The 72,089-nt window shown below is 31.9% G+C and overlaps 1 protein-coding gene and 1 long non-coding RNA gene across 2 annotated transcripts; one reads left to right on the top strand and one right to left on the bottom strand.

Moving 5' to 3' along the window:
* Positions 1-9,853: 9,853 nt before the first annotated feature.
* LOC139907230 (uncharacterized) lies at positions 9,854-11,021 on the top strand. Its single transcript, XR_011783682.1, has 3 exons — positions 9,854-10,006; positions 10,063-10,304; positions 10,566-11,021. It is a non-coding gene; the product is annotated as an uncharacterized lncRNA (long non-coding RNA).
* Positions 11,022-13,183: 2,162 nt separating this feature from the next.
* On the bottom strand, positions 13,184-65,732 carry LOC121129083 (uncharacterized). The gene is made up of 3 exons (XM_040724754.2): positions 64,521-65,732; positions 16,328-16,478; positions 13,184-15,061 (listed from the first exon to the last, which is right to left on the bottom strand). The coding sequence occupies exons 1-3, from the start codon at positions 65,143-65,145 to the stop codon at positions 14,908-14,910; spliced, it is 930 nt and encodes a 309-aa protein (XP_040580688.1). The 5' UTR covers positions 65,146-65,732; the 3' UTR covers positions 13,184-14,907.
* Positions 65,733-72,089: the final 6,357 nt, after the last annotated feature.

Raw genomic sequence — 72,089 nt, 5'->3', positions numbered from 1 at the left:
GTGTTTTGTCAAAATCTGCCTATCTTGTCCAGCAGTCGGTACAATAAATCAGATTGAAAATTCTAGCAAGCCTGATTACATTATGGTCTAACCTTGTATTTCTATTAATCTTGGATATTCAACATATCATATGTTAATATTATCATAAACAAGGGATATTCATAAACTATGGATATATTCACCAACTTTCGATACAGCATTTCAAAATTTTTTTTTTTTTTTGGGTGTGTGTTCTTAACATATAATAATATTTATGTATTTTTCTCAATAACTAAATCTTTCAAAATATTATTTACCTACACAAATCATATACGATGTTATCTATTATATTCAAGTTTTTAAAGGCTTTGACAAAACAAGTTTCATTTTTTTTTCTTTAAATTGTCATTTATTGCAAGTAACTATTAATGGTAGATAGATTAATGGATAAAATAAAATAAACAAATTAATTACATAAAATAAATTAATTAAAATTCGTTAAAATAATGAAAAAAAGTGACAAAAAATTACATTAGGAATAGTAAAATAGAACTCTTACTATATCACTGCTCTGCGGATCCTTGAGCAGTTATAGAAAAAGTACCATCTCGTTTATTTCTCTTCTTTACAAAGGGAACATCTCAGGCTATCCTTTTCTGGAATTCTTATACTGAAGAGCTTCGAAGTCGACATCATATAGCGAAACCATTTTTGTTTCAAATTTAAGAAAGGGTTCTGCATTGACGTCCTCCCTGGACCCTCCGTACCCTATGAGTCTTCTATCAACAATTAATGGACCAATTCAATTCCGAGTCCTTGGCGACTTTTCATCTCTTTATTTGGGCTTGCCTGCCGTCCAATCATTGAGGAAGTAAAGGATCGGAATCTTATCTCTGAAGATGTATTTGTCTTAATTTGAATTCTTTTGAGTGTCAGAAAATTAGTCTGATTCTACGTCTCGCCATTCTATTTCTTCTACCGAGGTGAGCCTACTTGATTTAAAAACTTTATCCAAACTATTAAATTGACAATTGAAATTGATAGGTTCTTCAGTCCCGAGGAGCTGTAAAATGGGATGCAAAATTGAGTTCAAAGATCAACTCAATGAATACTTTTTTTAAACTGTTGTAACTTCATCCGGACACATAAATATTCGATCATAGAATAAGTTATTCGTTCATGAAGTACCCCAGCTTCTTATTCGGATGACCCAGAAGTATTGACTCAATTGCAATCGCTTCAACCACGACAGATTCAGCGACTTCCTTTTCACTTCCACAGGGTCCCCACTCAATAGGAGAGTTTTGTCTTATTTCAGATGTGTAAGACATTGTATCACCCAAAATTAATTTTTTTTTATATTCTTTCACATGTGTGTCTCGAGTATGAAAAGTATCTTAGATAAATATAATAATAATAATGGATAACAAATAAATGGGTCACCCTAAGCATGGATTATTTGCCATGACACAAGCCATGCCACCTCATTATTAAAAAATTTAAAATAAATATTACATAACAATTCTTCTATTAAATAACAATTGTAGAAAAGAAGAATTAATTCTGGTTAAAAAGTGATTAATCATGAACACGGAAATAGGGACTTATATGATCGTCCATTGAAACCCCCAATTCCTTTTTTGATTTCAGTAATCAATCATGGAATTGTGGATCGTCTGGCAAAAGATTTTGTCGGTGGTGAAATTTGAAAGAGTCCTTCAAAAGGATTTATCAAGTATGATTATATTCTATTGAACAATGAGCTAAATTTTTAAACAAGATTTCCTCTTATTCCTTTCCGTTTCTAAATTTAAATTGCAGATCTCCTTTATTAGTGAGTATGGAGGAAGGGCCTCTCATTAAACCACATCGAAGGAATACATTTTTGAAGTAATATCCATAACATAGCTATGATATTGCCATTTCCTTCCTAGTTCATTGATATATCTGTGAGAGGTTGTGTCGAAAGCAATTTGAAAGTCAATGAGTAAAGTTACGTAGTTTTCTCCACTGTTTTGGATTTGGTCTATATCATCCTTAATTGATAGGGGAATGTTTTCTGAAATGGCTGTTGATAAAATCTTTTTGATCCACACTGATATAAGAAGGGAGGAGTTTTACTATTCTTTCGTTCAATATCCCAAGCAGTATTTTGTTGACGTATTTATCAGTTTAATAGACCTGTAGTTACTTATTTTGTGTGAATCCTTCCCTTTTTTCGGAGTAAGAGTGACATTGCATTTGTCATAACACTTGGAACATACCCCTTGGTGCCACGAGACTTAAAGCTCTTCTTGTGAGGCTTAATGCCAATCATTTGTTTTTCTGTGATGTCTTCATCGATTCCTTCAAATTTTCTTGAACTTTGCTGGTAGTATTTAGACGACCTTGATTTTGAGTATTCCATGCCTGGTTTGATGATCGCCACTTGTGACAAAAACTGTAATTTTTCTCCATGTTTCATTCTTTGCAATTATATTTTTCCATGACGTATCTAGTTATGTCATTTGGATCATATCAAGGTTAATATAAATATAAGGTTAGACCATCTTGTGATCTAACCTTGCTAGATTTTTCGATTTTATGTATTGTGCCATCTGCTGGGCAAGACAAACATTCGTACGGTAAACCTATTGAATGATGAAGAAACATGCCAGGATGGAACCATTCTAATCTATAATGCGCCCTGACCCACAGGCTGTGTAGGTGAGCTGCTGGGCCCTGAGGCAAGTTAAATTTATCCCCCAATGCTTCCCTGAGCATCAAGGTACCCTTATAATATCACAAAATAAACCCCGGCCCAGAGGTTGTACAGGTGAAGTACTTGCTTGGCCCTGAGGCAGTTTAATATCCCCCTCCGCAATCATCAATTCAGGGATATATTCTTGCACTTGCTGATAGAACCCATTCTCAATTTTATAATGACTTGATATCCAAATTAAGGATCATGCGCCTGTAAAATAAAACTTCAATTTATAATCGTGAGGAATAGCTAAGAAGAAAAAAAATGATTAATTTAGATTTTCAGTTTTTTTTTGGAGCTAATGAATTATACGAATTAGCACTTTCAAAAAATTTCTTAAGGTAGGTATTCAAGGTTAATAGAAATACAAGGTTAAACCATAATGTAATCGAGCTAGCTAGAATTTTCAATCTGATGTATTGTCCCGACTGCTGGACAAGCCAGACAGATTTTGACAAAACACATAACATCGTTATGGTATAACTTGGTAACATATTAACCTTGGAAGTATTCATCTTTTTTAACCAGGAATTACTCAATAAGAAGCCTTATAAATTAGAAAAAGACATACATTTATATATATAAATCTATATTCTAATGTCAATCAAATTTTGGCAAAATGATATTTTTTTAATTATTCCTAAAATGTAGAATAATTGAATGATTTGACTTATTTTGTCTGCAGGATTATATTTTGGGACCTTATTCTTTTTAATTCTACCTTGGGACATATAATGTATGCTGTACAAAATATCGGAGATGAAACTCCACTGTCATTAGTAAAAATTATAAATTTAGTGCATACCATGAGACAAATAAGTAGAGATAACTGTACTCCTCCATCGCCAGAGTCTAGGCGTGGATTTGAATCCACAGCCAAACTTAGAGTTACTAACTTAGGAGAATCAATTTTATTATTTGATTCTGGATCAGTGGATAAAATCTAATAATGATTTATTCAACTAAAAAGAGTATAGAAATAATGAGCAAATATCCTGATTGGTTTGTGAATGTAACTTTTAAAGTTAGTCCTAGTATATTTAATCAATTATTTACAGTAGATGAGCTTGTCATGGATACAGTAATTCCATTTTGTATATGCACTTCTTTCAAACAAAAGTCGTAAGACATACCTATAGCAGATTTTGGGATGGATTAATGAGGAACAAATATAGAGTTATATTTAATCTCATCCGTGTATTAGCCGATTTTGAACTCAACACTATATCTACAACTAAGGATGTTTTCCGTTTGACTAAAGTTGTTTAATGTGGGTTTTTTTTTTCATTTGGGTCAGTTGTTGTGGAGGGAAGTTCAAAAGTCATGGCTACGATAAATTTATATTGAAAATGAGGATATAGATACTAACTAAAATAAAGAGTTTTATTTCATTACCTTTCATACCTCCTGATATAATTGTAAATAATTTTGAAATCCTCATATAAACATTTTCTGAGCATTTCAGAGTCATTGCCGATTATTTTGAAGATAATTAAATTAGTAGATATTTGAGAAGAACAAGAAGAGAGCCAAGATATCGACCAGATTAATGGAATATGAGTAAAAGACCAGAAGAAGGTTTACCTTAAATAGATAACTTCTTAGAGTCTTCGCATATGGCTTTCCATTCTTCCTTGCAGAGCCAGAACCCTTCACTTTGGAAGCTTATTCAAACCATCATTGAGAAAAATGACTTTTAAGAAGTTGTCTTCCAACAAATTTTATCAAGATCAATTCCTTCATCCCACAAAAAAATATAAAAGATAAATGATGCACTAAATACTGAAATTCAAGATATAAATAATATGCCTATTCTAGAGTTTTTAGGTAGATGCGAGATAAATATAGAATTAAATGCATAAATTGAAAATTGAATTTTGGTTTAACTTATTTTAATATATAATACCACAAAAGTAGAAGGTCCCGAGTCGTCGCCTACAAAAGAAGGAGGAGGGGGCTGCGTGGTATTATTATTGGCGAGATTCCTCTACATACTAAAAAGGTCAAAATGAGTACGTAGAAGATGATAGATTGTTAAAAGTATTATAAATACAAGCTGTAACTAATAGTAATATCCTACAAAATCCAGATAAAAATACATCACACCGGACCTATCAGTAATTACTATTAATATTAAACTATTAACCATATATCATTATTTTACATTAATATTAGAGATAATCTTTAGTTAATTTTGAATTTTAAGAATTTCTACATTTAATGAAGCCATGAGAGTGATGAAAGAGCACCCAAAAAAATCCTTCCCAACTCCCGTGAAACCTTCTCCTAAAAAGAACTACATACAAGTAATATAGTTTGGAATTAATTCAAAAATGGTTCATTAATTAAAGGTTTACTGTCATAATATTAGACAACAAAAATTATTGAAGAATGCACATCCTTTTTTAAAGGTCCTACTCTAAGAGGACCCATAGATCGAAGTGTTTGAATGCCATCCCACTCAATATGTTTTGTAAATTCATCCCTACAAATAAATTGACGGAGTTAAGACTAAATCAGATAACAACCTCATTTGCCCCTTCCAGACTTCTCTAATTTGATTTTGAGCACCGCTTTAGTGGGTGATGAGTGATGACGTCTTATAATGACGTTATTTATTTTATAATATTTAATATACATATGAAAATGCCCCTGAAATGAAGCTTGCTTAAATGAATGTTGCTAAGATGACCCCTACTGAAATAAATATAGCTCAAATAAATGCACGCCGTAATTGGGGTATATTATGGCATATTAGGAGGGTTCCTTAGTGCTTAGAAATGCAAGGGCGGCTTGGCCTCGAGGAAGCGGCAGTGGATAAATACGATTTGCCTCGGAGCCCAGCACTTCATCTACACAACCTATGGGCCAGGGTGTATTATAGATTAGAAGGGTTCCATGCTGGCACGTTTCTTCATCATTAAATAGTTTTATCGTCCGAATATAATATAAGTTGAAACGAAACTACACACGATAATATTGTCTTGCAATGAAATTACTCACAATCATATTGCTCCACGACGATATTACCCACAACGTCTTTGTTTCACAAGTACTCAATATGTACACAACGATATTACCCCAACGTAATTGTCCACAACCTTTATACCACAATCCTTTTAGAGTAAAGCGACTCAGTTGCATGAGTGATTCGTTCGTTTATACTGTAAGTTTCCCATATATAGAATATATCATTCAACCTCAATCAAATGTTTAAATGCACTTTGACTCTTTTGTTAAGTTGTAATGAAATATGAATATATTCAAGTTTCGCACAGTATTTCATTAGCTTAATACTTTGAGTGCACTCTAATTTGCGCATACGAACGACTGTAAAGTCACAAACTCACCAATTGAACTGTCCACCACCACCAACAACAACAAAAAAGAAGAAGAACTGATTAACCTAAAGAACTAAATCATTAAAAAACGAATCATCGAAAGAACTGATTCACTAAAAATACCTCTTATAATATCAACGGGTTGTGCTGGTGAAGTGCTGAGCCCCAAGGTAGTTTAAACTTCACGGCCACCTCTTCCTTGAGCATCAATTACTTCTTGTAATATCCAAAAAACACCCCGGCCCTCGGGTTGTCCAGTTGATACTTAACTAATTAACTAATAATAATTTATTAACTTAAATGAACGTTGGGTTAACTACAAGTTAAAGATGTTTTAATTTTTTTTTTTCGTTAGATGCAGTTGTACTTATTAAGTTTATGTAAACATTATAGTTTTACAATTACTCTCAATAACTTAGAAATCTTTTTGGTGAAATCCATACACATAAAGTATATTTCTTCCTCTAGTTATCACTGGGGCGCGAACGTACACACAACAAATTTAAGAGAATAACTACGAGCGTGCTGTCCATGAGCTATGGCGATCCCAATAAGATTTTATATTATTGTTCGTACAATATGGGAGCTTAGGATATAAGGAATGTTGAACTGGCATATTAACTTATTTAGTGAGCCTAAGTGTATTATGGGATATTACAAAGGACTCTCGATGCTCAGAGAAGCGGTTGTACAAGAATTTAACCGACCGTGTTTAGTATATAAGATTGATTTTTTTTTATCCTTCAGTAGTTTACTTGCCCAAATATTACCATGCAACGATATTACCCCAACTTTTTAACACGACATTTTTACCGGACACCCTTTTTGGGGTCAGCATCGACGCCGTCGTTTCTATTCAATAACATCCCTAATACTTATGCTTCGAGATATGCATATCTCTTGGAAGGTAACATTATCCTATTGAGTAGACAGTTATTGAACAAGCTTGGAGGCAGAAGAAGCGAATTACCCGAGCCCACAAACAAAAGAGCCCAATTTCAAGATATTATTATATATATATGTTAGAAAAACTCTATAGAATAACATCCGGATGAGGGATTTAAAACCTCCCAAGCTTGTTTGATCCATTCAAATCCATGTACATTGAGGACGTCCAATTTTGAATAAGTTATAGCTAAACTTTAGAATCTTATAATGCCTCTTCAGGTACAATTTTAGAAGTTCGTAATTTGTAGCAGAATCTTTATTATCAAGAATTTCAGACCCTCTAGTCTCTTGGCAAAGTCCACGGATTATTTATCCTAGATTTGATAAATTAATCCAAAAAAAAAACATTATTTCTACATCTGCCCCATCGAACGTGTCTTCAGGAAGATAGGACAAATAAACTCTGAACGCAGAAATTGTTGATGCCCAATTAAAGTCGGCAAGCTTGTATTACTTAATACTAATTTGGGTTCAATGCAGTTCGATCCGAATGAATTTGGAAATGTAGAATATAATTTAATCTTTCAAAATTTGTCTATATTGATTCAATACATAATATCAGTTTGAATAATTCCTAAAAATGGTAGAAAATTATTTTTATTGCAGCAGGGGGGGGGGGTCTTAGAACTGATTCAGTGAACAAATTTATTTAGCGAACTGATTCAATTGATTCAGTTCACTAAAAAGAGTCACAATTACTAGCACTCATACATTATGATGTCAAAATTAAAGAATGTTGTGGAAATCAAACATCAGTTGTACACGTGTTATTGCATAACCTGGTATTTCTATTAACCTTATATGATATACTCATTGGGTAGATCCATCTGACATTTTTAAGCAAATCATCTCTTTTTGGGGTTGATGTGTTTTTTTCTAGGTATTTAAAGGAGCATTTTCGTTTGACATTTTGATCCATAAGTTTGGATTTACTTCTTATCAGTGCAATAATATTTTCATAATCCAGAATTTCTTCGAGTAATTCAATAATGTCAATTAATATATGTATAATTCGAGCCTCGTAATCTTCCAATTTTTCGCTAAGTGTTCTTGTATCTTTTGTTCTATCCCATCTGATGTAAATTAAGATTCATTTGCTAGCTTTTCAGCACTTTCTAACGTATAGAATAGAATAGATTCCAACTTTAGTTTATTTCAAAATTCTGCGGTAAATTTTTGTATCTTCATGGTTGTATGTATGGATGTAGAAGCGACACATTCAATTTCCAGTATGATTGCTCCTTCTAGACCTTGTTTTGATAGATGCATAAATAAGATATAGAGTGATAAAGTCGTAAATTCGTTAAATTTTTCTACCATAATAAATAAGACCAGAATATAAATTCTAATCTACTATTAATTATTTTTTATTCTTTGGAAAGCTAGTAAAAGTGAATTTGGGATTTGATTCGTTATTCTGAAGGCCGAGGTCGATAAGATTATATTTCTTTATTTTTTCTTCTTAATTATCTCTGCTCTTCACAATCTTTGATCCATCATATCTATCTGTGTCTCTTTTGGGTACTCTTGTTATGCTAAGATCACCCATGGGGATTATATTTTTCGGATACGTTTTTGGAATACATAATAATATCAGAAAAAAACCCTCCTCAGTTCTATTTAAACTACTACATAATTTCCTCCAACATTCGATACTTGTAGCTTGGGGTTCATATTTTTTCCCTTAATAAATAGGATCCCACATAACGGATGCTTTCTTGTCATTTGGGCACTAGGTGAGAACGATGTGTGATAATCTGGTATCAAAAAATCCAATGTGTGAGGATCTCTTAGTCTTGTATCAACTAGACCTGCTATGTCTAGAAAGTGGAGTGCTTTTAAATGATTGAATATTTTTATTACTTTAGAACGAGTTGACACAGAGTTTACGTTAAAAGAAAGGATTGTGAGCATATTATAAAACGTAAAAGAAGACAACCTAAAAGCATTTTCCTTTAATATTAATAGTAGTGATTTTATATTGTTAATGTAATTGAATTGACATTGATATGATTAGATTTAAAAACTATTTATTTTACTAGTGAGTTTTCTTGCATTTTCTAATCCTCTTATTATTCTTCCCTGGTAGTTAAAGGAAGCAGATATTAAAATGTCCATGGTGACTTTTCTACTCCCCAGAGAAAGTCTGATATTCTGTTTGTGCATTTTTTGTCATTTAGAGGATGCCAGGGTTCAGTTCACTTTCGTTGAGATAATATTCCTGGTCAGCGTTCTTCGTTCATCGGGGAAAATATTTTCTGTTTGATTATTGGAGTCTGGAGATGTTGTTGTAAAAGTCACTGACTTAACATTTAATTATTTTTTCAGTCATAGTTATCGTTTAAAATCCTGACGTTTTTGCCACGATACTAGCGCCTGGACATTAAACAGTTCAACTATACAACCTTAATGAATTAAGAAGTGATTTCTATGAATTGGATTTTTTTTTTTGAATAGGTTATGAGGGGAACTGACATCATTTGTTGTATCCTAAAAGCAACATCTTGCGTGGGGGAAATTATACAAATGTGACAAGGAATCTACTTAAGCTAACAGGCGTGTATTAGATAAAAAGGTAAATATCAATTCTTGATCCATGACTTGGACCAGTGGTTCCCAAACTTTTTTGTGTTCGACCCTCTAAATATGTGCCTAGACAATGTGCGATCCCTAACATCGAAGCCTTAATATCTGAATAACATATTCCCGTTTAAAATCACGCAACCTCTCTATTAGACGTAATTATGTTTTGATCCAAAAGTTAATAAATATATTCTTTTATCGTCAATTAGTTATAAATAATTATTATTTTGCATAGAAATTGATTATTCTTCCTCAGAGTCAAATATGCCTTCAAATTGTTGTCACACTTTGAAATCATATGATCGTAAGCTCAATGATAAAAAATTAAGAACTTCTTTGCATAAAGTTCCAACATCAAACATGGAAATTCTTAATAAATGGATATCAGCAATACCAATAACTTGGATACCTGGTAAACATTACTGTATATTTATTTTAGTTTATATACAATTATTATTGTTTATATAGATTATAAATCCGTTGATAACTCAAAAATAATTGTTTTTCACTTCATTTTAAACATGAATAAATATTTTGAAACAGAAACTAAACGAAAAAATGAAGAGCTAAAAAGAAGTATCTAAAGGAAAAGTCCATCTTTAGGATTAAGAACAAAAGTAACAATTAAACAAAATACCAGTATAATATCAATGGCTAAGGAGAGGCGTCAACGAAAAAATGATGAAATAGAATCAAGGGCGCTAAAGTTTGTAAGAGAAGATGATATTTCAATTTTGTCGGAGCTCAAACAAAAATTATATATCAATTGTGGGACTACAAAAATAAGAGTAGATTGATGGGAAGATGAAGGACAATTTCTGTACATAAAATCAGATTAAGATATTTTGTATGACACACAAAATTAGTGAAATGATAACTCTCTTTTTGAGAAGATAATTAATTATTATTTTGATTTAATAACTCTATTCTTAATTAATTAATGATTGATAACTAATTTTAATTCATTTTAGGTTGTACATTTATTCAAGTCTTGCAAATAAGATTTTAATCTATGAAATGAGTCATTGGTGGTTGCAGAGCAAATAAATACAGGTAGCAAAGTTTTGAATTTACTTGCTTTTTTGAAGACTAAGTATGAGGACGTTACCGAATAAGATGCAATTATTATAATTAATAGCTTCAATCAAACCATTTCCGATCTTGCTCAATTAATTTCTTATGAAAGAATATTATTTATTTCTGGGCAATACATGATAAAATTATAAAATCAAAATAAACTGAAAAAGAAATAAGTTTATTTATTACTTTATAGGTGAATTACTCTATATCGATGGATAAATGTAATCGTGAGTTATTCTAATTAAAGATTCATAGCATTCATATCTAAATATAATGTAATACATAAATATCCGTAAGTTAAAGTTGAACTCGCTCTTACAATAAATTATCAGCATCCATTTGAAGTGAAATAAATATCAAGCCAACTTTATTATGTGCCGTTTCTTCGGTTTGAGTAGTGGCAATAATAACGATTTGTTGCATTAAAATAGGCAAAATATGAACTAATTCATGCTGAAAATGCTAAATAATCCACAGATAGGTCCTTAATCCATAATATAAGTTTAAAATTCATGAAGTTAAAGGTACATATTCAGGCAGATATCCTCGCTTTTTTTCTTTCTCTCTCTATATATATATATGTACAGGAGAGGATGAAGCATCCTTGCTAATAAATTCTTCAAAAATGAACCACAAATATATACACATCTTGGAAATCAAATCAGAAACACTATTTTCAACACTTTTAATCAATTAGAAAAGGGAGATCAAATCCAAAGTGAAGTCATCTATTGATGAAAAAAGTTCATCAATAGACGCTCTTCTCCAATACAAGAAAAATACGAAGGAACTGCCAATCTCATAACTATGTTAATGATATTCCTTCAAAAAATGTCTTCCTTCGACGTGGTTTAATAAGAGGCCCTTCTTCTATACTCATTAATAAAGACGATCTGCAAATATGAGTAAGATCTGAAAGGATAAAAGGAAACCTTGTATAAAAAAAGAACTTTTTCTTCGACAGAATATAATCATACTTGATCATTGCTTTTGGAGGACTTTTTTTTTAAAAGTTGAAATTTTCCGACAAAATCTTTCACCAGACGATCCACAATTCCTTGATTGATTACTTACATTACTAATGAGGGCCTTCAATAGACGATCGGATAAGTCCCTATCTCCGTGTTCATGATAAATCACTTTATAACAAGAATTAATTCTTCTCTTCTGCAATTGTTATTTAATAGAATAATTATTTATTTAAAAAGTTTTAATAATGAGGTTGCATGGCGTGTGTCTATCCAGATGTTAAGTCATCCATGCCCTTACACCTCTCATCGAGAGATTAATATAAAATTTGGAGTACATTTTATGGAAATGAATGACTTAAAGGTCATACTAACCCTATATAGTTCAAGCCAGAGGCAAATAATAAGTGTTATTTGACTACATTGATCAAAAATAAAGATTTTAATTCTATATATATATTTAAAAAATAAGAAATACAACAAAGAAATAATCAAAAATATGTTGTAAGTATGAAATCAGCGATATATGCACTACTTGGAATTATTTCTATACGATCAATTCTCTTTTTGAGTTAAACAAAGTCAAAATTGAGACTTACAAGCAATAACATTAAAGGCTGTGGATGTGAATAGGTAAGTAAACGAATGAAGGTGGTCTTAATGTGACATGTGGACTGTGCATTGAGAAAAAGGTCTATTCTAGATTTAATTTTGGACACATCAACTCGAAGATCATCCTCCACATAGAACTGCAATCTGTATTTATTTTTGAAATAAATTAATACGGAAAAGGTCATCTCACTTAAATAAGTTGAGGCAAATAGTGTAGGCAAGGTTAATAGAAATACAAGAACACGCTATCATGTAATTGGGCATGCTAGAATTTTCAATCTGATGTATTGTACCGACTGCTGAACAAGATAGGCAGATTTTGACAAAACACACAGCCCTTATAGTCTATGTCGTCACTATTGCTAGAATTTTCAATTCAATGTATTGTACCGACAGTTGGGCAGGAAAAACAGATTTTGACCAGACAGACAACCACTCATCTTCTATGACGTCAATATTAAAAGCGTGGTGGAAGTCGAACATCAGTCGTACACGCATTACGGTATAACCTTGTATATCTATTAACCTTGGGTGCAGGTAAATCTAAAGCCCCTTTAGCCATCAGTGGGTACTCATTCATTTCACAAATCCAGAATTCGTCAAGTGTTAGGAATCAAAATCTATTTTTAGTGTTTGGCCACATAAAAGTTCGATAAGCACATCTTCCATGTTAGACGACAGATGATTAGCTATGCTGGTAAAAGGTGTGAATCCATGGGAAATATTTTTTTTAAATGATCCAGAAGAGACTTATAAATATATAAACATTCATTATTGTGTAAGTTTTGATGCAATTTAAATTATACTCTTATTTTTTGAAAATCATCTCATTGTCATTATTTTGTTGTGCCCTGCGAGCCTCATTTTGTGAACCACTGACTTAGACAATTATAATTTCTCGATTAATAATAAAAGACAAACAGAAAATATGAAAAAAACAAAATTTCACTATATTTTTCAAGAAAAATATGACTACGAATATTTTATAAGTGGATATTAAAACATAACATATATTATCATAAACAAGGGATATTCATAAACTATGGATATATTCCCCACCAGTCCACACAGCATTTCAAACTTTATAATACACAATCATTCCTAAAATTATATATTATAAGTCAAAGGTTGCGTGAAATAGTGGCTTAACAAACTTCCGTTCTCCATTTAAAATATATAATATACTAGTTGGCTCAATAATGAGAGTTGTTCATTCATACTGTTTGAAAATATTAGCATAATATTATATTTGTAAATAATATCCCAATTTGTTAAATATTGGTATAAAAATCTGGGTAATAAAGGATTATTTTGAACTATTTAAAAATAAAATGAAAAATAAGTCAGTTCAGTTCCGTTACATTTTCTTTTTCTTTACTAATGCAAAAAAGTAGTTCTTGTTGTAGATAAAAATATATTTATATAATTTTGGACTAGTGGACTTCACCATCATATAAATGGAGATTAAAAAGATGGGGGTGAGATGGGGAGGTTATGGTATACACAACACTAGAAATTTAACAATGCTTCATTAATTATTTTGAGAGCTTTTTTATATTTATTACAAAAAAAAACCGTGTTTTTTTCTTCTTCAGTAATTGCACAGTCATTGAGCACATCTAAGCTCCTATTTTTCTGTTCAAATAATAAAATATTTATCATTGAATAACTATGTACAGAGAGTCAGAAATCCTTTCAAATGCTGAATTCTTAAGGCAAAGATAAAAAGGTGAACGTTATTTGTGAAATGCAAAAAAAAAAAATAGAGAAAATTTCAAATCAGCATTTAAATAAGACACAAAACGCGTATGGTACATACTGTTCCTACAAAGGATGCTACATATATATATTGATGAAAATGATTTAAATCGTGGCTGCTCCTTTGAACAAGGTTATTTTCAAGGAGGATCATCTAAGCAACATTCATTTGCGCGAAGATCTCTTTAGGGAAGCTAATTTCTAGCGAATTTATCATATATTAATAAACATTAAAAGATAAATGATGTTATTACTCAACAGTGTGGTGTTTAAAATCAAAAAGGATAAGTCTAGCAGGAGCCACTGAAGCTCTTGTCAGATTTCGTATCAACGCTCTAAGTTTTTGTGAATGGAAATTTGAAAAAAAAACCAACAACTATGATCTTTGTCGTTGTCAATTATTGGAACTTAATCCTTTGATTCATGAGTCATTTTGTTCTTTTTTATATAATGATGGCGTCATTTATCTTGCAATCTCGCGTAGAAGAATCTCGCTCAAATGAATGTCGCAAAGATGACACTCGCTGAGAAAAACCACGTACCAAATGAATGCAGGCGGATCTAAATGATTGTTGAAGGGAATAGAATGAAAGACAGTAACAACAAATAACAACAGATAATTATTAATTATTTAGAAATGAATAACAATAATGCAATTCGGAAGCAACCCGCGAGACCTTTTCTTGAGAGTTCCTCAAAAACTTTTATAATATTTTGTAGTGATATGCTTTTTTTTTCTTTGTTGTATTCATAATTTGTTTTCTCTCTCTCGACTTAGATAAAAGAAAATGATTTATGTGGTTGATTTGTAAATAAAAAAGTGAGTAGAAGAGATCCTCTTTCACAAATCTTCAATCTTCAAGGTTTTCTTCTTCCGTTCTACATACATATGTACTTAGGGCGAAGGAACAGAGTCTGAACATCGATCCGAGGAGGAACCACCCGACTGTGTTCCATCAGAGTCAACTACTTGAGCTAGTTTGTAGGCTGGAGGTCTTCTTTGTCGAAGGATATTAGGATTAAAATTTGGATGTCGCTTTGCGTGTTTACTGAAATGAAAAGGGGAATAATTTAGAATTTATGTGTAAAGTTTGTATTAATAATATGAAAATAAAGATGAAACTTTTTATATTTTTATATTCTTCCACTCGATTGGGGATGTATATTTCTTACATACATACAAGAAAGGAGAGAGAGGGAAGGCGTGAACTTCAAGAGAACTAATAAATCATTTTCATATTAATAAATATGTAATAATATGTTTGTTACTATGTATACCACCACATATATAAATATATACTGTGAACAAGGGTGGATTTTGTAGAGAATATCATTAGAGGGGCATCAGCAGGATTATATTTTGGAGGGTCCTTGGTTTTTGGATTTTTTTTTAAATGAAAAAAAAATTATAACAAAAAAATTTTAAAAATTAAATTTCAAATATTACATTTTTGGAATTGATTTTTTTTTTAATCCACAGCTATTCACAAATAAATTTTAAATATTATATTTTTGGAAAAAGTTTCAAAAATTAAAATTTCTGGAAAAAAAAGTTCAAAAATCTACGGTTGTTAAAATTTCGAATTTTAAATTTTTAGAATTTGTTTCTTTGTATCTGTCAAAAACTAATTCGAAATTAGACACAAACTGTTTTTTTTTTTTTACCCCGTATATTTCTTGTTAAGAATAAAGTTCTGAGCGTTTTTCGCTAGATGTCTTTAGTGAGCTATATCCCACGATTGCATCAAAAAAGCTTAAAGTATGCTGAAAAGTTAAGCGTAGACTTTAAAAAAAGTTCATTTATAGTTTACTGTTTGTTGCAGCCAGTTTTGTATTATAGCGTTCCAAAATGGAAGTAAAAAAAGATAAAATTCGATACATTCTTCATTATCACTACGGCCAAGGTGAAAAGGTAGAGCAGGTAGCCAAAAGAAATTGTGCTGTTTATGGACCCAATTTAGTATCGAATACAACAACGAAGAAATAATTGAATTGGAACGGCATGTGAGCACTTATTCCATTGTTTAGGAACTGAAGATATCCCTGAAAACCATTTGGCATCAACTAAATCGGATAATCCTAACTATGTAAATGTTATTGTCAAAGAAAAGAAACGATCAGAACTTTTTATTTGTCCTATTATTTATGAATCAGAACTTTAGTTTATTTAGTGATCTCTCTCAACAGAGATGTCGTCTCTTAAAGTTACGAACATATATTTTTTATTTATTTACGCACACGAGGATTTCAACAGATTTCACATCTTTATTGATAACCATTTATACTGTAACGTGTATGCCCAAATGAATACATACCTCAAATGATCCGATCTCATGAATCTCTTTAAGCAAACAGGGCACACAAAGTTCTTTTCACCGGTGTGAGTTCGTGTGTGTCGGGCTAGTTCATCAGATCTTGCAAAACGCTTCCCACAGCCTGACCAGGAACATGGAAACGGTCTTTCTCCTGTAAAATAAAATCAATAATAATGAGAATAGAAGCAAAAAAATAAGCCATTAACATATTAATAGATACAAAAACAAAATTATGTTCATGTATGTCCCTTGTACATTTTCTAACAGTAGGACACTGAATTGAAAAATAGAAAAGGATCTCTAATTGAATATTTAATGAGCGAATGATAATTAAACAAGGAATTAAAAATTAATACAAACATTAGAGGGAATATATATTTCTATGCTTATCCTTGCTTAAATGTTTTTTATAGGAAAAAACCTTCCAAAAATAAAATGAACTTAGTAACATAATCAATGATGTAAATCCGGTGTGTTTTTTTAGCTTGCCCGTTAATTTTATAATTGATAGTATACATGATAAATTTTCTTTTCCTTAGCAGTTGTCATTACTTTTAATTCCTGAGTAGTGAACCTTCTTTCCTCAATAGATTCAATAATATTCAAATCCTGTTGGAACGTTCGTGTGTGGACATAAAAGAAGGAGCGTATCCCTGGGAATTCTTGTGTGGAGTTATAATTGTAAGTCCTTCTTGGACTCAGAGTAGAATTGGAGATCGATAATGGAGCAATTTTAACAAATGTCCTTGTTTACATCCTTTTGTCCTTCCTCTCTCTCTTGTCACAGCGTATTGTAGCTGATCGAATGAAACGTCATGAACATTATTCATTTCGAAAAACGAAAGAGTATAACTCGGCGCATCATATAAAAAAGATTAATATGACCTAAGATGAGCGTGTGTTGCTAAAGCTCAGTTCGTCATATTAAAAAAGAAAAGGGGAGTAGATATACATATTTGGGGTGTAAAACATATGCATTTTTAAGGATGTGAGTTTTTTTGTTGTTGACAAGCTGAAAATTATTTTTGTTTTTTCTAAATATTTGATCATCCTGTTATCATTATTGTATATTTCTTGATGATTTACTCATACAAATATTGAGTAACTACGGAGTGAGTGTGCTCATGAAGAACGGAGAATAACACTGAGGACCGAGTGATCCATTCAAATCTGAACAATTTGAACTTTAAAATTCAACAAGATATAATTTATTTATTAACAATAGAATTTCAACAAAATTAATATAATAATAATTAAATTAATGAGCTCTCTTAATCATTAATGAAGCCGTCCTCAGCGGCAATGATAGCTTCCAGACAATGGCTGAAGGCCTGTCACCACTGCAGATCTAATCTTCTGTCATAACGTCCCAGTGCTGGCTGATAGTGGCTTTGAGGACCTCGGTGTTTGGATAACGGACACTGGAGGCCTTTCCCTAGACATGCACCAAAAAGGTGTAGTTGAGGCGGTTGGCATCAGACTGTAGCGGCCCAAAAGAGGCTTGCAATGGAGGAGATGGATTTGTTCATTGCTGGTGTCAAAAGTGGTCTCTCCACTCTCCCAAAGCTTTTTCCACTCACTTATTTTATACCTCTCTGTACCGTCTGGTGGAGATCTCTTGCATGGGTCCCATGGACTTGAAGGGATGAGCCTGGGCTGTTTTCTTGAGCTCCTGCGGATCCAGTTTAGCCTTTTTGACTGAGCCCTTCTTCCTCTCCAAACGTTTCAGACTTGCTGACGTCGTAGATGGTGCTCCTGAAGACGACCAACTGCTCGGAGTGATCGAATGGAAATTCTTTGATCACGTTCAAGTGGGGTTTTCTTCACTTATACGTAATCTAAGAAGCTCAGGTTTGTTTTACTTTGTAACTAATTGTTTATGCTTTAATAAATCGAAATATGAATCAATTTCAATCACTCAACCTTTATTAATTATTGAATTGGCCAGATTTCAATAGACCACGCCGTTTTTGTTATTGAGTTATCTTCTATAATATTACATAAAAGTTTGTCTGTTCGTCGACACATTATACTAATAAATATAAATAGCATTATTTTGAAACCATATGATTATACTGCAGACAGTACAAGAGGCCTAAAAATGGACGATTCTCACCAAATAATTTCATTTTTAAAAATTAAAATGGACTGAGAAGCTTCAGGTCAGTTTTTGGTTCTCCCAAACAGAAAAGTTACTTGGACAGTGAAAAAATTATGAATTCGAAAACGAGACTGTCTAATATAGTCTATTTAGAGTATATCAATATTCACAATATAAAGGCAAGCATCAATTAGGTCATTCAATAAAAGCAATGTTTTTTAATCATATGTTATATTTAAATTGATACAACTTTTTTTTTTTGCCCAACAAAAAGAAGAAAAAAATGAAAGTGAACTATAGCTTCAAAGTGATAAACAACACTGCCTTAAAGTCATATATGTAGACTGATACATTAATTATTTATATATGTAGTACTCTTTTCTTGATGTTAAAATGATTTCTTTTCAGACACTTAAACAAGCAAATACACAGACAACCTTTGTCTTATTAATATAGCTTGATAAAAATTATATAAAATGAGTATTACAAAATAAATTAACTTATTGGTTGATTTAATAAAGGGGCGTCCGCAAAGGGTGGGCTAGAGGTGCCGTAAAAATATTTTTGGTCAGGATGGAAAATAATTTCACAAAAATAGGACTAAAAAATCTTATTTTGAAAGATTATTTTTCTGAAAAAAAGATCATTGGGGGGAAATTATGCAGCAGAGCAACAAATTTAATATTATTTTTTTTTGTGAATTTCAATTTTTTTTTTCCAAAAAATGAAATTTTTCAACTTTTTTTTCCAAAAAGAACATTTTTTTAAATTTTTTGTAAATAGCTGTGGATTTTTGAAAAAAATAAACATTTGAAATTTTTTACCAAAAATTTTTTACTTTCTTTAAATAGCTATGGATATTTGAATTTTTTTAATGGATCTTCTTTAATTTTGAATTTTTGGACTGTTTGTGCAAAAAATTACAAACAAGCCTTTAAAAAAATAAATATATAATCTTGTGGACGCCCCTATAATAAGTGGCAAGGGATATTAAAATATACAATGCACATCTCTATTAATGCATTAAAGCACTGCAAAGACATACATACCGATATAGGTCTAGATTCCAACACCGATTATTTTTTTCTTTCTCTTTAAAGATTCATTATTGCAAAAATAATAATAATAATAACAAAAAACAACGTGTTAATTTTAAAATAGCAATACTCCTAGGGGATATGACCTTTGTCAAAAGATGAAGATCATGCAACAAACATCTCATCAATAATTAATGTAAATAAATACAAAATTATTTACTGGGCAATCTTTTGTAAATATACGATAAAGTACTCGTAAATCAATACATTACAACCAATAATAAACAGGGGCCTCCTTAGTAGGTGGGCTGGAAATTATGGAACCAAAAGGAATGCATTTTTGCTACTTACTAGAACTATTTTGCAATGTATACGAGGCCAATACTTTTTCAACCCATCCCCCGCTCAATTCTGCCATCTACTGAGCACAACTCGACCGTTTGAAGCTGGCGATCGAACAGAAGTGGCTAGCATTGGTGAATAAGAGACAAAAAGACATCATCAAGACAATGCTGCACGGCATACATCTTTGATGGCACGTCAGAATCTCCAGGAGCTCATATGGGAAGTTTTTATGCGTCTTCTATACAGTCCGGACCTAGCACCAAGTGACTACCACCTGTTCCTGCCTATGGCCGATGTGCTTGGAGGTACACATTTTGCCTCAATAGGTGCCTTCGACAATTGGTTGTCCCAATTTTTTACTAATAGGGACAAGGGCTTCTACGAAAAGGACATTTTGAAGTTTGATTCTCGTTTGCCTCAAGTTATCAAACAAAACAGGGCATATTTGGCTTAAATCAAATGATTGCAACACTTATTATAAACCATTCAAATAAAGCCAAACATACAAAATTATTTATCCCCAAACTATACAAAACAATATTATTTAAAGCGAAGCTACATATAAAGTTTTATTTCCAGTAGCCAAAAATTATTTATAAAAACAATAAAATGGCCAATATATATGTACGTCTTGACAATTTCATAATTATTTTTTTTCGATAAATACATACTAAATGAGAAGAGGGGATCTACAGCTCACAACAAAATACAAAGGGTAGGGTATGTTTGTGTTCGTGAGGCAACGCCATGCTACATCGAGTCGAGTTCGTGGTAGGACAATACATCATATAACAATTTTTGAAAACTTATGAATATCGCAGCTATAGTATAAAAATGTCCTATGGGGTCAAATCTCAAAATTTGAGTGACCACGACTATTTTCATGTTGAGCTTAATTTGGACAGGCTGTAAAAATAATTTTTTTATTACTATTATTATTATGGATTTTATCACATTAATAATTTTCAATATGGGAAATATTTACTAGTTTTAAAAGGAGAAGAAACATTTATTTTGACTCTCCTTAACTTTGTTTCTCGGGATCCTCCTAGGAGGCAATTTATTAGGGTAATAAGATACCCCAATGTTACCAACCTAATGCATGCTAATAATTACAGGCAGCTTTCCATTCACTATAAGGAAGATTCCCCCCTCCTCTCCCCCAAGTTCATAACACATAGATGATTAATTAATGTATATATACGGGGTGGAAACGTGAATTTTACACAGTTTAATTTTTTGTCATAAAGCGATGTAAGTACTGCTTATGTAGTCTGGATTCATTGTAAATCAGGCCTTATTTGCAGCTGCCTTCATAGCCGCAAAATTACCAAGGCGCATCTTTCATGCCTTCATCTTAACATGAGGCAGAATGCATGGTTCGTATCTGGGCTGTAGAGTGGCTACCTTTATTTCTACCAGAAATATATTTTTTTTTGCCAAGAAGGATTGGGTAATTTTGGTCGTATGTATAAGGGAATTTTTATGCTTCGAAAGGAAGCAATTTGTCTTGAAGGACTTCAATTTAGTCATTAAACTGTAGTTCCCAGGAAATGAAACTGTCACAAAGGCCATTACCACGACTGATGCAGGCTTTTTGTGGTAGTAATGATCCTCTTAGCATAATTTAAATTAGTAAAAGTTATAAAGAGGTCATTTACAACGGTCTTATATTGGGTCTAAATGTAAATGTTTTTTAATATGAAAAGATGATAATTCTTCCAGCTAAAGTCCTTTGCAACTTTAAAAATGAGCCCATTTCATGCTGTTTGTAAGGAGAGGCCTCTCCAATATTATGAAGGACCTACCACCAAGTTTTGCCACCGTTTTATTCATGGCAGTATGAGTGACTACTAGATCCTTAGCATGACTTTGCATTGACTTGGTTGGTTTCCCTTAGTCCTTATTTCTACGAGAGCTTTACTTCCTTCCAAAGTTCCATTACATTCCAACTTTTTTTTTTGACGCTGTAGACAGTCTTCCTAGAGACTCAAATAAGCCTTGCAATCTCAAAGGCCTTGTTCCCGCTCTGATCCCATTTTTATCATTAATGAAGAAAATTTTATAGAGGTGATATTTCATAGAAACAATAAATATTCGGAACTATTCAAGTCAGTTACTTAAAATCTCCATAATTTTGAATCACTTGGGTGAATCAATTTCAAGTTTCCACCCGGTGTTTTTAGATATATAAATAGTAGTTTTGACCCTTTCATTTAAAAAAAATCATTTTATAAAAATGTAGGAAAGCTGATAGAATATTATGTTTTTATTATTATCGTTTTTGTTGGCCATTGTCCACCTTTTGCCCCTTCATACATAAATATACTAATCCCCACTACCAAGAAAAATAAAATAAAAACATTTTAAATATTTTTGTTCTCATTTCTTGTCTCACTCAGTGAAGCAGAGAAGGAAATATGTAGAACCTACTTATAATAGAAAGACACAATTGAACAAAGTTAGTCATATTAAGTCACATCTACAAATGTTTAAACATTCATTATATATAATAATAAGTAAAAGAGTACAGCCATGCACATTTTAAATATACAGGGTGTTTAGAAGTTCAGGAAGATATATTTTAGTATATAAATTCAATCTAAATTGTTTAATTATCATACACTTTTGTGAAAATGATCAAATTGTACGTATGAGTATGTAATATAAATTAAAGAAAAAAAACTTTACTTCGAGTAGTCACCCTTTGCCTGTAATACATGAAGGAGACGAAGATGAAATTGCCAGAGGAACTGAGCCTGACTCCATGTGGCCCTCCTCCAGCCCTGACCTAAACCCCTTAGACTTTGCAGTTTGGGGCGTCTTGGAGAAGAATATCTGCTGCACCTCTCATCGAAAATTGGATTTACTCCGAGCAGCCAATCTTCACAGGTGTCTAGGCTGTTATTGTTTGTGAAAGAGGACATATTAAATAACAAATATACAGGGTCGTTCTGGTAAATCCGTCAATCATTCCCCCGATATGAAGCCTAAAGGATTTGAAAGCCTTGATCACATCCACACGATACTTTGTCCCATTACTTGATGATGGAGGCCTTGGTCGAGATTGCCTTCTTAAAAGAAATAATCCATGAGATTCACATAGAAGAGTTAGAGTGACAAGTCTGGGGGTGTCAAAATAACACCTTTTCTTCTTTAAACAAGTTTTGGGTTTTGCGTGCCTTTTGAAAGGTGACCGAGTCTAGTTGAAATAGGAACTCGACACCATTGACCTCAGCTTTCATTCAATGTATCACTTGGTCATCCAGGAGTTCACGGTACCTGTCAGCACCCGATCACTCATTTAGCACAAATAAGATAGGGGCAAGACACTGTTGTTGCTCTCAATGACCCCTAGAGTCATGATGCTGGCTGGAAACTTGGTTTTAAAGACATTAGCTCTCTCTGTTCTAGATGGTGTAGGATCTTTCATCTGTCCATTGTTTCTCATTTGAATAAAATATGATTCGGTTACCATGGAACTTCAAATTGTTCAGCAATTTGTTCCGTGGCAGCCCGGGTGGCCTTCATTTTGTCTGTAAAGATATGATTTTTATTGAAGCAGTATGACTTCAACCACATTATCTACTTGATGTACACTGGGCTGTGTCCCGCGCAAACAAATTCGATGATGGTGTTCCTCAAGGTCTCCTACATCGTAAATACTTGTTTTGAATTAAAAATTGCAAAAGTAAGGCACAACCTCTCACTTTATAATTGAAATAACCGAGTTGAATACTTTCCTTCTTGTTCAGGATATAGTTAAAGATGGTTTGGATTTACCTGAACGACCTTGTAGCTCAATCTAAACATATCACGAATTTGTTCTGAGTTGTCTTTTTTTTATTCCAAAAAAAGCACGTTTTTGTAATTTAGTAATACTACTGCAAGTTTAGGGTACCCACTGTAAGGTATCTGGTGGCAAGTTGAGGCACAGGCCTGCAGAGTCCGATACCCAATTGATGAGTCCTTACAGGACTCATTAGTTAGCAGTTGGCAACCATATCAGAGGCCTACACCGAAAGTAATTATTACAGTTATTATCCTTAATATACGTATCATTATTATAAATGATATTAATAGAAGGGTTTTGGATATTAAATGAATATGTAATACTATATTAACTGTTTAATTTGTTAGTGTCAAAACTTTTGGAGGGCTCCGTAAAAAAGAAGAAGAAAAAACAATGAGAAAAGTCAATTCATTCCCAAAATATGCTACAAGTAACGCATTAGGGAGAAATGAACAAATAGACTTGTCATACATATGTAACTATAATTAACTGTAAATAGATATTAATAGTTGGGAAAATGGGAAATATATATAAATAAAAAAACCATCAACATTTTGTAGGTAGAGGTATGTATGCACCATACAATGTATCGGATTATGGATTTCTCCCTCCCCCTCACTACAAACTCTCCTCTTGCTTTTTCTAATAATGCTTTGTCTGTAGTGTACAAATCAATAAGCTCTAATTTACAATGCCCCCTTCTCTATACATCAAAAAAATTCTCATTCTACTAAACATAATCCAAAAAGCTTTCTATGGCTTCATATTCGAGTAGTTTTTTGATCATAGAAAAAAAAACAATATCAATCCTGTAAAAATATAATAAAATTAGCAAAAGATGGGATAGAAAAAACCCCGTCACGTTATTAAAAAAGTTTTGCTTGATATTTTGTCCAATAAGTAGAAGTGAAAAGTTTTGAGTGTTTTTGGCTTTATTTTGACAATAAAATTAACAAAGTTAGGATTATCCCATTAAGAGTGTTCCCAACGGTTTTCTGGCTAATCTTCAGTTCCTGGGCCATATAAATAGTTCTCACATGTAGGTCCAAATCTGCAATTTCCATTATTTTCTTGAAATTTTCGGCGCCCATATTACCAGAACGGAATCGTTTGAACAACCGCTTTGCTATTGTATTCGATACTGTATTGGCTGCATAAACAGTACATTTATGGGCGGCTACTCTGCCTTTTCTCCTTAGTCGTAGTGATACTGAAGAATGTATTGAGTTTTCTCTTTTTTTTACTTCAATTTCCATCACACAACTGGCTACCCACAACACAACACTGTAAATGAACTTTTTTAAAGTATACGCTTAACCTTTAAAACTCCTTTAAGCTTTTTTTAATGCAATGTATTAATCTTGAGATATAGCTCACTAAATAAATATAGATAAAACACTAATAACTTTTTACGTAAGCTAAAATGTGAAAACAGTTTCTATTCAATTGAACCAGCATAATTGTTAATATGGATGTCGAAACAAAGGTATCTGCTGTACTAATAAGGTTGAAAAACAGATATTACTTCAAGGACATCATGGATACCCTCACAGTCAGCCGGATACTCCTTTGAAGCGACTGCAAATACCTCAAAAAGGCCGGGATAGGAAATAAAATTGACTGTGAGGACGCCTAGGCTAACCAATGCCATCAAAAAGAAAATCAGGAGGAATCTGACATGATCCACATACGAGATGGCAAGGGAATACAAGGCGTGTCAGAGGAAAGAGTCAGGAAGAACCTTCGTGTTAAACTTTCAAATTTAAGAAAAAAATAGCTCTTGTCTGTTAGCACCAAGATCAAGAGGATGGAAATGTAAATGTAGGATGTTCATATAAAATAAAAGACAATATAAAAATTTGCTTTCACGAATAATCGAATTAATCAATTATTACATTGACTTCTTTCTTCAAAGATAAAGTCATCTTATGAAAGACATCTATGAGCGCACATACAATGTATGTAATATGTGGAGCGAAAAAATATTTACACTTTCAATATAGAACTTTATCAAGATGTATTTCAGCAACCAGTTGTAATAGGGCATGTCAATAAGATAAAAATAACTTGGTATATTGACCATCTTAATCATCGATGTAGCCCCCCTTGGCAGCAATGATGGCTTCCAGGTGGCAACAAAAGGCCTTGTACCCATTGCAGATGTAGTCCTCAGACATGGCATCCCAGTGCTGGTTGACGGTGTCCTTGAGGTTGTTGATATTTGGGTGATGAACGGTGCAGGCCTTGTTCTGAAACAACGTCCAATATGGTTGGCATCTTGTGAGAAGGAGGGGCAAATTTCCTTTAGCCAGAAAAGGAAGTTGCCTTCCGATCACTTCCAGGCCTTTTTGTACGTGTGTACAGGCGCACCATCCTGCTGGAACACCACGTTCATACCCACGTAGTTGGTTTGAAGCCATGGTAACCACTTATCCTCCGTTGGTTGCTTGCCAGCGTGCAAAAGTGCGCAGACAGAAATTCGTTGGTCGTGTTCAGATCGTATTTTATTTTAGTATTTGACCGGAACAATTTTACCGCATTCACCAAAACCTTGATTTATGTAGCAAAAATAAAGTATAAAGATTTATTCGCCGTACCCGATATTTGGCAAGATTAATGATTTAAAAACTGCATAAATTCAACATTTACCTAAGGTTCGAAAAAGTATATTAGGAGTTTGTAAGAGAATGGACCTAAATAATGCCTCAAGTAAAACAAATACAAGGCTCAAAATTTGAATTACTGTCGTTTTTTTATTCTATTAGTTTACTTTTTTGTAGGTAACATACTTTTGTAATGGGGTATATATGTTGTGCGTCAATATAAAAACAATCTTAAAGAAATATCAAGAAAAGGAGAACACCCCAATTTAATTTTATCATAGACATATTTGAGTTTTTTATAAGCTTATTATTCAAGTTACTGGGATGAGTTAAGATACCCAATAATTTTACCTATAGTTTAGAACCTTCATTAAATTTAAGGGACTTATATTGGCCCAGATTTGACATTTTTCTAATAAAATCTATCAATTACTCATTCTTAGATTGCCAGAACAGTTTGCCTTTTAAAAGGTCAATAAGAATAATTTCTTGAAAGAAATTGACAATAATTTGTAGAAGAACACAAAACTGTAATCCCCCACCCCCAAAAAAAAATAATAATAATTTTTTTCTTTGGGGTCAGGATGAAAAAATTTGCTTTCAATTTTTCCCAAAAATTTTAAAACTAAGAATTTTTTTCCAAAAAATTTAATTTTCTATGAAATGCTGTGGATTTTTGAATTTTTTTTCTACAAAAAATTTCATTTTTTATGAATAGCTTTGGATTTTGAATTTCCAAAAATTAATATTTGAAATTTTTCCCAAAAAGTTTAAAGCTAAGATTTTTTTTATTTTCTATTTTTTTTTGTCAACAGCTGTGTATTGTTGAAATTTTTTTCTTAAAAGTTACATTTTCTATGAAATGCTGCGGATTTTTGAATTTTTTTTCTTCAAAAAATTTCCTTTTTTATTAATAGCTTTGGATTTTTGAAATTTGTTTGTGATGAGGTTTGAATTTTTTTCCAAAAATTTAATTTTATATGAATAGCTGTGGATTTTTGAAATTTTTTGTGAAGAGATGTGGATTTTTGAAAAAAAAAATTCCAAAAATTATTATTTGAAATTTTTTCCGAAAAATTTAATTTCAATCTTCACAAAAAAAAAATGTATATATATAATCCTGCAAACGCCACTGAAGAAGCATTATTCAATTTGAAAACACTGCTTGGAATTCAAAGTATTACTCCAAGCCTTAGCTGATCAAATAAATGAAAGCACAAGGTGCATCTAATAAATTAACCTGAGATTCTCTTTGAATATTCCCTTCCCCCTTAAAGATATCAGAGATGTATCGTAGGTACATCTCTGAACATTCAAAGAAGAAAGCCCTCAGTCTGTACTCTCCGCTTTCCTTATTCATGAGGGATGCTTCAAATACTTGCTTGGGGTAATCAATGAAGGTTCAATCTAACAAAGTGGGCTTATTTTTAGACAAAAATAATAAAAAATCCCCCATACAAGTCTGAAACAAATATATATATGAACATGTTTCTTCATCTTTCCCTCTGTCTCTATGAGCTGTATGAATAGATGGAGAATTATAGAAGGCAAATAAGCGATAAGAATGTCAATTATTTTACAGGGAAATAAAAACAACAAACTCTGCATTCTTTTCTTGAAAGGTAAAGAATGTACATGCTCATAGTAAACACATAGATCGTAGTAGATACCGGGTGTAAACTATACATTTACACAGTTTAATGTACAGGGTGATACCTCTATATAACAACCAACACAATTTAAAAAAAACGGATTTTCTCCTAAATTAATCAGCTGTTTGAACCAAAATATCGGCAGTCCGCAGGATGTTTTTTTGTTTGGGGGGAAGAGGCTATAATTTTTTGATTTTTTTTTTTTTAAATCAATAGTTCTATTAAATTTTTTTTTCCAAAATTTTAAGTTATTCACAGAAAAATATAGTTTTTACTCTGCTGCATAATTTGTCCCAATGACCAAAAAAATTTCTAGAAAAAATTCCTTAATTTTGCACTTTTGGTCTCTCAATAACCCTGATGAAAATCCCCTCTACTACACGTTTTGGCCTACAGTGTCTGTCGCCCAAACCCCTAGGCCCTCAAAGCCACTGTCAGCCATCACTGGGACGCCATGACATATTACTCTATGCGTAGCAGGTACCAGACCTTCCACCGCCGCCTTGAAGACTTAATTAGCCCTAAAGACGGCTGCTTTAATGATTAATAGAACTCAGACACACATCAATTTAAAGTATTAATTTTGTTGAAATTCTATTGTTAATCAATAAATTATATCTTGTTCAGGTTTAAAATTCAAAGTGTTCAGATTTTAATGTACCAAAAAAAAAAATTCATATCCTCCTCTTCGCCAGATTTCTTAGAGTAATAAATGCTATGAACATAATGTAGATATAACACATTGTAAAAACAACATCGCACACAAAAATTAATCCAGGCCTCGCTCTATAATATATTTATACATTAGTTGTTTAGGCAAGGCAGGCATTTCAGAGGCCTTGCGTGCGTGGATTTATGTTTTTCCTTTACCTTCCCCTCCCATCTCTCCCTCTTTTCTCCTAAACTCTATCTGCAAGAGAAGAGTTGAGTAAAGTAGCTGTAGATAGAAGAAATATCGTAAACAGATGCAAAAAAAGTATAACAAAAGCTAGGCATTATTATTATGAAAATATTAGTTGTTAATTTTTTTATTTAAACAGAAAAATAATGGAAATTTACCTCAAATATAAAAATCTTTAAATGATAATAAATCCATTTGTATATAGGTATTGTAAAATACATAATGGATTAGTTCATATTATGTGACATGCATTATTATTTATTACGAGTGATGAAAAAAAAATAATAGTCTTTTTGTAGTTGGAACATGAAAAGGTTTGTTTTTATTTTGCTAGGCTGTTATCATTATTCTTAAAGAGAGAATAATATGTATTAAGTAATCACAAGTGTATAAAATACGAAGAGTAACACTGAGGATTTGTGGAAAAGTAAGTTATACCAAGGCAAGGGCGCCCGCAGTCTTATATATTATGGGGAAAAAAAAATTAAAAATGAAGTATCTAATATTAAATTTATTGGAAAATTATTGTGAAATGAAATTGCAAATATTGAATTTCTTGGAAAAAAAAATTCAAAAGTCTATAGCTATTTACAGAAAATTAAGTTTCTTGGAAAAAAAATTAAAATGAAATTTCAAATATTAAATTTGTAGGAAAAAAATATTAAAATGAAATTTCAAATATTAAATTTGTTGGAAAATTATTGTAAAATGAAATTTCAAATATTGAATTTTGTTGGAAATTTTTTTCAAAAATCTATATCTATTCACAGAAAATAAAGTTTCTTGGAAAAGAAAATTAAAATTAAATTTCAAATATTAAATTTGTTGAAAAATTATTGTAAAATAAAATTTCAAATATTGAATTTTGTTGGAAATTTTTTTCAAAAATCTATAGATATTCACAGAAAATAAAGTTTGTTCGAAAAAAAATTAAAAATTTTTTGGAAAAAAATTTCAAATATTAAATTTTTTATAGAAAATTTTCGAAAATCCATGTATTCCCATAAAATTAAATTTTTGAGAAAAAAATTGAAAAATTACATTTTTTGGGGAAAAATTGAAAAAATAAATTCCATTTCAAAATATTACATTTTCTAGTTAAAAACAAAAATTCATTAATTCAGCCCACCTCCAGCGGACGCCCCTGCCAGGTACTGTTTGGACTCAGCCGTAGAATTGAAGATCAACATTGAAGTAAACCTAGCCCATATATGTGAAGTGGTATTTGTATTTATTTATTTCCCCACACGGCTGCTTGCAGCTGATTTAATACAACAGTATTTTTTAAATGGTTAAGATTACCCTGTTCATTTTTGGTCCCTTTTATTTTCGCATTACCTGCCAGACTTATTTTATACAGCACTGGATATATCTATGTCGTGTACAAGCCATTTTTTGAAACAAGTTGCTACAAAAAATAACCAAAAAAATATTATTAATGCAATAATTTTTGTTCTTTTTTTATAATTAAACATTGTGGATGGACTTATAATGCTTCTGTGACACATTATGTAGTTCAAATGCCCACAGTTATGTATAACATAATATTTTATATGCTTCCTTTTAATAGATCAAAAGGAAATGTAGGATCAACTCATAGATATTCAGTCATTAAAATAACTGATACAATTAAATTAAACGTAATAAGACGTATAAGAAATTGTAACTTGTACAAAGTATGAGCTTTTTCTCTTTTTAAACTCTTTTATGCACATACTGATTTTGATCATGACTCATTTTCCGTCTGAGACTTTAAAGTTTGATTTAAAAATTGTTTTGTATTTTTACTTATTATAAGAAATCTCAGTTTATTTTCAAAAAATGTATTAAAAAAATCTCCCTATATACAATTTCTCTTTTCTTAAAAACAACTTTCTTTAAAATTCTTTATCTATCTAAAATCTCGTTTGCCCTAATCTCACTGTTTTTGTTTTTCTTTTTTAAGCCTTTCCCAAAAACGTCCTCTTTCTTTTTACTGACGCATCCGATATTTATCTTATACAATCAGCTATTTTCTAAAACTAGTTACTGCTATTTTATCCTTTCTAAAACTTTGTCAGAAAAAAATGGCTATATTTGTACAACGAGTTAATCACATATTTTTAATGGATAGTCAGTTATTAATATAATAAAACTAGGCATTAAAGGAATATATTTTGATAAAACAATATGGTTTAAGTACTTTCATCCTTGTTGGTCCCATTTTGACATCAAATAGTACACTTTTTTTCATTCATATTTAAAAAAAAAAAGGATTTTCATTCTGTCAAAATGGCCGACATGAAAAACAGTCAATATAGAATATGAAAGTAAGGATTCATATGTTTATAGCATTCATTTTGAGGTAAGTTAAAGCAGAGAGATTGAACATATATATATATATATATATAAGTGTGTAATATGTATACATAGTGCTATCAAGATTGCAGTCACAACTGTTAGAGAGAAGGGAATTCAATGATTCCGAAAGACATAAACATATGTATATAACTTTATATATCTATTTATTGAAGAAAATGAATGAAAAAATATTATATATACGAAAACTGAAGAGGAGAGAACAAAAAGAATAAAAAAGAAACTGTCTTCACCTTTATCACTATCAGACACACACAATCAATTTTAGAAAGGGAGATGAACAAAAAAAAAAAAAAAATACAAAAATATACTCGTGCATAGAGGCAGAGGGGTATAGATAAGTAGTATACAGCATATATCAAAATGAGGTTGACAAAAGAAAGAGTGACAATATGGTCAGTCAAACTTTCAGTCATTAAAATTATGAAGACAATATGTGGTACGTCACCATTAAAACAATCTTGAACTAATTCAAGAAAAATTCAATTATCAGGTTCAGTACAAAGATCTGAGCGTTTTTATCTAGATGTTTATATAGTGAGCACCATCTCACAATTAATATATTGCATCCAAAAAAGCTTCAAATATGCTTAAAGTTTAAGCCTACACTCAAAAAAACGTTCATTTACATTTATGTGTAGCCAGTTGTGTGTTACGGGGTTCCGAAATGGAAGTTCAAAAAGAGACAATTCGATACATTCTTTAGTCTCACTACAACCCAGGTGAAAAGGCGGTTCAGGTGGCCAATTTTTTTCTTGCTGTTTATGGATCCAATACAGTATTGACAGCAACAGCAAAGCGGTGGTTCCAACGATTCTGTTTTTGTAAGAAGGACATTGAAAATATCAATAAAATAATGGGAAATCGTCGAGTTGGACCGGCATATGAGCACTTATTCCATTGCCTAGAAACTGAAGATTATCCAGAAAACCGTTTGGAACCATCTACGTCGGATAATCCTAAATATGTTAACTTTATTGTCAATATAAAGGGGAAAAAACGCTCAGATCTTTTTACTTCACATAATATATGAGTATACATCCCAATATTTCAAAGAAATTGCAGAGTTAATTTTAGGGTAATTCTATACATCATTTTTTAATTGTGACGACGATTAATTTTCACTACTTTAAGTGCAATTTGTAACACGCACAGAGGGTTATAAGAATACTTTGTTCATATAAATTAAGGATAATTTGTATCCGAGGACAAGTGAGAAAAATCATTCAAACTTGCATTTGTACTGACGGGCCACATATCATGGAGTTAGTTATAAGTATTAAGTAATTTCTATTCACGTCATCATATTTCACTTCAATACAAGATATATTTTTAGTGTATAAAAATAGTCACATATTGATCGCTAAAATCATATCCAGTGGGTAATTACTCTCCAAGAGGTTACAAATTATACGAGCATTTAGATCGTCCTCACATAATCACAGATTATATTATTGGAGAAGGAGGAGAGGGTCCTCGACTCAAACGATGACAATTGCTCGAATAAGTTGTCAAGTAGGATTAGACAATCATTGGAGTTTGTATTGTACTATTTATGTATGTTTATAAGTAATTTTTTGTTTAAGGAGCTAATAGATTTGATGGTATATAAGAGTTCATCTTGTAATTATACTCTAATGGTTCATGGTTGATACAATAAAAAGTGTTAGTGCTTTACTTAATGATATGGCATCTCCGTTACCATCCCTCACTCCATTGATATACTCCGAGTCTTATCCCCACGGGAATCCTCATAAGAGACAAACTCACAACCTCCTCCACATAATGAGACCATCCATTTACTTTCATGATCCTACAATGTGCTAATTGTCCGAATATCTCGAAAAAATCAATATCACTCTCCTTCTAATCAAATCATATATTTTTCACTACGGGAAGTGATGTCTTTCTTATATAAAAGGTTGGGATAATTGAATTTCAACTATCTGCTATCACTGTCTCTAATTTCGAGATAGATAGAAAATATGACGTAAGGACAATCTTATATAATGTCACAAAATGGGAACCTCTCATATAGGAATGAGTACCATATTGTTCAGGCCATGTGTTGATTTTAATTCCAGCTTCGATGGAACCATCGCTGGTCACAGCTCCTAAAAACAATGACTCCGGTCTGATTTTTAGTCTTCAAAACTGGTGAGACTTCAGTTGGATGACAGGCAATCACTCAAGCATTTTGCCGATTAATATCTGCATCCATAAAAAAAAATTTCATCGACGTGCACAATGAAGCACCCTTTTGATTCCAGTAGTTCAAAAGCATTGCATAGAGATAAGTTCTTATGGCCTTGGCTTTCTCTGTTGACAAAATATCATATCCAAGATGAAATTCAGCCAGCCATAACAGAGTTATTTTTTTCGCAAAATTCAAAGTAAAAAATCCCAATTAATTTGCAATGCCCTGTACTTTTGAAGATTCTTACGGTTCTTTGTAATTAATGACAGGAAGTGGGTTGGCAATACTAATTTATTTGGACCAGTCCATTCATAGGACTGGTCTTATTGGTCCTTGGTACTGTCGATCATTCGGAGCAGTTCCTAATTATAGGTCCTTGGAATTTTTCATAAAATATCGATGGTTTATTAAGGCAAATAAGACATATGAAATATGTATTAAGATTATGGAACGTCAATTGTACAAAATATTACTTTTTGTCATAATAATACGAAAATATTATATTGCTACTTAGTCAAATAATTGATTCTATTATTTTACAGAATAATTGAAAAAAGGAGAAACACCTTCATTGACGACACGAGGGATCAATTTTACCTTCTTTAAGGACCGACAAGTGGGACTGCACGGCCGTCCTTTTTCCTAAATCAGCTTCGACACAACATTACCCACAGGTACTTAAAATACTTAAATTATCCGTGTATGGTCTGTGCAAAAAAAAAAAAAAAAAAAAAAAAAAATCGCGAAACCCATCCCAAGATCCAACTATGAAACAGTAAATATTGCAAAAGTTGAGGAGAATAAAGTTATAGTCTAGCAAGCAACAATTAATGTTCTGTTTTTTTGGTATAGAAAGTTTTGGAGATGGCGCAAATTCACCATATAAAAAAAGCCACCATCTAATGTGGATTCAATAATATCCCACGCTCACTTTCTCTAACCCCTCCATTCATCACTCAATAATAACTATAATAGGTCTGTTCTAAAGATTTGACACAGCAAAAGATACTCAAATACGGGGTGGGTGTGTATGTGATCCCTTTATGATACATTCATATATCCAACGTTCCTTGTATTCAAGACTTATTATATTAATATCATGATTCTGACATAAGGAAAAATATGATGAATCATCGAATTTTATATATATTTTTTTGTATGTGTGTTTTTGTACAATCTTATGTATGTATAAATTTTCCCCATTTTTATATTCTCTAAATAGCTACTAAAAAGTCACAGCCGACGGATGAAAAACAGGAAGAATACTCAAACAACATACCTGACAGACGCAGTAAATCCCTACTAACAACAAGGCAGAAGGTAAGAAACACACACAAAAAGGAGAAAGCCTAAGATGAAAGGCAATACGTACATATACTGCATCTTTCTTAATCCTAATTACAATGGTTGTCATTTATTAATGAAGGTTCTTATATTTGTTAGTGTTGAGACTCGGTCGTAGATCGAATATTATTTCGGTTCAGTCCATAACTAATATATTACACTAGTAGTAATGGGACGATTAATCGGAATCGGAGAATTGGGTGTTTTTTCTCGCATCGGGAAAATACTATTTACTTAAGTTATGAAGAAAAAAAAAAAACCTTCCCCCCAAATTAAGGAATTTTTACTTTTTATTAATAACTTTATTTAAAATAAAAGTGTACAACTGTGGATTTTGAATTTTATTTTGAAAAAAAAAAAAATCTAATGAAATTTATTTTTTTGTGAATAGTTGTGGATTTTTGAAAAACCAAGCCCCCTTACAAAATATAATTTTGTGGACACCCTGAAGGCAAAGTTGTATTTTTTAACTATTATTTTTAATATTTTTAGGTATCGGCATCAGTAATTTTTAATATAATTTTTATCAGAATCTGCATCGGTATTTTTTTTTTTTTTAAATCGTTTCATCACTACTTTCTAGTCATAAGGTTTCCGTGGGGGCAATACTGGATCGATCAGCGAACGTGATGATTTGTAGTCCACCGAACTCATTCGGTCCTATAAGAAAGTTCGGTCCGGATCGATCTTACAAAAAAAAGAGCTTAAATTTAAAATTGGGTCTAAAGCGATTGTATAGATATTGATGACGTCCTTTGTATTTCATCAATCAGTATAGGTGAGAAAATCGGTAGATGGATTGAGTTTGAAAATAATTAGTCTACAAAAAATCAGTTCACGATTTGAAAACGACTAGATTGTGGTCTATAGTCTGGAACGAATTATGGGTCCAAATCGGTCTAAAAAATCACTTAAGACCGAGTTATGAAAAAAATCGATCTTGAAAAGAGTATGAACACTAATGCCTAGTCTTATTTGCTCTACCCCCCCCCCCAATCTTCCCTTTAAGAAGAAGAGACACCTTATATATTTTTATTTTATTCTTATTGCCCATACCGTTTTACTATAATTTAATTATTTAGTATAATAAGTTAATAATTAATTATCATATATTTTTTCATTTTGGTCATGCGGAGTACAGTGTATTGTAAAAATCGATCAATTACGGATAAAAAGTATCCAAGCTTACGTACATAAAAATGTTTAATTACATATTTCAAAGACAAAAATAGAAGGAAGTTCTGGATCAATCCTTTCAAACGTGGAAATTTGGCTCCAACCAACCAACCAACTTGATTATGTATCTCATTTAATTATAGTTCATTATTTTAAGGTATCCTTAAATATTGAATTTTTAAGTGAAATCATAAATAAACCTAATGAAACGAAATATTAGTAACTACTTTCTTAGAAAATAATAAATAATGACACATAGGATAATAAGTTCGAGTCACACACCTTCTACTTTTAACTTCAGATATCTCTTTGAAAGAAGTTGTGAATTATGATGAAACTTCAGCGACTCAAATGACGTAACTACATAATTTCAGCTGTTTTAGTGTCCATTAAAGTCCGATAAGGACCGCTCCTAGGACTAACAAATTTTAATAGAACCGGATTGATAGGACTGCAGTCTTTTCAGGTTTTGTAGAACCGATCCTACACTAGTCAAAGCAATAGGTATTAAATGAAAAACATATTTTCCATAGGAGTTTGGTGGAAAAATCCGAATTTGTTCATGTTTCCAATGTTAGAAGGTGAAAATTAATTAGACTGGAAGATGATCAATTCAATAGATTATATAGATGAAATGTTTCCCCCTCTATTTTCAATATTTAAGATCAATAAGGTGTATAAATTAAATAATTATTTCATAGAAGTTAAAATATATTCCATGCTGCAATAATCAGCTTAGTAGAATAGTCAGGTGCTCCACTATTTTTTGTTTTGTTACGGTTATCAATAAGTAAGGGGGGTATAAAAATCAAATTCAATTTTAGCCCAACTTTTCGATACAAGAACACCTTTTAAGTACTCGTGAAAAAATAGCTTTTAATTCCGGCCAAAAATTATTTCTCAAATAAAGTGAAAGTTCCTTCATTTTAAGTACTAATTTGTTGTATCAAAGATTTGTGGGTGTTGCTAATCTGAGGAAAGTACACTGGTTCACTTCTGATCGTTTGAGTATCCAAAATATTTTGTGGAGCTACAATTTGATTTTTCATCAAAAATGAAAAATAAGGATATATTTTTATGTCCACCTGAGAAAAGGAACTTGAATGAAACTTTTGTACATCAAACAACATAACTTTAAAATTCAAGCTTCTGTAATTACGCAAACATAGCTTTAAAATTCAAACTTCTTAGTCCCTTTACAAATGGAGATTGTCGTTAAAGGACAAAACATTTCTCATTCAGAAGCTCAAATTAACCTGTCACCCTAAAAATTGAACACTGTCCTCATGCATTCGCCCCAGTCTAGTCTAGACAGTACTCTAGAGTGGATTAAAAGAAAGAAAGTTGAGAGGAGTCATCTAGAACCGAAATTTACAAATTTCGGACTGCTCTGGACCGGAACGAGACTGGAGCGTACTTCATTCTTTAATAAGGACGGACATAGCTCTAGATTTCCACCTTTTCTTGATTTATCTTCGAGACTGTTTTTATATTGACACACCGCATATTTCCTTTCCCAAAAGATGGTAAATGAAGATTTATATAGATATACGAAATAAAATGACGATTTATTTATTATTATTTTTTTATCTTATGGGTTGCGTGCAATTGATTAGGAAATGAAGTGAATAGAGTTTTTATCTCTTTTTCCTATAAACGCAGTGCCATCACCCTTCCTTGAGAAGGAAATAATAGTATATGATGTTGTCACCAGAGAGGGTGGAAGAAACTGTCTGTACTCTACATCTATGTGTGTGTGACAACTACTGATAATCAGCTTATGTTGAATATATATTCTATACAACTAATTTTGGAATGGTCGGGTTAAAAAAGGATTTGTTTGACGTTCGTTCCAAACATGTTACATGAGACAGCAAGGGAGGGATAATTTTTATACTTGTAAAAAATATGAGATTGCAGGAGTGCAATACTTTGAGTATTTGCAATTTGGAGGGTGTTTCCTATTTTTCAAGCTCAGGGGCGTCCCCAAGGGGTGGGCTGGAGGGGCTGTAGCTCCCACCCAATCAAAGAATTTTTGCTTTTTACTCAAAAATTTAATACTTGAATTTTTTGTTCAAAAAATTTAAAATTTAATTTTTTGAGAATAGCTATTGATTTTTTCTTTACAACAAATTTCATTTGTAAAAATTTAATATCAGAGATTTTTTTCAAAAAATTAATTTTTTGAAAAGGGATGATGATTTTTGATTTTTTTTCTTAAAAAAATATAAAATATGAACTTTTTTAGAAAAAAAAATTAATTTGTTCCAACAATTTGACCTTCTGGATAAGATCTGTGAGCAATTGAATGTTTATTCAGTCCAAAATATATGTCCTTATTTTTGTTGTGTTATTACAAAATAGTTTTTTTTATATTCTACAAATATATATTGTGATAGGGTCAACATTAACCATTTTAATAAAGAATAAGAGTAATTAGGTAAAATATGAGTTTTTACAGTTTATATTAAAATTAATTACAATGGATTTTATTTGTTCATATAAGATAGTGCCTTAAGAGGATTTATTGAGTCTAATCATGTGACGTACCTATATAAATGTACCATTCAGTCAGGTTTCATTTTTTATGTGATGAGTCGGAGAGGACTCTATGGTCCGATTGATTTATTTCTAGTATAATTATATTTATAATCCAAAATGGAGTCACAATAGTTCATATGGCCTTTAATAACGAAAAAAAGTAATATAATAAATAAATTATCTTCAAGAACAAAATTGGGTGCTAAAGGATTAATTCATATTTTGATGTATTAAAACAAACAGCCCAGGCCAATCCCCTCAAGTCCATGAGGGCCTATGCCAGAGATCTCGGAGTTTCACTCCAGACTCTCGATAGAGCTATCAAAAAAGTGTGTGGAAAGAGCCTTGTGAATATGGAAAGCCCACTTTTGACACCAGAAATGAGAGAACCCCATCTTTCCGTTGCAAGACTCTTTTGAACTCTTCTGACCCCCTACACCACTGATGTAAATCCCCTCGACTACAACGACTGAGTGCATGTCAAGAGGAAGGCCTGCAGTGTCAGTCATTGAAACACCGAGGCCATCAAAGCCACTGTCAGCCAGCACTGGAACACCATAACAGATAACTCCATCCGTTGTCGGTGCTAAGCCTTCTGCACCACCTGGAAGCCAATATTTCCCGCTAAGGAGAGCTCAGATATACATCTATTTATAGTATTAATTTTGTTGAAATTCAATTGTTAGTTTATAAATTATACTTTGTTGAATTTTAAAATTCAAAGTGTTCATATTTTAATGGATCACACGGTAATAACTCCCCAACTAATCCTCTGTGTTACCCTCTGTATTTCAAGAGCAGACACTCTATTGATTACTTTATATATAGATGTTCTCTCAACATTAATGAAAGAATAAGGATAACAGCTTTGAGAAATATAATGCCTCTTTTGATAACCAACTGGAAAAAAAAAAAAACATCGGACGCGTTAATGTCATATTTTACAAAACTCTAATTATATAAACACATATACAAAGGCGTGGTTGTACATAGATATGTAGTACAATAAGGCGGTGCCTTGTTCCGATGGTTTCTCTTTAACAGAGTAGAGCCTATGTGGAACTCCTTGGATCGTTTGCAGGTCAATCCTTTTTTTTTTTTTTTTTTAATGATATTGAGTTCTATAATTCTCTTTCAACAGGTGAAGAAAGAGAGAGAGAGAGTAGAACACAAAATAATGGAAAAGAGTTTGGGTGTGTCAAAAGGCGTTTCCCCATGGCTTGTAACTTGTTACGTCTTGTACATATAAAAATATTTGGTTGTGTATTTGTTTTTTATTATATAAGATGCAAAAAGAAATTTTCTCACTTTCACTAAGGAAAAAGTCAGAACCTTTTAATTAAACTTGATTTATCAACCAAACATACTCGTATATGATTGGACTCTAATCAACCTCTAAGATAAAGAAATGGATTACAAGCATAATTATTCATCCTTATTTTTGAAAAATACCCAACAATCAAAATGATTTCTAAATGGACACAAAGCCTTTTTTGCTTATGAAAAAAGATTTTTATTAGCACTCGGTGGCAAAAAAAAAAAAAAAAAAAAAAAAAAAAAAAAAAAAAAGGATCGATGTATCAGGTCACAAGAAGAAGCTGAATTGCCCCAAAGGATTTTTATTATTCAAATATAGAGTGGAAAATATACATAAGTATTTGATCCCTTACCTATTTTTGTAAGGAAAGAACAGGCTAATTTTTAGGGTAGGTTTATTTTAAAAGTAAGATACATTATAGGTCGATTTTTGGTGGAACAAAAGACAAAGTAAATCTATACCTAAATGCCCTATGGAGCCTTCCATTTTGTCCGTATCGTTGTCGGCGGATTTTGTGGAGTATGATTTCATAGTTTTACTTTGCCTCTTTGCCCGATACTCAAACAAAAGTCTATCTAAAGACTCAAGAACAAACGATACTAACAATTGGGAAGGCTCCATAGGGCAATGAGAAATGGTAATACTTGTCTACACCAAAAATCGCCCTTATACGAATAAAAAAAAGTGCTTGGAAGAAGAAAAATGCTGAGTTTATATCCAGGAATACCTGTATGCCTTGGGAGTGTTTTTTGCCAGAAGAAAGGAACTTTACCTCATCAAAGGGAGGATATAAAATTTTGGACGACAATCAAATGACTCCTAAATTCTTTCTTTTCAACTTTTCAAGCATAAATAAATTGACTATCAATATTGAACCGTATGGGTTAACATATCCAGATACAAAAAGTTACCATAGTCTATGTAGGGGCTAGTTGTCGTTTCTCAGTTTCTAGCAAGTTTCTACGAATTGTGCTCCTGGACTTTTGTGGAATGAACACCTATTATAAACTGGATTAGCTACTGTTGGTGGTGTGTACACCCAAATCTGAGCTGTCACTCATTTTCTGAACGTAAAACCTTGGGTATTGTTTTGAACTTTACAAAATAAGAAATCCTTATGATCACAATAATATAATTTATACTAGCTGAATTATCGGTGAAAAGGTGTAAAGTCTGCCAAAGGGACAAATCTTACATATGGGGTTTCTGTTTTTGAAAGAAATGGCTGACCATGAGTTACCTACTGAATAATATAGAAATTGATTATCAAATAATCATCCAAAGGAACATTATGTTAAGTTATAAAATCGTGTCCTAGACTTATGAGCTGTTGTCGACCTTTTTTGAGATTTGAGGTCATGTCACCGACGCCAAAATGTGTGGGGGAGTCGGGGGAGGGAAATTGTATAATAGTGACTTCAACACTTTGAGTTATTTTGGTAGAGACTAAAAGCTCTTTAGGAGGGGATCCCAAATAATCATTTTTTTTAACACACAAATCCAATTTAAAAATTTGACATATAAATCCTTTTAGCAAAGACACAAATTTTCTATTTTTACAACTATAAATATACCTCAACTTTGGAAGGAGGGGGCTATGGCCCCTATAGTCCTGATGCCACTGGGTTATTATGTATGTTAAAAAAAAAATAAGCCCTCTTGTGTACTTTGAGATATACGGTGTTTAATAATAGGAGAAGGGAAATAAATCGTGATTTTTAATGGATTGTCTTTTTAATTTTCATTTCCTAGGCAATCAAAAAGAGTATCCTATTCCATTATTTTATCCACATTTTCGACAATTGGTCATACATACACATTTTGGCATAAAAATTACGGGAACGAAATCGACGAAAACAAAATATTGCATGATAGGCTGTGACAGTATCAGGATCAACATTACTATCAACATTTTCAGACGCCAAGCTCGCGTTTTCCCATTGTTTGAAGAAGAACTGTAAAATACGGTGTATTTTCTCTTTCTTGGTATACAACTTTGACAACCGCTCAAACAAACCTGAGTCAAACAATACCAAAACTGTTAATTCTGTATCTTCTTTTATTTTATTAAATAATGACACCCTCCTAGTAGACGTTTACCTCTTCAAGTCCATCATTGGAAACTAAACCAGTAAATGAATGATAGGTAACTAGACACCTAAACTAAGATTTTACTATCCAGCAGTTTAAATAAAACGAATAATTAGTAGATTCTTTGTGCCCAAGCTCAAATAGTAATTGAACTAATCTCGAAACTCTTATGCATGAAAATTATATGAGGCAACATGCCCTAAGTAGAATTAAGTAGACCGGTTAACTTTAACCGTAAATTAAAACCTTAGAAAAAATATATAAACTTTTTCCCTTCAGTTTTTTTTAGTCATAAATCTTATCTTTCTAATCCCATCTAGCGTCAACCGATTGCACTTATATAACTCGAGATAAACATTACAACAGCCATGGATTTCTTTTTAATTCACCTATAATTATATGATGAATTAAGTAGATAATAGTTATGTAAAAATCAATTGATGTATTCATGAGCAAAAAATAAGATATTATAAAATTAAATAAAGTTGCATGCATATACCTGATTCTTATAATTTTCACATTATATAGTGTATAAGAATAAATAAAGAATATGAGGGGGCAGGGGAAGAAGTCACGAGATGATGTGCCTGGTTCTTAGTAGTTTTTTTTTTTTTTACAAAAAGAAAATGCGAAGAAGGAGCTAATGATGAGAGAGGGAGATGATAGAGAGAGAGAAAACGGGTTGTCATAGCCCATATATACAAGTTTATATGTAACCCGTCAATACAAAAGCAAGCAAGAATATTTTTTTCTCTCATAATAAAGCCTGAAAACACATTTGATTTCTTGGATGAAATATCATTAATTTTTATGAATACATTATTCTGATATATCCTTTGTGCGTGTTGCAAATTGCGCTTAAAGAAGGCAAAAATATCGGGATCAAATTAATTATCATACAAAAATGAATATTTTAAAATATATGTAATATTCTTGAGTGTCTCGACTCATCACAAAAATTAGACTATAAGGCCTAAAATTGGCCGAAATATGCTTATGAAATATTGGGGTGTATGATGTCCTATGTCGGTCCTTATTTAGGACTGCAGTCCAGTTCAGTCCCACTTGTCAGTCTTTAAAGAATGTAAAATTGATCCCTCATGACGTCAATGAGGTTGTTCTTCCTTTTTTTTTTAATGATTCAGTTATATAATGGAATAAATTATATAAAAATGTAACATTATAATATGTTCGTATTATACTGAAAAAAATAATGTTTTTACAACGATATGAGCAATACTCTTAATACATATTTCATATATCTTATCGGGATTATGGATAATTGTATGAAAAACTCCAAAGACCGGTCCCAAGGAACGAGAGTGTTAAAGACCAGTCCCAGGGAATGACAGTCTTGAAACCGATCCTAAGACTGGACCTAATAAATAAGGACCTACACAACAATGGTTGTAGGTACTCATATAGAAGGCATGATAAAAAAAGAAGCCGTCATTTTCGAACAGTGATGCGACTAACGCGTTATTCTAATCCGACTTCTTGGTTGCAGTAGCAAGTAATTGAACACACTACTATTTCCAAAGCAGTAGTCAAATTAAAGTTACTTACCAGTTCACAGTGCATTACTATTTTTGTCATTTTCCTTCAAAATTCTCCTCTCCCACTTAGATAGTCTAATAACACTAAGAACATTAAGCATCAGAAGGCCGCATAACGCACCTGTTTCGTTGACATACGGTGCATACACCACACCACTCAACACGGCACTCAACATATTCTGTCATTGGTGATGATGATGGCAGCGTACCTGCGGCAAGCTATAATGTTCTAATTGATTGGAGCTTGCAGCCACACACACACAAAAAGAAGTCCCAGCTAAGGCGAGATGGACTTTTTTGCTTTTCAGCCAAAGTCTGAGGAGACCTACTCTGCAGAAAAGGAAGTCATGAAGTACCTGAGGTCAACCTATGACCTTCAGAATATATCTATATATGCTATATCAATAAATGGTTGTATGTTGCTGAATGTAACTAATAAAGTAACTTGTAGTCTAACTAAGTTATATTAAAAATCAAGTAGTCCGTAAAGTAACTAAGTTACTTCTTGAAGGAGTAGTCAGTAATGAGTTGTCGCACTACTTTTTCCAAGTATAACTGTGGCAACTCTGTTTTCGAAGTACGAATTCAATTTGCATTCGATTCTCTTTTTTTTTAGATTGGTTTTCACGTTCACAATGTTTGTGTAGTTTGTTAGTTTTTGATTGATAAAAGCACACAAAAAGACGACTAATCTTTTTATCAGTCAGAAAACAAATAAACAATACAAAATGACTGAAATTGTCAACATATGTTGTGAACATGTGTACAAACACAGCATGCTAATAAATTAGATTGAAAATCGAATGAGAAATAAATTCAATATAAGAAAATAAACGATTTATTTTTTATATAAGTAGTATGTTGTAAACAAATGAATGGGAGTATTTTTACTCTCTTTGATTTGTATTCAAGATTGTTTTGGTGTTGACCCATGCCTCATCACATATATTGTATTCCATGAATTAAATGACAAAGAGGAAAGGAATAAAAGTGTCTATTTGATGCCAGCATAGCTATACAGAGTTTGTATTTGGAGCAAGAACCATCTTAGCAACAACCTAACCTATAACCATAAATATAACCCAAGTGAACATCTTCTGTTTGTATATGTAGTTAAATATAACCAGTTATTGGTACTTATTTAATCTTTTCACTTTATTATTTAATAATGTCTGGTCCATTTTCTCTTTACCTCCTCTGTAGTGTTGTCATTCCATATTTTTAATCGGTCCATTCAGTCCTTCGGACTGTCAGTACTAAATCTGATTAAAAAAGAAATTGAGTTTTGTCATCAAGGACCAAATATTATAAGTTTTAGGACTGAACTGGACGGAAATGCAGTCTTCAGCACTAAATAAAGATCGACACAAGTCTACTCTTCTGTTTATGGGGTCATACATTTATGAAGTCCAGTTCACGGAGTGGGGGTACCGATTCAAAGATTTTATATTTCGGAGCCCACTACATTGAGAACTGTTTCACTGATCCACAAAAACCTTTTCCATATAAAGTATATCAGCAGGGGATCCACCCAAACGAAGGGAATTTTGTTTTATACTATTAAAAAATTTCGGTTGGTAGAACATTTTTATGAGAAAATGGACTGATTTCCCCCCTCCAACCCTCCTACTCAAGTTTTCCCTTTTTGAGAGAGCCGACTTACTGACAGGATAGACGGTGGTCCTGAAGACGCACAATTGCTTGGAGAGCACGCATGGAAATTCGTCAATCACGTTCAAGTGTCATTTTCTTCGAATTGTACCTTAGCTAAGAGCTCAGGTTTCTTTTACTTTGTAACTAATTGTTTATGCTTTAATATATCGCAATATGAATTAATTTCAATCACTCAACCTTCATTGAATTAGTAGGTGTTTATATGTGAATGGACCACCCGGTATATAGACCGAAAAAAATCTATCCATGATTTGAAAAAAACGATTAAACATCCCTCTATAGTCAGATATCACGATCTGGACCTGAATATCAGTCCATGTCGTTCTAGAAAAAATCCCTTTTGACCAAACCGAAAAAAAAGTATCAACACAAAAACAATCATCTTTAGATAGCAGTAAATTGAAAGGTTCATGCTCTAAGGAGCAACAAAAAAGACCATTAAGTAAATAAGAAGCTAACATCCTGAACTCTCATGAAACGTGATACCAATAAGGATAGGGGGGTTTCTCCTCATGTTGTGATTAACAATAACATGATGGCTACATTTGTAAGTGCATATATGAACATCGAATACAAGAGAAATCTCAGAGCGTAATCTGAGATGAAAGTAATTAAAAATGGAAGGGGACGTAAGGCGGTAGAGAGTAATACTCCAAGAATTAGTAGAAATATATCGAAGAGAAGAAGTAAAGCTGATTGAATTGGGAAAAATATATTTATATAATATATAATGTACGATTATTTGAGAAGAAGAAAATCTATGCGAAGAAAAGTTATATATAGCGACTACTTAATATAAAGGGATCGTTTTACATATGTATATATAAATATATATACAGGGTGGAGATTTTAAATCCTCTAAATGTATATTACAATTATTTCACCAAAATCAATTCAGCAATTCAATAACTTTGACCGGGTTTATTATGGTGAAGTACATCACTCAAACCAAGCACCTTCAACCAAACTCCAATCTGAAACACACATATATGAGAAACTCCTGGTCCATGTTGTTGACTGCCTAGAGAATGGAAGCCTCCAAGGATTCAACAATGTTATATGCACGTTAATTGGACTCTCCAAGACACACATATGTAGTAGTCCAAGAGGTTCAGATACGGGGAGATAGGAGACCACATTTCCTTTGCACAAAACATACAGGTCTTCCAAAATGTTGGGGGTTTTGTTTAGTGATAAATAACCCGATTTGCAAAAAAGCACAAATTTAAATTATAGCACGATACCGGATATGTATCGATCAATTCCCAGGGGCGTCTACAGGAATTGGGCTTATAAAGTGAATAACTATACCTTTTTGATTGTTTATTTTTAAATTTAAGTTTTCTAAACAACTGTGGATTTTTGAATATTTTTCTCGAAAAGTTCAATTTTTTGTGAATAACCATCGATTTTTGGATTTTTTTTCCCCGCCTAAAAATTAATTTTTTCAAAAAATTTTAAGTTTTGTAATTTTTTTCTACAAAATTCCAAACACAAAGCTCCCCCCTCCCCCAAAAAAACCAACATCTATATATATAATCCTGTGGACGCACCTGATTTCCGGTCTCTAGCATCCTTATCGATATAGTTATTTGGATTCTAAGGGTAATGCCCGTCACAAAGTACACAATAATGACCGTAAAGCATTTTCCTATACCATTTTCTCGGCTAAATCTGATATTATACTTTCATTAACATAGATTTATGAGTTGCCAGGATACAGAGGTCTAAAATTCTTCTGGATTTGAAGCCCCACCCTGTATATATATGTATATATTCGGAGAATTTCTTATATATTAATAATTGAAATCGATATCATCATGGTCCACCAGTATTCTATCAATAATATACATAAACAGAAATGTATAGGTATAAACTGGGAGAAAATGGGAGAAGGAAAAATTAGTTAAATTATATGTTCACTTAATATAATAGACACACATAATTATCCATGCAGTATAAATGCTATTGATGTACATGATTTTTTTATAGCAATTTTGACCGATATTTGTTTTGAATCGTGGACCAAATTTTTCGGTCTCAATATTTAGACACTTTTTTTAATCTATTGCGCGATTTTCTCCCTTATTCTGATCTATGAGTTGTAAAAATATGATTTATGTAACACATTCAATTCATAAGACGAAATTTTATAAAACACATGACGTCATCAACAATTTATAAATGGAATCGGAGAGGACCAAGCATTAAATGAGACCGTTACAGACCAAACCGAATCTTTTATTTGAACCAATCTTAGGGCGTTAACACAAAAATATAGGCTGTATTTTATGTCAGCTGTAATTGTTTCTGCTTCATTTCTCCTAATCAGTTCTCTGTTGGTCGAATTAAAATTACCTCTTTTTAAGCAGTCTACAATTTCTTACAATGATTGAATAATAGTTCCATTGTTGGAAAGTATTGGCTAAATACACCAAGTGATTTTGGGACTTTCTTTCGGTTTCTTTTTATATGAAAGGTTGCGTGATGCAATATAAGTTGGGTAATAAGAAAATTTGTAGCAAGGCATTTGTTTCTCAATAATTTTTTTAAAGAGGTGCAAAACAGATTTTGGGTTTTTATTCCGTTTCTTTTCGGAAGAAAAGTTGACGTCATCATCCAAACCGATTTTTTCTTTGACCCCGGTACAAAACGAAGTTTTTATGTGGACCAAACTCATTTAATCCTCATAAAATCATAAGGGTCTCAATCCGGTTTCAGATTTCCAGACGCAACTCAACACGAATAAATACATATAAAAACTGCATTTCACTTTTTGTTTTCTTTTTGTTATTCTGTTTTCCCTTCTTACTCTGTACAAGGCCCTAAAGCCCTCTCCGCTTCCAAAACGTAGTTGGTATTAATAATTATCGTGCCTATGTACTTCTATTATATTCACAACGCCCATAACCTTCAAAAAGAAAGAGAGAGATAGAGAGACTTGAACCACACATTCCCCCAAAAAAAAAATAATTATAAATACATTTCTCTCTTTTATAACGGTTCATTTAAAGAATAATATCTAAGTATATATTATGTATATGTTAATGTGAGAAACGGAGGCAAAGAATCACCTCACAAACCATAACAATCATCCACCCACCCAAAGCCATCATCAAATAAAGCTGATCGGAAACATAACTTCCTTTTTCCGGGAGGCAATAAAATAAGTTTCATCAATCAAAAAAGTTTTATTTTTGTTCACAATGAACGTCGTACACATTGAAAGTTTTGTTTTACACTGTTTTGGAACTCATATCAGATTCTTCTCCTTCATTAGTTCGGTACTTTAATACCTAGGGATTCTTTCATTTATCTTTAAATAACTTTAAATTGAAAGGGGTTAGAGGGATGGTTATTTTATACAGCAGATGCAGAAATTAATAAACAACACATCTTACCTAAAATAATTCTGGATGATTAGTGGATTAAGTAGTTTAGTTATTGGCGATTCTGCAAATGTCTTCAAAAAGGTTGGGTTTTCCTAAATAAATCTAGTTCCAATTGCTCGATTTAAACAAATCTTATCAATTTAGAATTCTTATGTAACAGGGGATATGATAATATTAAATTTAACTCTCTAATATAATTATTAATGGCTTTATTCCCGTTCAAAGAATTTTTCAAATTTCAAATGATGAAAATGAATCGAAAAAATCGTGTTTATTTACATTAGAAATTGAATCACATAATTGATTTTTATAATTAGTTTAATTTAATAAAATATTCTGTCAGATTTGACACCCGTTCATGGCATGACAGTGACTGACTGTATTTCCAAGAAAAGATTTAAATCTTTCCTTTAGCATAAAACCACACCAACTATTTCTTCCATTTTTCTATTGCAACACATTATGAAAATGGAAGTATTATTGCCCCATCCTGTATAACCTAATACTATCATCATTGACCATTCATTTTGACAAAAAATATTCAACTATTTTTAAAGGATTTTGTGGATAATAATTGTATTATTACCATATACTAAGAACATATGCTAATAAGCAATTACAAATATTTATTTTTTAATTATTCTCAATGTTAATAGTATTTTTAACATTGAGAAGTAACTCAGTCGCCTTTCAAGAAGAAGAAACTGTTATAAGAATTGCTGTGTACATTGTAGAATTGAAATGCTATTTTATTTTGTGAAATAATTATTTACATTTTATAAAAAATATAAACATAGTACAACCATAGATTTTTGGGCGTGGTACCAGTGTATATACCTACAACTATATACAGTGTTCCAAGGAGAGAGTCTTTTATAAGTAGGGCTTGGCTCTAACAACCTACGGAGAAGAGGATTCGGAAACCTCCTTTATTAAGATACAGAAGTAGGCTAAGGATATTGTGTATATGTTATTATTATTTATCTATTCTTGTTAAAGATGATAAAATGTTCATACAATATAAGAGGACCGTCAAGACAAAAACAAGCTAGAATATTTTTTAGCAAAATTGAGACAGAATTTCATTATTATTCTTCTATCGAAAAAATTAATAATTATGATTAAACCTATTAAATCCTCTTTTTTAACTCGTATTGAATATACGATCTCCCTTTTTCTATCAGTACAATAATGAGTGTTTTTGGATTTTTAACTTTTTTGGTGCACTTTCAAATGGATAATCCATACCTTTAAAAAAATTTGAGATACAGGGAATCGATGTTCTTTTATGAAAAAAATCCGCTTATTAGAAAACGTCAAACTTGTCATTCAAAGCCCTGGAATCTAGTCTGATAATAATGAAATATAGTCTCAGGTGCGTAACTCAGAATTCTGAACAACTTTTATTCCTGTCTAAGGCTTGTATCTGTCTCCGTTTTTAAAATAAATACCCTATGCGTTTTTATCAGGGGACTTACAAGTGTAAAGTTATACTTATAGTAGATATATGACACTAATATCAATTCAAAATATGTTATTAGAATCATATTTACATATTATGGAATAAAGTTAATGGAAATAAAATTTATTTTTCTCTAATTATCCTACTTTTCTCGTCCGTAATTGATAAATTAAAAGAAAAATTCTACAAATATTGACATTTGTACGTATTTTCAGTGGTTATTACTTTGATTTTCATCAAATCAATGTTAACCATTTGCATCCAGTTGTATTTTTAAGTACATTTCAGAGAGTTTAATTAAGATTTCTTGAATATATGTACATTCTATCTAGGGTATTTCCATTATATTTCAACATATGCAATATACCCATAGTTGAATTATGTAAAAAAATATTTTAAAAATGGCACTTGCAATAAAATATTTTTAAAATCAGCCAACCGGTTAGCAAGATATGGTCCTTTTTAAAATCTTAACCCATAGGTGGCGCAAATTCAAGTTCCTCACTCAGAAAAACATAATTTGATAGCAAAATCATATTTATATTATAAGTAATGACCTCTAAAATCAGTGATTAAAGGTTTTCAATGTGTGAGAGCCACCTAGTGGTTAAGATTTTAAAAAGAGCAATATCTCACTAACTGGTTGGTCGATTTAAATTTTTTTTATAGGACATCATATTTATTGATACTCTATGCAACAGCGTAGTTAAAATACATTTTTCTCGTAGTGGTAATAAAATTGATTGAAAATTTGTTGAAATCTAATGGAACTACACCGTAGTAAAAATATCAACTTAGAGCCCCAAGGATGGTCTTAAATTAATTAAGGATTATGAACTATAGTTCAAATTCATGGCATTCTTAACAACTTATTCACAAAGTTTGAATAATATGCATATAATTCACACAAACATGTCTATGAAATATTGGACAGTATATAGGGGAAAGTGAGGATACTTGCTACGGAGGAGACTCATGTTACACTGCCTATAACTTTAAAATGTAAAGTTATCTAACCACCCCGTTCTTATATAATTGAATGTCATCCTTTGTTTATCAAATCATCATAAAACCCGGGGTTGCTTTATGCTTACAGCTATAGATAATTTTGACACAAAAAGTAAACATTTTAGGTAAGTGTTTTTTGAGATATATTTCTAATATAAAACATAAGATTTTAATTTTTTGTTTTTAAATGTCATAGTCTAGGATGTTGTTCAATTAGTCAACATATTTGTAATATAATATATTATTAGTTTCAATATTTAGTTCACATCATTTATTCTGATTCCAAGACTATGAAAGAGACTTGTTAATTATAAGTATTTACTTTATGCTGACAAACTGTAATAAAAAGTAAAATAAATTCTTGAATATAACAAATGACAGTTTTTACATATTTCGTCCTGTTGTAACATGTCTCCTCCTACCCTGTATCATGTCTCCTCCTGGTATATCAAGTATCCTACTTTTGGTTAGTTTCGAAAACCCCAATAAATGGCTATTAATTATTGCACTGCATCAAAAATACTTTGGAATTATTTGTCTTAGGTAACTACATATGTCATGTTGCCCAGGCAAGATTCTCTTTTAAATAGTGAAAATTTTGACGGTTTAAAAAAAATCTCCCAGCATTATACATGTAAAGTAATATTTTTGATTTTTGCTCAAGATTGTTTTTGTGTTAACTCACCACATATGTAGATAAGAAAACAAGTGAACAAATGGGGAGATTGATGTCTCATACATATTATGTACATAATATGTATGTAGTAATCAGTGATGTGTGGACACAGTCTTTGGACATTGTCCAAAAATTGAATTGAAAAAACAACGTTGTTCTTGGAATTTATTTGAGGGTTTGTTTTGTACCTATTTGTCAATGTGTTAGTTGTATGTGTTCGATCTAAAATCCTAGCCCAGTCAGAGACCGTACGATTTTTAGTGGACCAAACTAAAACAATCCTTACAAGAAGTTCCATTGGACCGATCTCAAAGAATACATCATTTTATATCGGTTTCCAAGAAACATTCGTTCTAGATCTATGTTACAAAAAAAAAAATAATCTGTCTAGATCGGTTTCATTAAAAATGGTTCTATACCCATTCTATATATGAATTATTGATGACCTCTTGTGAGTTTTAAAATTGTAAAATTGACCTACAATAACGTGAGAACATCAGTCTACCGAGTGGTCCATTAAAATCTGTACACTTTGAATTTTAAAATTCAACAAGATAAAATTTATTAATTAACAATAGAATTTCAACAAAATTAATACTATAAATAGACGTTTGTCTCCGCTCTCTTAATCATTAATGTAACAGCCCCTAGCTGAAAATGATGGATTCCAGGCGACGACAGAAGGCCAGCCATCCACAGCAGATGTAGTCCTCTGTCATGGCGTCCCAGTGCTGGCTGACAATGGCTTTGAGGGATCCGTTGCTTCAATGACGAACACTGCAGGACTTCCTCTCGACATGTACCCGAAAGGTGAAGTCGTGTTCAAATTTCAATGGACCACCCCGTATAGATTTAGATAAAGCGGAATCGAGAGAAAAAAATGATCTTCACTAGTGCATACATAAGTATAAAATCACGTCATCGTTACATTTATATGTATCTCGCAACCTTTTTTCCAAAAAAATAAAAGAGGGAAAGAGGCACAAAATTAGCCAATTCGGCTCAACTATCAAATAGTTTTTCCATCATTAATTGTTGGGAACACTAGTTCAGAGTTTAAAAATCGGAGCTACTTGGAATTAACGTTCAGAAAACTGAGCAAAATTTTGAAAATTTGACAGCTGATAATAAAGTAGTGTACCTACTTATGATAATGAATTCATTAACAGCATGATCTATGTATATATGAATGTGCATAAAAGTGTTTAAAAAGGGAAAAAGCTCATACTTTTTACAAGTTGTAACTTGTATTTACTATATGCAAATTGTACAAATTACAATTTCTTATACGTCTTATTACGTTTCATTTAATTATATCAGTCTTTTTAATGACTGAATATCTTTGAGTTGATGCTACATTTCCTTTTGATCTATTAAAATGAAGTATATAAAATGTATTTACGAGTATTATGTTATACATTTGAACTACATAATGTGTCACAGAAGTATTATAAGTCAATCCATAATGTTTAATTATAAAAAAAGGACAAAAATTATTGCATTAATAATATTTATTCGATCTGTTTTTTTTTGTAGCAACTTGTTTCAAAAAAATGGCTTGTATACGACATAAATATATCCAGTGTTGTATAAAATAGGTTAGGATGAGTCTGGTCCAAAATAAATAATCCATCATGCCTAATGCAGGAGTATCCGTAGAGGTTGTGTTGGAGGGATTGTAGACTCCCTCCTAAATTAAAGGAATTTTTACTTATTACTAGAAAGTTTTTTGCTGAGGATGAAAAAAATTTAGGCGAAAATAGTTGTCATTTTTTATTTTTTTAATTTAATATTTGAAATTTAATTTTGGAATTTTTTTCCCAAAAACTTAATTTTTTTGTGAATTATTATGGACCATTGATTTTTTTTTCCGAATAAATTTAATATTTGAAATTTTATTTTAGAAATTTTTTTCCAAAAAAGTTTAATATTTGAAATTTTTTTCCAAAAAGATAACTTTTTTTTAAAGAATTTAATATCAAAAAAAAAAAAAAATTCTAAAAAAATAAATATCTAAAAAACTTTTTTTCAATAAATTTAATATTCGAAATTAAATTTTGAAATTTTTATTCCAAAAAATTTAATTTTTGAAACATTTTGTGAATAACTAAGGATTTTTGTTAATTTTTTGTTTAAAAACAATCAAATTTTTGCTTTTTTTTTTCAAAAAATTCTAAAAACAAGCCCTACCATATATATGTATATAATCATTCAGACGCCTCTGTAATGATGTTATAAACGATAACGGAGAATTAAGTGATAAGTACTTCTTCCAGTGGAACCGCTATCTTGTTTGTTCATTTTTATTTGATATCAGCTGAGAAGAATTTTGCCATTTGTCACTTTTCCTTTTTTGGTTTTTTTTGTCATTTTTTCCTGGCACCATCATACCCGAAGCCCAACAACGACTCTCCCTTTCACGCTTCCTCCTGCTTCTCGTGCCTTAAATGGAGGTGAACGCCTTTATCTTGATAGAGAATAAGTAACATCATCTTTTCCTTAGATACACGATAATAGGTTACACCTACCTTGCGCATACTAGACAAGGGTGTGCCTCTTTCGGTATGCTGTACATAAATATGCATGTACCCCACGAAATAAGATACATTTTTGTAATAAGAAATAAAAAGGATCTATAAAGGACGACTTGGCAGTCATACAGAGAAAGAAATAAGTATTTTATAGTGATGGGACGATTCCAAAAAAATCCCGATGGTGATTCTGAATCTTTTATATTTTAAAAAAATAGTTAAAAAATTCAATTTTTAAGAAAAAAAAATTTCAAATATTAATTTTTTTGACAAAAAACTCAAATATACAATTTGATATTTAAATTCTTTTCGCGAAAATCCCCACCTATTCACAAAAAAAAATCAAAAACCTATGGCCATTCTCAAACAAATAATTATTTTGTGAGAAAAATTGAAAATCCACAGCTATTAATTAAAAAAATATATATTTTGAGATAAATTTCCAAAATATTTGAAATGATTTTTTTTTAAAATACCTGTTTCGAAAAAAATTCGAAAATCCCCACTTGTTCTCATAAAATTAAATTTTGTTGAAAAAAATTTAGAAAATTAAATATATAATATTTTTTTCTTCTTCATAATTTGGAAAAGTAATAAATAGTTAAATACCAATAATAAATAAGAATCGGAAACGCAAATTAAACATTATTTTCCCGAATACCATTCCAGAAAAACCGTTGTATCACTATATTTAATCCCCTGCCGATTTTGTAAGTTTGCCCACCCATAAAAAGTTTCCATAGGATTAAGTTCCGGAAACTGGAAAGGATACTTCATAAACTTAATGTTCTTCTTCTCAAACCACTGTTTTCTTGCGTTGGTCGTATGTTTTGGGTAATTGTCGTTCTGAAAGACCCATCCACGACTCATTTTCAGTAGTCTGCTCTGAGGCAAGGAGATACTCGTCTCAGATTCCCAGGATAAATGTTCCTGTCTATCCTCCCTTCGAAGCGTTTGAAGTCGTCTTTTCCCTAAGCAGAGAAACACGCCCAAAAATAATGTTTCGAACTCCATACTTGATAGTAAGGAATATGTTGTTCTTGGTGCGCTATACTCAGCATGTTTCAACTTGTAAACACTAACTTTGTGTCTCCCACTATTATTAAAATAAACCTACTAGCATTCAAATTATAGATAGTTCTTTCTATAGTGAGTAGACATAAATGACACATGAAGCCATATATTTTCTCCACTTTAGTATTAAAATACGAAATCCAAGATCAATCACTGTAATTATACTAAATAATTACATCAAATTGACTTAAAGTTAAGCCAAGCTTGCATTTGAAGACTACTGTTGTGACGTTTATGCGTTGCAAGTCTACATTTAAGTTGGGTTGGTGCAACTGGGCGATAGTATACATTATATTTGAACTATATAGTCTTGAGACTCGGTCAATAATTGTAATTTTGGTTTCAGTTCAGTCTTATGTTATTTTTTCTGGACTGTTGGCTCTGAACAACATATAACAAAATTTAAACCTTGGACCGAAATTTCCTTTCTGATATCTTTTTTATAGAACCTAACAAAACCAGACTCTAGTCTGTAACCGTGGACAGAAATTCCTTTCTTTTTTTCTGGTTCCGGATCTGTCTATTTTTTTTAGTTGTTGTTGTCTCTTTAGTACTTTATACAACGAGAAGACTAAAATTGGTCCTGGGTTAGTTAAAATTTTATCGTTCTCCGGCCGGTCTAGGATTTCCTGATCGACAGCCAACACTAATTGTACACCCTATGTATGCTTAAATCATTGTATAACCTTTGATTTGTTGTTAGCAAATTATGTATGGACATATATCCGGTTTTGATAAATTGATATAATTAATATGATGCTACTTATTTCTGCAACAGAGGCAAAAAAAAAAATGTTTTCTATGTAATGATCAATTTTAAATATATATATAAATATACAAGCAAATTGTACAAGTTCCAACCAAAAAATGAGATGAATAATGTTAGATGAAAGATTTACAGTGCTTGAAATGAGGATCATGCAATAGTTGAATATTCCATGTAATATACCATATATACTAATGGTGTAGTTTTTGACTATTTCATCACAAATGACTATAATATCAACATTATAAGCCACATTTTTTCGAAAAAAAATTAAATATTAGAAATTTAAATTTTGAAAGAAATGTAATTTTTTGTCAACAGCTGTGAAATTCTGAAATTTTCTTCCAAAAAAATTACTTTATTGAGAATAGCTATGGATTTTAGAAAAAACGATTTGAAAAAATTTAATTTTTGAATTTTTTTTCCTAAAAACTTAATTTTTGTATTATATCCTTTTAATTATATATATAATCTTGCAGACCTACCTCATAAACATTTTATCTCAGGGTTGACAGGATATTGAGGTTTAGGCTTGTATGTATAACTATTTCATATGCACTTATAATACAAAATTGTACGTGAAATTCTTAGCAACAATTATCTTCAACAACATTAATAATTATTATTATTTAATGAACTCGGAAATTATTGATGAATAATGTTAATTGGTCAGATTTTTTTTATTCTTTATTTTTGCTGATTTGTATTACCCATGGAAAACGTGTTTACATACTTCATATGTTCTATACTTAAAAAAGACACATGGCAATTCCATATTTTTTAGAGGGTTACATAATCGTAATATGAGATATTGTTGCTTAAGAGAGAAATCCCAAGTTCAGAGAGTGAGAGCGAGAAGTCTTATCTCTTCCCATTAAGAGTTCATTAGATGATAAGACAGAAGTAAGGCTAATGTAAATAGTAGTTACATTACTTATCTGGAGAGTTAGTGATTAATTAGATAAATTAGAAGAAGCTATTTAATACAATATTTTCAATTAACTAAAGATTATTATCTCTAATAAAGAGTACGAAAGATAAAAAAAAAAAAATAGTTTTGTATTTTTATATAATAATCATTATGTAATTTTATCTGAAAAATGCAAGAATCCCAAAATAACCTTAATTTGTTGGATATAAACGGAGTAATTGCAATTTTTATCGGCAAAAAAATTAAAACTTCTACTCACAGACAATCCACACTGAAAGAGACTAAAAAGTAAAGAGAAGACATCATGGTTGAAATAAAAAGTAAACAAAACTATATATTATGTATATTAGTTATGTTCAGGATCCACTTAACCTCGCTCAAATAATATAGAATAAAAATACCCTTCGTGGATGATTAGGGTTATTTATTTTCGTTTTAAAATAAATGTATAATTTTTTAGAGCATAATCAGGATTCAGAACCTATGAACCATGGTTTTAATTCATAGTGGTTGCTTTTGGTTTATTCTAAAGAAAAATATAATAGCCTGTCCAAAGCGTTGACTTGTATTAAATTACATTAGATGAATCTTAGTCAAAAGACACGATAATAATGAACTGTGAAAGAGATGAATATAGCGCACATACAGAATTTTTTGACCAATCAGAATTATAGATAAGAAAAGACATTCTTGATTGATGTACTTGACAACTCTTGCCCTCATAGTCTCTTTAGTCACACTTTCCTTGATAAGTTTGTCTGTTTGAACGCTAGATGGCGCAGCAAGTTTGAAGGCATCGTCATTTAATAAACATGCCATCGTATACTCATTAATACTAAATATACTAATACATTTGTCACTTGAACTTTCTGGTTTGGATAATTAAATGAATTATGAGAAAATTTTGATAGTTAATAGATAAAAGATTATAATTTAGTTCGTCAGATCAACCAAAGAGACTTGGAAGTCGAAAAATATGTGAGTTATCGTTACCAAAAAGAATTAGAAGAGAGATAAATGACGAAATAATTGGTTACTTTTTTGGATAGTGATGTAGATGGGATCTTGAAATGTACGTTCAACTAAAGAAGTATATAACACTTTATCGAAACTTTAAGAAAATAAAGTGTTCAAACATTCAACGAATCAAATAATGATAATAATTCATTCAATAATAAAAATAAATCGGTGAAGAACTAGTTGAAAAATGAATTACATATACCTACATGTATGAACTAATTATTAATCTGAATATGAACGATCCAATATGGAACCAGGGCTGCGGAATTGATACATAAAATGCCTGAATCTGACTTCAACAAACAATTTTTAATATATTTTATAGCCTGTATAAGTACTATTGAGTCATTTGAGTCTAGAGACTTTAAATATAGATTTAATTTAAGGCTAGAGGTTGGTTTTAGTAATATGTTGTAAATAATTGTGCCGGGTATAACGAAAATATTTGGAATATAAGATATTTAACAAGATAAACAACAAATGAAATGGATCAAAATCTAACATAAGTTTCTGTACATAATGTATGGACTCTTAACCGAGGAACAACAATATACACAGCCTCGTACTGCAACATTACACTCATGACATTGACTATTTAGAAGACTAAGTAAGGAACTAGCATAGCCAATGGCTATACTCTACACAACATAATAATTTTGACTAGAGAGATGTTCGGGAATTGTATAGACTATAGAGCACGTTTGAAATTTTTGAAGTAAATTTATACCTAAATGAGTGAATACCTATAATTTATAAGCATTCAACACTCAATATAAGCCTTATAAGTTCTATTTACATAAAGTATAATAATTTTTGTGGTGAGTACAAATTTTCCGGGTCAGACTCCATAGTCCTGTGTGGAACTTCAATTCTACTAAGTCCAAAAAGGACTTACATTTAAGACTCTATAAGAAATCCTCAATCACTAGTAATTACTTCATACTGGTATGTTCTCTCTTAAAGAACAAAATGATAATGATAACAACTTTGAAATATCAACACACTTCAGACTGAAACTACAAAAAGTAAATGCTTTAGTGTACAACGTGGATTCAAGAGAGAGAGAAAAACAAACAAAACAGTTGGAAGTAGCAAGAACCTACTTACTTGTTACGCCCCTCTCCTAAACGACTTGTGTCGTAGCTTATTACATAATTTAATTATATTGAAAATAATACTTAGTTCTACAAAATGGAAAAGTATAAATTAGTTATTCCCTTCAATAACATACAAAATATTGTTTATACCTAAGTATATCAGCACCTCTACAGCAAGCTCTAGCCTTTCATTCTGTCACTCCACATGACAAATGATACACACTTGTTATCATTTATACTTTATTGAGAACATGTGTAGTAAGTACCCCCCACAATGAATTTCTAGGGATCTGTTTTAACACATTAAAAGCCAATATATTAACACAACGTCACAAATAGGCAAATTATATCCCCGTACTGCAAATGTACAAACAGTATCTAAAGCATGTACGAGTATCATGTATATCTAAGCCAAAATCATGGCAAAAAATATTACAGGCAGTCAATCAAATAATGAACAGGTTTGGCAAACGATAAAGAAAAGAAAATCAAGAGCTAAAATAGATTTTATTATTTATATAACCATAGGTAAAGATGGAAATATAAAAAAGAAAATAAAGCTTTACGTAATATTTAAGTATAAAATATACATGTATATGAATTGCATCAACACTAAAACAATCTTGAAAAAGAGAACAAGGATGTATATATAGGGGTGGAAATGAGATCCCTTGCCAAATCTCATAAGGATTTTCTATGGGATTGAGGTCCGGAGAGTCTCTAGGAAACCCCACAGTCTTGATGTGCTTCTTCTTGAACGCTCCTTTGTTTTTTTGGGGTTTTTTTTGGGGGGAGGGGGGATTTTCCTTCCTAGATACACCGTTTAAAATAACCCTACAATTCAAATTATATAGACGGTTCTTTCCTTAGTCAGAGGACAAAATTGCAAAATCAGCGAGGGATCAAATACTTATTATCTCCACTGTACATAATATGTGCTTACCAATTTCTTATTTCGATCAATTATGAAAATTGTAATTTAATTTATGGGATAAGTTGAATTACACAATCTGTACCAAGATACAGATATTTTTTTTATAAGCGCAATTTCCTCTCCAACCAGTTATCATATTAAAAAAATAAAACCAAATTCTGAAAGCTTGATGGATTTTGATTAAATGTATTTAATAAAATCAACTCCAGCACGCGTTTTTGCCCTCATTTAGAGACTGTTTTATACGTGGCCGAAAGGGCGAACAGGCCTTCGCCACTTGGTCCCTTGGCAAATCATGGAACACCTTCTTGATCCGACTGCCTTTTCGTGTTGGAGGTGGTTTGATTGGTTCGTCGTTTGATCGCACTCCACACACAAAAAAAACATCGAATTTAGATCCAACGAGTTTGGAGGGATAAAGTCGTCAAAAATATATTGAAGCCATTTGATACTCTTTTTCGAGGTGTGATAGGGAGGCAAGTTATGTTTCCACATGTAAGGCCTCCCATTGGCAATCCAGAGCTTCACCTTGCTCGATTGTTTCGTTACCACTCCCGGGGTGTATTCCAATGAGGGTTCCGTGCCTTTTCAAAATATTTTGAAGAGCGAATTAGTCAATTGATTCCATATTTTTCCAACTGGTGCATGTTTAAACAAACTATCGAACAAAACAAAAAATCAGCTGCCTAAATGCCCACGTTTGCCCATGAGAGTTGCAGCATAGCTAGCTAGACACCCAGTAGTGTAATTCTATAGTTTCGTTTCTTCATTTGATTTGTGAGGCCTTATTGGGCTCCGATATGACCTGAATTCTTAAAGGTGTCAAGATAGATTTTTACTAACTTAAGTGCAATTTGCAGCTCCTAATAATTACTAATTAGACTAATTTATTGATAGAATTTTACAACAGCATGTAGAAAAATAAAAACAGGGGTTTACATAAATAATAAATTTAGTTGTTTTAATGATAATATATTCCAAGATATAAAAAAATCCTTTAGAACTTTGCAGCAAACAAAAAGGTTGGGAATCACTGACATAGAAAACAAGCGCAAAACTTCTACCTAACAACTGTGTAAAACAACACATCCGCCCACAAAGAGGAGATCTCCGCTTCATGAAGAAGTTAATTTCAACTTTCTTTTTTCCGCCTTTATATAATACATAATTTCTGAAATGCATTTTTGTATCTTTTTCTAAAGCCATAATCAGAAATGACTATGTATTTTGTACCTATGTGATAAAGCAACTATGTTTTCAAGGACTCTTCCCTAGTGGATGAAGCAATGACGTATTTTCATTGTACCACGCAACCTTTCCCCAAAATGAAACAGAAAAAGTACCAAAATCAGTTGGTTGTTAGCTTGTTTGTAATTGTTTCGCAGTAGAACAATATCTAAAAATTATTGAACCAATGAACGTGCATAATATTGATTCGGAGAAAAAAGAAGAAATATTGACAGCTGACAACAAAACCCCCCATATATTTTTGTGTTAGTGAGGTAACACAGTGTTTGACGTCTGGCATGTCCTGTCAGCTGAAGTAAAGCGTCAGTATTACCGCAAAACCTCATTGAATTTTAAACGATTCTTATGACTGAAAACATTATGAAATGTAAAAACTTTATTATTAGAAGAAAATTATGCCAGGGAGTAACTTGAATTTTTCGACAGAAATCCCTTCTTACTCTTAGTGTTTACAATCTGAGGTAATGTCAGGTTTTGATTAGATAGAGGGTGCCCTTCTGGCTATTATTATACATCAAAAAGTCCCTCTTTTTCAGTATGTTGTCCTATATCGTCTTTAGAAATAGAAAACGGATGGAAATTCTTCACAACTGAACAATCGTTACTAAATGGAATTCAACCAATCCAGGATATGAACAACACTGGGGATAGAAGTAGAAAAATCGAACACCATATTATAGAATGTTCAAGCAGTCATTGCAACAGAGCAGGGGCGTTGCATATATGATGCAAAAATATATAAATAAAGGAGTGGCTATGGAATTCAAAAAGGTCATGTGTATGTTTGCATAATTTCTGATTTTGTTTACAACAACAAACACATAGTTTAGTGAGTTTATTCTTAACATAGTATTAAATAGCATTGCCTTAAATGATCATTTGGATGAGGAGTGAAGATTTGGTGATACTTCTTCTGATGTATTACTAGGGCTCTCAAGGAGTTAGAATCATGCTCTCACCCCACAAAGTACATTTCTCACGTATCATAATTTAAAATAGTTCAAAATATCAGACTTAGCAGTGTACTATTAATTTGGAAACTCACCCAAGTTATTCGAGTAATATCGAGTAAATCTACACGCCTAGACATAATTTCACTACCCCCGATTAGTAAGGATATAAGATGATTAAAAAATAACATATATTCTCTTTTAATTGGACCAAAAATCAAATCGTGCGGTAGACTCTGCGAAAAAAGGTTGCCACTCTTTAAAAAAAACAAAAAACTTCCGAACATTTTGCTAAAAATATGTAATTGCACCCAAAATTTAAATATATGGATAAAGTTAAGCAAGTTTTAGCTATTTCCAAACCAAATACGACAGTTCATTTGTTAGAGAAGCACTCAGAAATTTAGTCTAGTGTCTTTTAACATTTACTCACCCAAGGACGAGCACCAACGTCTTTTACTACTTAGAACCAGAATGTTTCAAAATGAAACATCCCATCCCCGTCATAAAACCCTCTCAATAAGCATCGAATGAATATATATATATATATTTTTTTTTTGCATGCATTAATTATTCTTCATTATTCAGAACTCATGTGAAAACTTGAGATCCCTAGATTAATGAGTTTTTCCTTGACAAAATTGAACATTTGGGTTACGTTACATGTACCAATAGTAGGTTATTATAAAGAATTACCAAAACTGACTCCGAGTTACCTCCTTAAAAAATATGACGTTTCTAAGGTGTAGTATTTTACAAACAAAGCACTCAGTAAGATCTGATTCTATTACTTGTTAAATAGGTGCAAAAGTATGTACATAACATAATAGAAGTCTATGCATTGGTTTATTAGTTACCTACCCTGATCAGTGATGAAAAGAATACATAGAACAGTTATGTAGGTATTATAATAATCGACTTTAAATCTGAGTGTCTAAGAAAATAATAAGAATAAAAACAGATTTTTTCTCCTCTTTTTCAACTATGGGTTGGATTTTAATACCTAAGAAGGAAAATAACAGTTACCCATGATTTTTTTCTATATGTACATTATATACGTATATACTCCAAATTCCTATGAAAATTTATAGGGATATAAACAGACCCGTTTCAAGGGAGAGATCTAAAAATATTCGATGAAGATTTGTGAGTGTCTTTTTCTCTGAAAGAAAAATTCACATATTATAATTTTCCTAAATGTACTATTTATAGCAATGCGTGTAGAATTTTCTTATTTTTGCCCTTGAATTTCTACGTACGTACACACATACGATGCATAAATAAATAGTTATTTTTCCAAAAATAATATATACCTATTCAAAACTACAAACTACATAGATACATAAACATTATGAAAACCCATGTGAGCGAATGTCACCCTCCCACGGGTAGAATAAGGAACAAGATACACATTTAAGTCTGGGACACTATCATTCCTGGGGTCCAGGAGATACTTTAAATGTGTTAATTAAAAAACAAATATTTATAATATATATTAAATGAAAAATATAATATGTGATTCATGATTCAATAATATTTCAATCAATTTGGGGCTTATTAGAAATACCCAGTAATGTATGTAAATTATAAATAATTTAGAACAGGAATGCCCAACATGCGGCTCGCTTAATGATTAAGTGCAACCAACTACTCATTCTCACTTCAAGCAGTATTTTTGGAAAAAATATAGCTCTGGCGATTTTTTTTTTGATAAAACAAAAATAATTTATTTCATGGATTTATTTTCTAAAAAAGAAGACCATTCGATCAAATCATGTAGACACTTCTGAACAGGATTGTCAGATTGACCTTTCTTTAAGCAGTTTTGTTTTTAAAAAATAAGATTTGGTCTAAATTTGAAATAAATATATCTGTTGAATAGTTTTGTTTTCTAAAGCCATTTTTCATGAAATTTAATTTAATAGATTCTGTGGCCCTTTCAAATATTTAAAGTGGCAATGGGGGCTTTATGTTAAAAGGTTGGACATCCCTGGTTTAGAGCCTTCATTTGATTAATGTAATTTAATATATCCTTTCGAATGAAATCGAATTATTTTTCACCACGTACGAATTATAATTTTCGTGATTTTTAAGCGGAATTTGCTACGTTCCCGAAAGGGACTAGATGAATTTGTTTAAAGAAATAAACAATAATTCATTCGTAGAAGAGTACAAGTGGAATATAGACTCAATATGAAGAAAAGTTGTCCTGATTTCTTGCTTTTGTGTTAATGGGTCATATATTAATAAGGGAAATCAAATATGACAAAATCTTCTGTCGCAATAGTTAAAGTATCAAGAAGATGATTGGACTCAAGTTATATCCAGGTAAGTTGTAGTTAATGAGATGAGTATTTTATAAAAATTCCGTATGAATTAATGGCATATTTGTTTTACTAAGAATGGATGGGGCTTACCGGTATGAGTTCGAAGATGTGCTTTGAGATGCGAGGACTTTCCGTAGACTTTATTGCAGCCATCTTCATGACAGCGATGTGTTTTATTCTTTGATTTATCAGATGGGGACTCGCCCTTAGAGGAGTTGTGAATGTTTGTTGGACTGGACCCGACGGCAACACTAGTATTATTGATATTTACAGTTTGATTGGCACTACAACTGAGAACAACATTATTGTTATTTTTAACAAGAGCCGTTGTGGGATAGGGTAGGGAGGAGGAGGTTGTTGAATTGTTCACTAAGGGACTATGAGGATGTAGAAGGATATTGTGATTCTCAGAGTCTGTACTCCCTGGAGGAAGAGATGGATCCCACTGTCGTACACGATTTAAATCCGTGAGTATCCGAGCAATCATAAAGAGATTGGAAGAGCCATCCTGAGTCATTGAGGTCCTTTCAGAGCCGCTGCCTCCACCGCTTTGGCTAAGATCCAAAGGGTTTTCCGAAAATGCTTCTACAGCAACTCCTCCTGGGTTTTTATTTTTATGAAGGGGCTCTTCCAAGGAGCGGACCTGCTGCTTCCCTTTGGATAGTGCAACAAGGCACTGTGCCGCAAAATTAATTTCTGCGTCCATCATCATCATGTCTGGAGAAGTGGATGGGTGACTGGGACTGGATCGTTCAGGGATGTCACATTTGACAGTAGTCAACAACGATGAAAATTGAAAAACAATTCAATTTGATTTCTATAGAGAGAGAGAGATTTGCGAAGGAGAAAGCAGCACGTGAATTTTCGTAGAATAAATATTATATTCTAATTTTTCTTGTCAAAGCATCAATTCGTAAAAACCATTGAATTAAATATAACAACAGCTAAACCATGCAACACAACATGATCCACGCCTCCCGGAAAAACGGTGAAGTAAAAGTCAAAATACAAATCTGTCAAAACTTTAATATTTTCACTAAGTTCAAAAAATATATGTGCACACGTCTATTAGCACAAACCAAAGAGGAACCTCAGTACTATTTTATGAGTGTTGTGGTGTGTGTAACTAAGTAATAACACACTTACACACACATCTACCTTGAGAAAGACACTAGTACTAGAACTTATTAGTACTCTACTACCAGAATAGAAGTGTAGTACTATAAAAAGGAGTGCGAGTATTCCGGGCGTATCTCACAAGTCACGGCCTCCCTCCTCCTTCTTCCCCTTTTACTTTTCTTCTTTTTATTTTATTATCTCTCTCCCCCTTTTCATTGTAAATGTCTGTCTATTTGCGGATTTTTTAATGATATTTTTGTACTTTGTGGCTTTTGATGACAAACCTTGCAACGTGGTGTAATACTAATAATTAATAAATAAAATACTTAACAAAGGGAGATTTATTATAGCTAACTATTTGATAAATGCTTACTCTTTTTACAAACCTAAGTAGCTATCCGTCCTCTAATCAGCCGGTGATTAATAAGTAAATAATAAAGTCTCGTGGTGTAGCTTTTAATTAACAGAACCTCATTCAATGTTATTTTTGATGGATCTAGGAAAGTTTGCCGTCGGATTACTCGCCCTGGGAAAATTATTCTTATTACCACTCATCAATTAGTAATTTTCATTAAAATAGCCAAAAATTAAACCTTTAATACATGGATCATCAATCATGTAATCTGTTCAGTTATTGTATTAGCCTCATCTGAAGAAGTACTATAAATACTTCAATTAAAATTATTCATCTCATTTTTTGGTTTCAACTTGTGCAATTGCTTATACAAGTTACAACTTGTACGCAACATATATATATATATATATATATTGGCCATCTTATCATTTATCTGAAGAAATTTTGGCCCTTATATACAATTAATACAAATGTACATCTATGTTTTTAATAAAATATTATTTAGCAATATTATAATTAAGTGTCGAATAGAACACTTTGTAAGATTTTAATATTATAAAATATAAGTATATGTAATTCATTTTATAAATTTTGAAGAAATATTACGGGAATGGTAGTCTGGGAGTACTTTAGAGATAAATAACCTCTGGTGTCATTTACTTATTTGGGGCCTTTTCTATGTTCCTTTTGCGTGAAACTTTGCTTGATATAATAAAGTTAACGACGTGGTATAAAAACATGTCTTTTTTTTATATTATGGGGTTAATCAAGACCGGTTTAGGATATCCAGACCGAACCCCAACAATAATATTTACTCTCTATAGTTTATGGATTGTTGTATTATAATAAAAACAACGATACTATTAATAATATGTTAACAACCCCTTGTTTGTTCGAGGGTATTTTTTTTAATATACCTACTAATTGACTCCTTTTTTTATGGTGTGAAGAATATCTTTATTTTTAAATAACAGAAAGGTATAACAATATAATCAGTTATTAAAAAGACAATATGATTCTACTATCATTATTTATTTTAAAAATCTTATTGTGTTCAAGTCTTATCTCTGTAATAACGTCTTATTTTTTTATTGTGTTTACATATTATTTAATCCATATATCTATCATTTTTTTACAAAAGACAAAATCACACTTTTTCATAATGTTATGATTATATAATAATCATACTATTTATATCTAATAAAAAGCAAACATTTGATAAGATATTTTGTCAAATATTTAGCCAACGATTAAATGCTGAGTTCTGATTATTATGTTTTTAAAAAAATATTAGGAGAGGCGAATAAATAATGTCCTAGAAAGTGGGAGTGGTTTTTTCCAGTAGAGTTTTTTATCCTCCCAAGTGGTTAGCATTGTTATTTAATTCCTGAAAAGGGACATCTATGAATAAAGTAATAACAAGTGTTTGTCTTCATGAAAAGCAGAGAGTAATTATAAGGAATTGCTCGGGAGTTCTAAGTGTACGTCTGTGATGGACTCGGAGTAGAATTGAGGATTTGTGTTTATTTCCTTCCTCCCATGGCTCCTTTCAGCTGATCCAATAAAGCATCATAGCAGTTTAGCTACTTTAATTTAATTCTTGAGAAGGGAATATCTAAGTATACAGTAATATCTAGAGAGTGTTCTCATTTTAAAACGGAGAGTAACAATGATGATTTGCTCGGGAGAGATATGTAATGTATCCTTGTTGGTTTTGGAATAGAATTGAGGATCGATATAGGAGTGATTTCAGCCTATATTTCCTTTGTAGATGTGGAGTTGAATTTGTGTCCATTTTTTCCCCTCTCACAGATGATCTAATAAAACGTCGTGACGGCTAAACTGCACTCCTGCCAAAACATTCTGCAAATTTTCAGGATTGACAAGTACATTTTTTTTTAAATTTATTATTTTAAATACCGGCAAAATATGTTTTATGGCTATAAGTATATAAAGTGTTCCACTGGGTTTCTTAATAATCTGGGAGGCACTTTGTAACTGTGCGCTATATGTTATGGGTAAAGTCAACTCTATTACACTCTGCATTGACACTAGGTGTGAGTGCTTCTTCTCTTGGAATAACCATGAATCTGTTCAAATAGTTCTCCACAATTCTTCCAGAGTAACTTCAACTCATCAACATCTCTTTCAGTTCTCCCATTCTTTATTTTCTTTGTTCAGGGTCACTCTAAAGTGTTTTTGTTGGTTTTGAGCTGGGTATGAAACAGGTTAATAGAAATAGAAGCTATACCAACACCCGTGCACAACTGATGTTCGATTTTAACTGTGTTTTTTCATTTCCACGTCATAGTGTATGAGTTGTTGCATCTTTTTGTCAGAATGTGTCTGTCTTGCCGAGCAGTCGGTACGATACATCGAATTGAAAACTCTAGCAAGCACGATTACATGATGGTATAACCCTGTAATTCAATTAATCTCGAGTATGAGGAAGACGGAGCAGGTACTGAGCCCTGTCAAATTCTTTCCTGTATAGGTCAGTTACCGACTCTTTTTTTTTTTTTTTTTTTTGATGGAGATAGTAGTATCGAGGAAGATTGTGGATTTGTTCTGTTAGTCATATGAGCTAGCGAATTTGATCGTGAGATGAAGTTTATTGATCTTCTGCATAAAAATTTTCAGTTCTTTATCTGTGCCAAGCTATGTACATCAAGAAGATCCCATCAATGACTCTCTTGTAGATTCTGAGGGGCATTCCAAGACAATAAGATTATCCGCTCCTTTAATAGTTTGTCCTTGAATCCAATAAAGATATTGACATATGTGGGTCCCACCCTAGTCCCCATATAAGGCCCTTGTTGTTGAATGAATAACTCCTTGTTGAACTCAAATATGTTACAAGTGAGAACCAGGGACAAGATTATTATGATAACTTCTGTGAAGTAAAAATTTCGGAGCGTTTGTTCGCTTCAATTGAATATAAAATTAACATAGTTAGAATTATGCGAATAGCATCAAATTTGCACCGTTTTGTTGGATAGCTTTTTTTCATATGGAAGACTTCGTCTCTATTGGTAAAAAACTTGACCAGCCTATTTTCACAAACCTCTCTTGAGGCCAGTTTTGTAACATCAAGAAAATTTGCAAATGCTTAAAAAGGTAATAATCGCTTGGTACCAGGTCTGGACGATACGGTGGGTGCAATAGAACCACGCATTCAAGCTCTTGGAACTTCTGACGCGTATTTAAAGATGTGTGTGGCCTAGGATTGTCTTGATGGAATACCAAACGCTTTCTATTGGGTAATTCCGGCCACTTCTGGTGGATGGACTGCTTTAATCTGGTCAATTGTTGACAATATAAGTCCGAATTGAGTGTTATGCCCGATGTGAGCAGTTCATAGTGGATGATGATTCCTTTCCAATCCCACCAAACACAAAGCATAACCTTCTTGGCAATTAATCTGGACTTGGTGATCTTTTAAGCCGTTTCACCGTGCTAAGACCATGACCTTTTTTGGCTGTTATTCTCGTATGCAACCTATTTTTCATCACCAGTTACCAAACGCTTCAAAAATGAATCTATTTACTTATGTTTTACCAAAGAATCGCAAACCTCAATTTGATCCAAAAGGTTCTATTGCGTCAATTCGTGTGGTATCCGTACATCGACCTACTTCTTAAGACCAGATTTATGCCAATGGTTCCAAACGGTTGTCTGGCTAATTTTCAGCTCCTAAACCAAGAAATAAGTGCCCACATGTCGGTCCAACTCGACGATTTTCATTATTTTATCGATATTTTCGATAATTGGCATACCAGAGCGTGTCTCATCTTCGACGTCCGTATTAAGAGAACAGAATCGTTGGAACCAACGTGTTACTCTTGCACTCGGTAATGTATTGGGTTAATAAACATCACAAATTTTTAGGTCCTTTTCACCTTGGCCGTAGTGATACTGAAGAGTGCATCGAATTTTCTCTTTTTTTCTTCCATTTTGGAACACTGTATCATACAACCGGCTTTACCAATCACAAAAATATAAATCAACTTTACAGAGTCCGCTAAACCTGTAAGTATACTTGAAGCTTTCTTTTTAATGCAATTATTAATTGTGAGATATAGCTTACTAAAGACATTTAGCGAAAAACGCTCAGAACTTTTTACTTTACCTAATATTAGAGCAATTAACTCAAAATTGATATAAATATGTAATATTGTGTCCTAAATATAGTAAAAACATATTTACAAAATGGGGAATTTCTTCATTTTATTCAAAATTACTTTAGGGTTTAATTAAATGTAAGACCAGTGAACAGAAAAGTAAGCTAGAAAGATTTTTCTCAAAATTGAACGTGGATTATATTTGTATTCTTTGACTAATTATTGTCAATTTTTATAATAAAAATGTTCTTATTATCCTCTGGATGCGTTGTAAATTGCACTTAAACTAACCAAAATTGATCGTCACAAGAAAATAATGATAAATGACACAATTTTATTTCAAAGGAGCAATATCACGGCCAGAATCAGTCTCTTAAATTAAATAAAGGTTCTAAACGATAGAGAATTTTTTTTTTTGATATCTAAACTCTTCCCAAAAATGAAATGAACTTTAATATATCTGAGAAATATTAAGATGTATGTAAATATGAAGCAAAAAAATAACTTGGGACTTTCTCAATTTCTTGTTTAAGTTTGTTTCATTATTGACATACCACTATTATTATGGTATTTGTTTTATTTATTTATGATATGACATCATTTAAATTTCATAGTTTATTAGAAATAATGTAATAGATGTTGTAAAGATATATTGACTGTGTCTCTAGTGAAATAATTAATTATAATTAGATATCAAAACAAAACAAGAACCACAATTGAATTTTATTCTTTTCTAAGAAGAGCTGCTGTGGTCTATGACCCTTTCTGTATACTTGTATGTACGTCATTTGACTGCCTTAAGTGTTTACATTATACATATTATACTTTGAAGAAGAAATAAACATGAACAATATATTAGTACAACCTTTCTCTAACGAACATCTCAAACTACAATCTACATACGAGGGTGTTCTGAAAAGTCCGTACAAAGTCCGATAGATGGATCTAGTGGCGGATGACGAGGTTATTTTTAGTTAGTAGCATCTTTTGGAAGAACACACACGAAATTTCAGCCAAATTGGTCTATATGTTTCTGTTTGGCATTCGTTTGAATCGAGGGAGTGGAGTGATTTTCAAAAAATGGATGAAAAATATATTCGTATATTGATTAAACATTACTTTATGAATTGCAGAACGCCTGGAGGGAATAAAAAGAAGCTTGATAAAGATTATGGGGACTCTACACCTTCAATTAAAACAGTTTATAAGTGATTTCAAAAAAATTTCGAGTGGTCATATGGGCACAAGTGATACTGAACGTTCTGAACGCCCTGTTGAGGTTACTATTCCAGAAATCACTGATAAAACCTATGATATGGTGATGGATGACATAAGAATGAAGGTTTTATGAGATTTCTAGTAATGTGGGCATGAAAAGTTGTTAGTGAAACTCCCACGATTGGCCCGCAAAAAAGTGCTCAACCTCAGCAGTTGGGGTCGCAAAATTAATGGAAATAAGGTTCCAACTCTTTTCACACCCCCCTTTCTCTACAGACTTTTCCCCCTGAGACTACTATTTATTCCCAATTTGAACAAATGACAGAGAGGGGGGAAATTTTATTCAAACGAGAGTTAATTGTAGAAACAAATGACTATTTTTCAGACTTGTACAAATCCTACAAATTTGGAAGGGATCCACAAACTAGAGTAGCGTTGGACGAAGTGTGTAACCCTAAAAGGAGACTATGTTAAAAAATAAAGAAGGTTTATCCCAAAAAATAATTAGTTTTTATTTTTGCATTCACTTTTTCCTTCTCCTCTTCCTCTGTCAATATATTATTCGCTTCGCTTTGCGTCCCTACGCTTGACGTACCGAAGTTGTTTCCTTATTATTAAAAGGTTGCGAGGATTGAATTTCAACTGTCTACAATTTCGTGATAGAAATAATAAGTTTGACATACCGGCAAACTTGTATAGGGTGCAGTGTTTATTATCCCAAAATATCAGACACCCCCAACATACTTTGTGTACTCCAAGTTTTACAGATCATAAAGAAGATCTGAGGGATTTTCCAGATTTTAAAAAGCTCATAGTATTACTTAATACTTTATCCTAGATTAAAAA

The sequence above is a fragment of the Lepeophtheirus salmonis genome, chromosome 14, assembly GCF_016086655.4.
Source record: "Lepeophtheirus salmonis chromosome 14, UVic_Lsal_1.4, whole genome shotgun sequence".
Taxonomy (NCBI): Eukaryota; Metazoa; Arthropoda; class Copepoda; order Siphonostomatoida; family Caligidae; genus Lepeophtheirus; species Lepeophtheirus salmonis.
This window is presented reverse-complemented; position numbering and strand designations above follow the sequence as displayed.

What these genes read in the sequence shown, in the direction of transcription:
- LOC121129083 (XM_040724754.2), bottom strand. Translation starts at nt 65,145, where the DNA reads ATGATGATGATGGACGCAGAAATTAATTTTGCGGCACAGTGCCTTGTT. An exon ending in ACATCTTCGAACTCATACCG is followed by an intron (nt 16,479 to 64,520) that starts GTAAGCCCCATC and finishes TTTATTTTACAG; the next exon opens with GAGAAAGACCGTTTCCATGT. An exon ending in ATGAGATCGGATCATTTGAG is followed by an intron (nt 15,062 to 16,327) that starts GTATGTATTCAT and finishes TTTTCATTTCAG; the next exon opens with TAAACACGCAAAGCGACATC.